A 60948-nucleotide genomic window follows, 5' to 3' on the forward strand; every position below is an offset into this window, starting at 1 on the left:
GGGACGGGGAGCTCGGGGGTTTCTTGGCCCCCTGTCCTGCTTGGGCTCTCTGCTGCCTCTTTCTTCCTGGCCCACCCAGCTTCCGTCCAGACCCCTCCCCACTTCGCCCCCACTGCCCTCTTTTGGCGCGTAGCATCGCCCAGCGCAGCCTATCTGGGCGCTGGGTCCGAGTACCCGGGGCTCCCGGGCGGGCAGCAGTTCCTTTGTTTCTGTGGCCTGCCTGCACCAAGCGGGGTAGGCGCTTTGTCTGCGGGCTGCCCAACCAGCACGGAGGCCTGATCTTTCGGCGCCAGGAGACCCAGCATTGGGGTGAGTTTCTGGCCCACGGCGCCAGCCTGGGACGGGGAGCTCGGGGGTTTCTTGGCCCCCTGTCCTGCTTGGGCTCTCTGCAGGGCCTCTACTCCCCGGGTGCTGCCTCTTTCTTCCTGGCCCACCCAGCTTCCGTCCAGACCCCTCCCCACTTCGCCCCCACTGCCCTCTTTTGGCGCGTGGCATCGCCCAGCCCAGCCTATCTGGGCGCTGAGTCCGAGTAGCCGGGGCTCCCGGGGGGCAGCAGTTCCTTTGTTTCTGTGGCCTGCCTGCACCAAGCGGGGTAGGCGCTTTGTCTGCGAGCTGCCCAACCAGCACGGAGGCCTGATCTTTCGGCGCCAGGAGACCCAGCATTGGGGAGTCCCAGCATTGGGAGAGCCAACATTGGGGAGAGACAGCGTTTGGTAGGCAAGGAGACCTAATCCGGTAAAAGAAGATCCATAGGGAGCATTTGGAAGAAGAGATGGGCCGACGTCAAGGCAAGAATTCGCCCAACAAGCTGAAAAGCAACATGAAGCTACCAGAAACAAGCGACCTCACAACGGGAGGACAAGAACCCCTTAATCAAGAGGAAGGAGAAAAGATTGACTTCATGAAAGTGATTGACACCCTTAAACAGCATGTAAAAAACGCCCTTATAGAAATGGATGAGAAATATAACAGAAAGTTTGAAGAATTGAATAAATCAGTGAATGATACCCTAGAAAACCAAGGAAAAACAATCAAACAGATAATGGAAACAGTTCAAGACCTGAAAACTGAAATGGAGGCAAAGAAGAAAACACAAACAGAGGGCCGTCTGGACATGGAAAATCTAGGTAAACGAATAGAGACTACAGAAACAAGCATAACCAGCAGAATACAAGAGATAGAAGAAAGACTCTCGGATTCTGAAGATACCATAGAGAAAATAAACACACTGATCAAAGAAAACAGCAAGTCCAACAAACTCTCATCACATAACATTCAGGAAATATGGGACACAATAAAAAGACCAAACCTAAGAATAATAGGAGTAGAAGAAGGAGAAGAAGGGCAGCTCAATGGTCCAGAAAATCTATTTAATAAAATTATAGAAGAAAACTTTCCCAACCTAAGGAAAGATTTTCCTATGAAGGTGCAAGAAGCATACAGAACACCGAATAGGCTGGATCAAAAAAAAACATCCCCTCGCCATATAATTATCAAAACACAAAGCATACAAAATAAGGAAAGAATATTAAGAGCTGCAAAGGAAAAAGGCCAAATTACTTATAAAGGTAAACCTATCAGACTTACACCTGACTTCTCCATGGAAACCATGAAAGCCAGAAGGTCCTGGTTAGATGTACTGCAGAAACTGAGAGACCATGGGTGCAAGCCCAGATTACTATACCCAGCCAAGCTTTCATTCACTATAAATGGAGAAAATAAAATTTTCCAGGATAAAAACAAATTTAAACAATACGCAGCCACAAATCCAGCCTTACAGAAAGTAATTGAAGGAAAATCACTAACCAAGGAGTCCAACAATGACCACAATACCTCAGACATCTAGAGACCCTTCACCAACACAAAACAAAGAAGGGAAACTCACAAACTCTACGACTAAAAAAAAAAAAAATGACCGGAGTTAACAACCACTGGTCATTAATATCACTTAATGTCAATGGACTCAACTCACCTATAAAAAGGCACAGGCTAAGAGATTGGATAAGAAAACAGGATCCAACATTCTGCTGTTTACAAGAAACACACCTCAACCACAAAGACAGGCACCTACTCAGAGTAAAGGGCTGGGAAAAGGCCTATCAAGCAAATGGTCCTAAGAAACAGGCAGGTGTGGCCATACTAATCTCTAACAAAGTTGACTTTAAACTTAAATCAATCAGAAGAGATGGAGAGGGGCATTTTATACTCATAACAGGAACAGTTCATCAGGATGAAGTCTCAATCCTGAACATCTATGCCCCTAATATAAAAGCACCCACGTACATAAAAGAAACATTGCTAAAATTCAAGGCAGCCATCAAACCGCACACACTAATAGTAGGAGACTTCAACACTCCTCTCTCACCAATGGACAGGTCAATCAGACAGGAACCTAACAGAGAAATAAGAGAATTAGTGGAGGTAATGAATCAAATGGACTTAACAGACATCTATAGAACATTCCATCCAAATAGGAAAGAATATACCTGCTTCTCTGCAGCTCATGGAACCTTCTCGAAAATCGACCACATAGTCGGTAACAAAGCAAACATCCACAGTTACAAAAAAATATTAGTAACCACCTGTGTCTTATCAGATCACCATGGATTAAAGTTAGAATTCAACAATAATGCTACCCCCAGAAAGCATACAAAGTCATGGAAACTGAACAGTCAACTATTGAACCATAGCTGGATTAAGGAAGAAATAAAGAAAGAAATTAAAGTCTTCCTGGAATTCAATGAAAATAAAGAAACAACATACTCAAACTTATGGGACACTATGAAAGCAGTCCTAAGAGGAAAGTTCATAGCACTAAGTGCCCACTTAAAGAAAACAGAGAAAGCTCACATTGGAGACTTAACAGCCCACCTGAAAGCTCTAGAAAAAAAAGAAGCAGACTCACCTAGGAGGAGTAGAAGACTGGAAATAATCAAAATGAGGGCTGAAATCAACAAAATAGAAACACAGAAAACAATACAAAAAATCAATGAAACAAAAAGCTGGTTCCTGGAGAAAATCAACAAGATTGACAAACCACTATCCAAGCTAATCAAACGGCAGAGAGAGAATTTGCAAATTAATAAGATCAGAAATGAAAAGGGGGACATAACCACAGACACAGAGGAAATTCAGAGAATCATTAGATCTTACTACAAAAGCCTATATGCCACAAAATTGGAAAATGTAAAGGAAATGGATACTTTTTTAGATAAATATCATATACCAAAGTTAAATCAGGACCTGGTGAACAATCTAAATAGACCTGTTAGTCGCGAAGAATTAGAAGAGGTTATCAAAAACCTCCCTACCAAAAAAAGCCCAGGACCAGATGGTTTCAATGCGGAATTCTACCAGATCTTCCAAGAAGATCTAATACCTATACTCCTTAATGTATTCCACAAGATAGAAACAGAAGGGTCATTACCAAACTCCTTTTATGAAGCCACAATTACTCTGATACCAAAACCACTCAAAGACTCAACCAGGAAAGAGAACTACAGGCCAATCTCACTCATGAATATCGACGCAAAAATCCTCAACAAAATACTGGCAAATCGAATCCAAGAACACATCCGAAAAATTATCCATTATGATCAAGTAGGCTTCATTCCTGAGATGCAGGGCTGGTTCAACATACGAAAATCTATCAATGTAATCCAGCATATAAATAAACTGAAAGAAAAAAACCATATGATCATTTCATTAGATGCTGAAAAAGCATTTGACAAAATTCAACATCCATTTATGTTAAAAGTCTTGGAGAGATTAGGGATACAAGGGTCATACCTAAATATAATAAAAGCTATATACAGCAAGCCGACAGCTAACATCAAATTAAACGGAGAGAAACTCAAAGCCATCCCACTTAACTCAGGAACACGACAAGGCTGTCCACTCTCCCCATACCTCTTCAATATAGTGCTTGAAGTTCTAGCAATAGCAATAAGACAACATAATGGAATCAAGGGGATTCGAATTGGAAAGGAAGAAGTTAAACTTTCGTTATTTGCAGATGATATGATAGTGTACATAAGCGACCCCAAAAACTCCACCAAAGAACTCCTACAGCTGATAAACAGCTTTAGTAATGTGGCAGGATACAAGATCAACTCCAAAAAATCAGTCGCCCTCTTATACACAAAGGATATGGAAGCAGAGAGGGAAATCAGAGAAGCTTCACCATTCACAATAGCCAAAAACAGCATAAAATATCTTGGGGTACATCTAACCAAGGAAGTGAAAGATCTATTTGACAAAAACTTTAAGGCATTGAAGAAAGAAATTGAAGAGGATACCAAAAAATGGATGGACCTCCCTTGCTCTTGGATTGGGAGGATCAACATAGTAAAAATGGCAATTCTACCAAAGGCTATTTATAGATTCAATGCAATCCCCATCAAGATCCCATCAAAATTCTTCACAGATCTGGAGAGGACAATAATCAACTTTATATGGAAAAACAAAAAACCCAGGATAGCCAAAACAATCCTATACAATAAAGGATCTTCTGGAGGCATTACCATCCCTGACTTCAAACTCTATTACAGAGCTACAGTAATGAAAACAGTATGGTACTGGCATAAAAACAGAGAAGTCGACCAATGGAATCGTATAGAAGACCCGAATTTTATCCCACAAACCTATGAACACCTGATTTTCGATAAAGGAGCTAAAAGTATAAAATGGAAGAAAGAAAGCATCTTCAACAAATGGTGCTGGCACAACTGGATGTCATCTTGTAGAAGAATGAAAATAGACCCTTATCTATCACCGTGCACAAAACTCAAGTAAAAATGGATTAAAGACCTCAATATCAGCCCGAACACACTGAACCTGATAGAAGAGAAAGTGGGAAGTTCCCTACAGGAGCTGGGCACAGGAGATCGCTTCCTATGTATAACCCCAGAAGCACAGACATTAAGGGCAACATTGATTAAATGGGACCTACTTAAACTGAGAAGCTTCTGTAAAGCAAAGGACATAGTCAATAAGACACAAAGGCAACCTACTGATTGGGAGAAGATCTTCACCAACCCCACAACAGACAAAGGTCTGATCTCCAAAATATATAGAGAACTCAAGAAACTAGACTTTAAAATGCTAATTAACCCAATTAAAAAATGGGGCACTGAACTGAACAGAGAATTCTCAGCAGAGGAAGTTCAAATGGCCAAAAGACACTTAAAGTCGTGCTCAACTTCCTTAGCAATCAGGGAAATGCAAATCAAAACAACTTTGAGATATCATCTTACACCTGTCAGAATGGCTAAAGTCAAAAACACCAAGGATAACCTTTGCTGGAGAGGCTGTGGAGGAACGGGTACCCTCATCCATTGCTGGTGGGAATGCCATCTTGTGCAACCACTGTGGAAGTCAGTGTTTCGGTTTCTCAGGAAATTCGGGATCAACTTACCCCTGGACCCAGCAATACCACTCCTGGGAATATACCCAAGAGATGCTCTATCATATGACAAAAGCATTTGTTCAACTATGTTCATAGCAGTATTATTTGTAATAGCCAGAACCTGGAAACAACCTAGATGCCCTTCAATGGAAGAATGGATGAAGAAAGTATGGAATATATACACGCTAGAGTACTACGCTGCGGTAAAAAACAATGACTTCTCGAATTTTGCAGGCAAATGGATGGAAATAGAAAACACTATCCTGAGTGAGGTGTCCCAGACCCAAAAAGATGAACATGGGATGTACTCGCTCATAATTGGTTTCTAGCCATAAATTAGGGCCACGGAGTCTACAATAGGTGAACCTAAAGAAGCTAAGTAAGAAGGTGAACCCAAGGAAAAACATATAGTTATCCTCTTGGCTAAGGGAAGTAGACCCAATTGCCGGGGAGAAAATTAGGATTTTGGGGGTGGGGTGGGATGGGGGTAAGGGGAGATGGGGAGAGAAAAGGTAGAAGGGAAGGAGGGGGGACTTGGGGAATCAGGAGAATTGGGATAAAGGAAAGGTGGATAGGGGAGCACGGAACCACAATTCTTAGTTAAGGGAACCACTTTAGGGTGAGCAAGAGATTTGACCCTAGAGGGGCTCCCAAGTGCCCAACATGAGGTTCCCAGTTAGTTCCTTGGGTAGCTGAGGATTGGGAACCTGAAATGACCCTATCCGAGAGCAATACTGACGAATATCTTGCATATCATCATAGAACCTTCATCTGGTGATGGATGGAGACAGAGACAGAGACCCACACTGGAGCACTGGACTGAGCTCCCAAGGTCCCAATGAGGAGCAGAAGGAGGGAGAACATGAGCAAAGAAGTCGGGACCACGAGGCGTGCACCCACCCACTGAGACAGTGGAGCTGATCTACTGGGAGCTCACCAAGGCCAGCTGGACTGTGACTGAAAAAGCATGGGATAAAGCCAGACTCTCTGAACATGGCGAACAATGAGGGCTGATGAGACGCCAAGGACAATGGCACGGGGTTTTGATCCTACTTAATGTGCTGGCTTTGTGGAAGCCTAGCCAGTTTGGATGTTCACCTTCCTAGATATGGACGGAGGGGGGAGGACCTAGGACTTGCCACAGGGCAGGGAACCTGGACTGCTCTGTGGACTGGAGAGGGAGGGGGAGAGGAGTGGGGGGAGGGGTAGAAGGGTGGGAGGAGGGGGAGAAGGGTGGGAGGAGGGGGAGGGAGATGGGAGGCTGGGAGGAGGTGGAAACTTGTTTTTTGTTTATGTTTTTTTTCTTCTTTTCTTAATAAAAAAATTATTAAAAAAAAAAAAAATAAAATAAATAAATAAATAAATAAAAAAAAAAAAAAAAAAAAAAAAAAAAAAAAAAAATGGAAAAATGGCTTGCTGGTCTTTCTTAGTTTACCAAGAAGTCCTTGAAATTGACTGCAAACAAATATCATAAAAAGCAACCCAGAATATACTAGATATGCATAAAAGAAGAGAAGGAAGCAGAGTTTGCATTGATGACCAATTACCTGTAGACGGAGCTACATTTCTTAGGGAACTTCAGAGGGAAACATTTTGTAGTGGCATCTTTCTCCTTCAGCGTCTACGTGGCATATGTGAAGATAAAATCTGAAGATGAAACATAGTCGCTGAAGGAGAAAGATGCCACTACAATATTCTATTTATCTGCAAGAAATGAGAACTGACATTCCTTTTTTAATTGATTTTTGTTGAGCTCTACATTTTTCTCTGCTCCCCTTCCTACCTCTCCCCTCCCCTTCAAACCTCTCCAAAGATTCCCATGCTCCCAATTTACTCAGGAGATTTTGTCTTTTTCTACTACCCATGTAGATTAGATCTATGTATGTCTCTCTTAGGGTCCTCATTGTTGTCTAGGTTCTCTGGGATTGTGATTTGTAGGCTGGCTTTCTTTGCTTTATGTTTAAAAATCACTTATGTGTGAGTACATGTGATAATTGTCTTTCTGGGTCTGGGTTACCTCACTCATAATGATGTTTTCTACCTCCATCCATTTGCCTGCAAAATTCAGGATGCCATTATTTTTTCTGCTGTGTAGTACTCCATTGTGTAAATGTACCACATTTTTCTTATCCATTCTTCAGTAGAAGGGCATTTAGGTTGTTTCAAGGTTCTGGCTATGACAAACAATGCTGCTATGAACATAGTTGAGCACATGTCCTTGTGGCATGATTGAGCATCCTTTGGATATATACCCAAAAGTGGTATTATTGGATCTTGAGGAAGGTTGTTTCCTAATTTTCTGAGATACCACCACACTGACATCCAAAGAATCTGTACCAGCTTGCATTCCCACCAGCTATGTAGAAGTGTTCCCTTTACCCCACAACCTCTCCAGCATAAGTTGTCATCAGTGTTTTTGATCTTGGCCATTCTTACAGGTATAAGATGGAATCTCAGAGTTGTTTTGATTTGCATTTCTCTGATGACTAAGGATGTCGAACATTTCCTTAAATGTCTTTCAGCCATTTTAGATTCCTCTGTTGAGAGTTCTCTGTTTAGGTCTGTACTCCATTTTTTTAATTGGATTATTTGTTCTTTTGATGACCAATTTCTTGAGTTCTTTGTGTAATTTGGAGATCAGACTTCTGTCTGATGTGGGGTTAGTGAAGATCTTTTCCCATTCTGTAGGCTGCTGTTTTGGCTTGTTGACCGTGTCCTTTGCTTTGCAGAAGCTTTTCTGTTTCAGGAGGTCCCATTTATTAATTGTTTCTCTCAGTGTCTGTGCTACTGGGGTTATATTTAGGAAGTGGTATCCTGTGCCAATGCGTTCAAGTGTACTTCCCACATTCTCTTCTATAAGGTTCAGTGTGGCTGGCTTTATGTTGAGGTCTTTGATCTATTTGGACTTGAGTTTTGTGCATGGTGATCGATATGGGTCTATTTTCATTCTTCTACATGTTGATATCCAGTATGCTAGCACCATTTGTTAAATATTCTTTCTTTTTTCCATTTGATATTTTTTTGCTTCTTTGTCAAAAATCAGGTGTTTAAAGGTGTGTGGATTAATATCCAGGTCTTTGATTCATTTCCATTGGTCCTCCTGTCTGTTTTTATGCCGATACCAGGCTGTTTTGAGTACTGTAGCTCTGTAGTAGAGTTTGAAGTCAGGGATTGTGCTGCCTCCAGAAGGAGAACTGATATTCTTATCTACCAGTACCCATTAGAGGGCCATGTCCAAGGGAGGCCAGTCAATCACTTGACTTCCCATCAGAGAGGATACAGTGATTGGCCTTTTTGGCAGTGGAGTCCCATCTGCATTTGGCTTATATTCTTGTGACCAGGCTTCTTCTACATGTATCATCTGTGGACATACCGAGCAGTTGTTTTTCTGTCATATAATAGGATATACTATTGTTGTGTAACAAGACTCTCCCTGGGGAGACACAACACACGTCTACTTACCTCAAATAGGGAACCCACAACAGATCAAAGTATGGATACCACCCAAGTCCAACTTGGTGAACCAATGAGTTTTATTTGGGTTTATTACAGGAATATAGGTGAGGGGTTACTAACAGGGGCAGAAATGGCTCAAAGGTGACCACATGATCAAAGCCCACACTAGCATGCATGACAGACAGCTCACAAAGATAGGAACCTGGAGCACTGCACAGTCTACAGGCATCTCAGCTGGTTGGAGAGTGTCCTTCCCAGGAGAGTCTGTGGGTCTAAACCTCTTTCAGGGGGCTCGACTGGTTTCAGCTTCTTCTGAGTAACTTGTCTGTCTCAGAATATTCTTTGCAGTGTGGCTTGTCTGAAAATGATCCCCAGTGATCTTTATTGCTTGTCTGAAAGTGACCCCTAGTGGTCTTTATTGCTTACTCTGGGAGGGAAGGGGGCCTAGTGAACTTCCTGAAGCTAGTTTGTGTGGTTTACCTTCTATTTTAAGAAGCTTCCTTAAGAAATGGAATGTTTCAATCTCTAAGGAAACTGCTACACAACCACTATGGGAACTCAGTTGACATCAGAAAAAAAGATCAATAGCTTGATATTGTGGAGCTTCACAGGTTTTAACTAGCATTCCACCATAATATCATAAAGCTGTAGTAGATAATACAATGTGATATTATTGTGGTCATCAAACATCACCAAGCAAAAGCCAAAGGACAAATCATTTCAATACAAACAAATCAACCACATATATTTAGATTTGTTATTTGGCAATAGTAACTAAGACAGAAGTGTGTAATTTTACTTTCACATTTATGCCTAGAAAACGTGTAAAATTACACGTTTCTGTCTTAGTTACTACTGCTGTGGTAATGCATCATGACCAAGGCAACCTTTAAAGAAGCATTTGACTGAGCCCTTACCCAGAGTTGCAGAGATTAGCCCATGACTGTCATGGTCGAGAGTGTGGTGGGAGGCAAGCAGCCATGGCTGAGAGCTCACGCCCTGATCTGGAGGCCGCAGGCAGACATGGACTTGGACTGGGCCTGGTGTGGGCTTTTGTGATCGAAGGGGAATGGGAAATGCAGGTATTTTGTGATCGCTGTGGGATTCCTCACAGACACCAAAAAAGTCAACTCAGATAACTTAGATGATGTTACATAATCACAAAATGTTTGTGCATGAGCTGTACACATGTTCTTGTATGTCTTAATTTTCTACATCTCTTAGAACACCTAATACAATGTAAAAGTTATGTTTTGCAGAGTTCACCGCATTGCACTTACGTTCTGAGTGTATGTTTATATAGGGATAAAACCTCGTGAAAGAAAAAGATACACCATAGTGTGGAATCACTAAGGCCTTAATGTCCATCCCAGAGCAGACTGTTATCCAGAATTCATAAACATCTGAACACTGGATTACAAGTAAATGAACAAACCAATAGAAAGTGGGTAAAACATCTTAGTTAAGACTTTATGAGAAACACCGGGCGGCGGAAGGCGGCCGGAACACCGGGTGGCGGAAGGCGGCCAGAGGACGCCCAGCACAGCCGGTGGGACCAACTGGGACAGGCTGGAACCGGCGGGGACCGGAGCGGCAGCAGAGGACACAGGCTGCTGGTGGCGGGAACCATCCCAGCTGCAGAAGCAGGCTGCAGGGACCGTGCGAAACACCGAGAACAGATCGCCCCACTACAATTAAACCAAAGAGGTAGGCATTCGGTTGGGGAGGTCCCTGGCAGAGGAGGAGCCCGGTCCTATTCTTGAAGACCCTTCTGAGGGGTGAGAGGGATCTTGGCCCCCCGGCAGGAACCAGGAAACAGAGCAAGGGCATTTTGTAAGAGGAGCCCCTGGCCAGCAGGGAAACCTGAACCAGTTTTAACAGACCCCTTAGATAGCATCGATAGGAGGAGATGGGCAGGCGTCAAGGAAAGAATTCACCCAATAATCTGAAAATCAGCATGAAAACACCAGAACCCAATGATCTTACAACAGAAGGTCTCCAACACCCTAACACAGAAGAAGTGGAAAAAATTGACTTTTTGAAAGCAGTAGAGTCCCTTAAACAACATGTGAAAAATGCCCTTATAGAAATGGATGAGAAGTATAACCAAAAATTTGAAGAAATGAGTAAATACGTACATAATACCCTGGGAAACCAAGAAAGAATGATCAAACAGGTAATGGAAACAGTTCAAGAATTGAAAACTGAAATGGAAGCAAGGAAGAAAACACAAACTGAGGACCAGCTGGATATGGAAAATCTAGGTCAACGAGCACAGCCTACAGAAACAAGCATAATCAATAGAATACAAGAAATAGAAGAAAGAATCTCAGATTCTGAGGACACCATAGAGAAAATAAACGCTCTGATCAAAGAAAACTGCAAAGCCAACAAATTCTCATCACAAAACATTCAGGAATTATGGGACACAGTAAAAAGACCAAATATAAGAATAATAGGAATAGAAGAAGGAGAAGAGTCACAGATCAAAGGCCCAGAAAATATTTTGAACAAAATTATGGAAGAAAACTTTCCCAACTTAAAGAAAGATATTCCTTTGAATATTCAAGAAGCATACAGAACACCAAACAGACTGGATCAAAGGAAAACATCCCCTCGCCATATAATAATCAAAACACAAAATATACAGGTTAAAGAAAGAATACTAAGAGCTGCAAAGGAAAAAGGCCAAGTAACTTATAAAGGTAAACCGATCAGACTTACACCTGATTTCTCTATGGAAACAACGAAAGCCAGAAGGTCCTGGATAGAAGTACTGCAGAAGCTAAGAGACCATGGATGCAAGCCCAGACTACTATACCCAGCCAAGCTTTCGTTCACTATAAATGGAGAAACCAAGACATTCCAGGACAAGAACAAATTTAAGCAATACGTAGCCACGAATCCAGCCCTACAGAAAGTAATAGAAGGAAAACCGCAACCCAAGGAATCCAACATTGCCAACACTGCCTACAATAACTCAGGCATCTAGCGACCCTTCACTAGCACAACTCAAAGAAGGGAGACACACAAATTCTACTTCCAAAAACAACAAGAATATCCGGCATGAACAACCACTGGTCATTAATATCACTTAATATTAATGGTCTCAACTCACCTATAAAAAGGCACAGGCTAAGAGATTGGATACAAAAACAGGATCCAACATTCTGCTGTTTGCAAGAAACACATCTCAACCACAAAGACAGGCACCTACTCAGAGTAAAGGGTTGGGAAAAGGTCTTTCAAGCAAATGGTCCTAAGAAAAAAGCAGGGGTGGCCATATTAATTTCTAACAAAACTGACTTCAAACTAAAATCAATCAGAAGAGATCGAGATGGACACTTTATACTCATAACAGGAACAATTTGTCAGGATGATGTCTCAATCCTGAATATTTATGCCCCTAATATAAAAGCACCCATGTATGTAAAAGAAATATTACTAAAACTCAAGGCAGATATCAAACCACACACACTAGTAGTAGGAGACTTCAATACACCTCTCTCAGCAATGGACAGGTCAATCAGACAGAAACCTAATAGAGAAGTAAGAGAACTACTGGAGGTAATGAAGCAAATGGACTTAACAGACATCTATAGAACATTCCACCCAAATAGGAAAGAATATACCTTCTTCTCTGCAGCCCATGGAACCTTCTCGAAAATTGACCACATACTCGGAAACAAAGGAAACCTCCACAGATACAAAAAAATATCAGTGTCCACCTGCGTCTTATCAGATCACCATGGATTAAAGTTAGAATTCAACAACAATGCTACCCCCAGAAAGCCTACAAACTCATGGAAACTGAACAGTCAACTACTGAACCACACCTGGGTTAAGGAAGAAATCAAGAAGGAAATTAAAGTCTTCCTGGAATTCAATGAAAATAGAGAAACAACATACTCAAACCTATGGGACACTATGAAAGCAGTGCTAAGAGGAAAGTTCATAGCACTAAGTGCCCACTTAAAGAAAACAGAGAAAGCATACATCGGAGACTTAACAGCACACCTGAAAGCTTTAGAAAAAAAAAAAGAAGCAGACACGCCCAGGAGGAGCAGAAGACTGGAAATAATCAAACTGAGGGTGGAAATCAACAAAATAGGAACACAGAAAACAGTCCAAAGAATCAATGAAACAAAAAGTTGGTTCTTGGAGAAAATCAACAAGATCGACAAACCCCTATCCAAACTAATTAAACGACAGAGAGAGAACACGCAAATAAATAAGATCAGAAATGAAAAGGGGGACATAACCACAGACACAGAGGAAATTCAGAGACTCATTAGATCTTACTACAAAAGCCTGTATGCCGCAAAACTAGAAAATGCAAAAGAAATGGACATGTTTTTAGATAAGTGCCACATACCAAAGCTAAACCAAAACCAGGTGAACGATCTAAATAGACCTGTTAGTCGCGAAGAACTAGAAACCGTTATCAAAAATCTCCCTTCGAAAAAAAGCCCAGGACCAGATGGTTTCAATGCAGAATTCTACCAGAACTTCCAAGAAGAGCTAATACCTATACTCCTTAATGTATTTCACAATATAGAAACAGAAGAGTCATTGCCAAATTCCTTTTATGAAGCTACAGTTACCCTGATACCAAAACCACACAAAGACCCAACCAAGAAAGAAAATTACAGGCCTATCTCACTCATGAATATCGACGCAAAAATTCTCAATAAAATACTGGCAAACCGAATCCAAGAACACATTAGAAAAATTATCCATTATGATCAAGTAGGCTTCATCCCAGAGATGCAGGGCTGGTTCAACATACGCAAATCTATCAATGTAATCCAGCATATAAATCAACTGAAAGAAAAAAACCATATGATCATTTCATTAGATGCTGAAAAAGCATTTGACAAAATTCAACACCCCTTTATGATAAAAGTCTTGGAGAGATTAGGGATACAAGGGTCATACCTAAATATAATAAAAGCTATTTACAGAAAGCCGTCAGCTAACATTAAATTAAATGGAGAAAAACTCAAAGCCATCCCACTAAAATCAGGAACACGACAAGGCTGTCCACTCTCTCCATACCTCTTCAATATAGTGCTTGAAGTTCTAGCAATAGCAATAAGACAACATAAAGGGATCAAGGGGATTCGTATTGGAAAAGAAGAAGTTAAGCTCTCGTTATTTGCAGATGATATGATAGTATACATAAGCGACCCCAAAAACTCTACCAAAGAACTCCTACAGCTGATAAACACCTTTAGTAATGTGGCAGGATACAAGATCAACTCCAAAAAATCAGTGGCCTTCCTATACACTAAGGATAAGGAAACAGAGAGGGAAATTAGAGAAGCATCACCTTTCACGATAGCCACAAATAGCATAAAATATCTTGGGGTAACTCTGACCAAGGATGTGAAAGATCTATTTGACAAGAACTTTAAGTCTTTGAAGAAAGAAATTGAAGAGGACACCAGAAAATGGAAAGATCTTCCTTGCTCCTGGATTGGGAGGATCAACATAGTAAAAATGGCAATTCTACCAAAAGCAATCTATAGATTCAATGCAATCCCCATCAAAATCCCATCAAAATTCTTCACAGATCTGGAGAAGACAATAATCAACTTTATATGGAAAAACAAAAAACCCAGGATAGCCAAAACAATCTTATACAACAAAGGAGCGTCTGGAGGCATTACCATCCCTGACTTCAAACTACTACAGAGCTACAGTATTGAAAACAGCTTGGTATTGGCATAAAAACAGAGAAGTCGACCAATGGAATCGAATAGAAGACCCTGACATTAACCCACAAACCTATGAACACCTGATTTTTGATAAAGGAGCTAAAAGTATACAATGGAAAAAAGAGAGCATCTTCAACAAATTGTGCTGGCAAAACTGGATGTCAACCTGTAGAAGAATGAAAATAGATCCATATCTATCACCATGCACAAAACTCAAGTCCAAATGGATTAAAGACCTCAATATCAGTCTGAACACACTAAACCTGATAGAAGAGAAAGTGGGAAGTACTCTACAACACATGGGCACAGGAGACCACTTCTTACATACAACCCCAGCAGCACAGACATTAAGGACCTCATTGAATAAATGGGACCTCCTGAGACTGAGAAGCTTCTGTAAAGCAAAGGACACTGTCGCTAAGACACAAAGGCAACCCACTGACTGGGAGAAGATCTTCACCAACCCTGCAACTGACAAAGGTTTGATCTCCAAAATATATAAAGAACTCAAGAAACTAGACCGTAAAAGGCTAATCAACCCACTTATAAAGTGGGGCACTGATCTGAACAGAGAATTCTCAACAGAAGATCTTCAAATGGCCAAAAGACACTTAAGGTCATGCTCAACTTCCTTAGCAATCAGGGAAATGCAAATCAAGACAACTTTAAGATACCACCTTACACCTGTCAGAATGGCGAAAATAAAAAACACCAATGATAGCCTTTGCTGGAGAGGTTGTGGAGAAAGGGGTACACTCACCCATTGCTGGTGGGAATGCAAACTTGTGCAACCACTCTGGAAAGCAGTGTTTCGGTTTCTCATGAAATTCGGGATCAACCTACCCCTGGATCCAGCAATACCACTCTTGGGAATATACCCAAGAGAGGCCCTATCATACAACAAAAGTATATGCTCAACTATGTTCATGGCAGCATTGTTTGTAATAGCCAGAACCTGGAAACAACCTAGATGCCCTTCAACGGAAGAATGGATGAAGAAAGTATGGAATATATACATATTAGAGTATTACTCAGCAGTAAAAAACAAGGACTTCTTGAATTTTGCATACAAATGGATGGAAATAGAAAACACTATCCTGAGTGAGGTAAGCCAGACCCAAAAAGAGGAACATGGGATGTACTCACTCATATTTGGTTTCTAGCCATAAATAAAGGACATTGAGCTTATAATTCATGTTCCTAGAGAGGCTAAATAAGAAGGTGAATCCAAAGACAAACACATAGGCATCCTCAGGAATATTAACCTTCATCAGGCGATGAAAGGAGACAGAGACAGAGACCCACACGGGAGCACCGGACAGAAATCTCAAGGTCCAAATCAGGAGCAGAAGGAGACGGAGCACGAGCAAGGAACTCAGGACCACGAGGGGTGCACCCACACACTTAGACAATGGGGATGTTCTATTGGGATCTCACCAAGGCCAGCTGGCCTAGGTCTGAAAAAACATGGGATAAATCCGGACTAGCTGAACATAGCGGACAATGAGGAATACTGAGAATTCAAGAACAATTGCAGTGGGTTTTTGATCCTACTGCACGTACTGGCTTTGTGGGAGCCTAGGAAGTTTGGATGCTCACCTTACGAGACCTGGATAGAGGTGGGCAGTCCTTGGGCTTCCCACAGGTCAGGGAACCCTGATTGCTCTTCGAGCAGATGAGGGAGGGGGAATTTATCGGGGGAGGGGGAGGGAAATGGGAAGCGGTTGTGGGGACGAGGCAGAAATCCTTAATAAATAAATAAATTAAAAAAAAAAAAAAAAAAAAAAAAAAAAAAAAAAAAGAAAACACTATCCTGAGTGAGGTAAGCCAGACACAAAAAGAGGAACATGGGATGTACTCACTCATAGTTGGTTTCTAGCCATAAACCAAGGACATTGAGCCTATAATTAGTGATCCTAGAGAAGCTAAATAAGGAGAACCCAAAGAAAAACATATAGGCATCCTCCTGAATATTAACCTTCAGCAAGTGATGAAAGGAGACAGAGACAGAGACCCACATTGGAGCACAGGACTGAATTCTCAAGGTCCAAATCAGGAGCAGAAGGAGAGAGAGCATGAGCAAGGAACTCAGGACCATGAGGGGTGCACCCACACACTGAGACAATGGGGATGTTCTACTGGGAACTCACCAAGACCAGCTGGCCTGGGTCTGGAAAAGCCTGGGATAAAACCGGACTCTCTGAACATAACGGACAATGAGGACTACTGAGAACTCAAGAACAATGGCACTGGGTTTCTGATCCTACTGCACGTACTGGCTTTGTGGGAGCCTAGGCAGTTTGGATGCTCAACTTACTAGACCTGGATGGAGGTGGGGGGTTCCTTGGACTTCCCACAGGACAGGGAACCCTGATTGCTTTTCGGGCTGAGGGGGGGGGGGGGACTTAATTAGGGGAGGGGGAGGGAAATGGGAGGCGGTGGCTGGGAAGAGACAGAAATCTTTAATAAATAAATAAATTTTAAAAAAAAAGACTTTATGAGAAAATAATGTCTAAAAGAATAGTGAATGAAGGGACCTGGCCAGCACAGGTGTGGCGAGCTCGACTCTGGCAGGCCTTGCCCTTCTTCCCATTCCCTCAGCCTAGCTAAAAACTGTTAGATTGCATTCCTAAAGCTAACCACCAACAACAATTCCCTTACTTGGCTACTTCTTCATCCTGAAGCTGACTACCAAAGTCCAACAATCAAAAGTCCCCTTCGATTTACCTAATTAATAGGACCAATTAAAATTAAACACCTCATCCTAACTCAGGGTTTCCCCCTTTACCTTTATAACCCGCCATTTGCCTATGTGTCATGTCTGTCTCCCCTCTGTCCAGATGCAGTACTTGTCCTTACCTTCCCCTTCTCTCTTGTCCCCTGTCTCCTCTCCCACAGCATCCTAGCCCATCCTAACACAGACCTCCCAGCTTTCTCTTCTTAAAAACCACGCCAGCAAGGTCATTTGCTGCTGTTTTCCTGACAGTCAGAAAGCAGCCACTTTAACTTTTCTTCCTGGCTTACTAAAGGATCTCTCTTTGAAAGCAGGTGTTTGTGTGGTCTCTGCCCAATCCAGCGTCTGGGATGGAGGCCCCGCTGTGCACTGAGGGTCACTGAAGAGAGTCCCCTTCTGTGAACACGTGTTGTTCAAACTCATTAATCTTTAGGAAAGAATACATTAGAAGCTCAATGTGGTGACACTCGGTGCCTTTCCTGAGAAGAAAGAGCAGAAAAATGTGTTTCACTGAACGCTGGTTTTCTGTGAGTGGAAAGAGTCTTTGGTGAAACCCTTGTGGAAAACTACTGAGAAAATGCATGCATCTTCATGGTTAGCCAGCAATTTCATTCATATGTTTAGTAGAAGACACATGCAAGAATATTCCTAGTAGTATCTGTCTACCTGAAGCAAGGAAAATGTGACACGGTCCTAAGTGCCACAAAACTGAATGCCATTGATAGCAAATCAACTTCAACTAAAGGCAAAATACACACGTGCATAAATGTTCATGGAAAAAGGTGAAATTGAGATAACTTATCATGTCTGTCTTACTTAACGTTTCTATTGCTGGAACACAATGCCATGACCAAATGCAACCTGGGAAGGAGAAGGTTTTATTTCATCTTATTGCATCATCCATGGAAGTCAGGACAGGAGCTCAGGGCAGGAACCTGGAGCCAGGAATTGATACAGAGTGGAGGAGAAATGTTGCTTACTTGTTGGCTCTCCTGGCTTTCTCAGTTTCCTTTCTTATATACCCAGAGCCTTCCCACCTCATCACTGATCAAGAAAATGCCTATAGGTCAGTCTTATTGCATACAGGTCAGTCTTACGGAAGTATTTTCTCAGTTGTGGCTCCATCTTCTAAGATAACTATAACTTGTGTCAGCTCAACAAAAATAAAAAATAACAAGTCAGGACATATATCTGATTTCATTTTTGTAATGTGGAGAAACACACAAAACGAATTTTCTTTAAAGGGAGACCAGAAGTACTTGTTAGTGTGAAAAATGAGCAGAAGGGGGCACCAAAAAACCTCTTCGGTCTTATAAGGTTCTCGTTTTTTGTTTGTTTTTTCCCAGAAAAAAATGTTCCTTAAATTCAGATATTGATCTGCACGTTAAGAACTGTCAGGTGCTGGGCTCATGAGTGATGTGAGATTCCCCTCTGTATGCTGTGAATACTATCAGTTAATAAAGAAGCTGTCTTGAGCCGTGATAAAGTAGAACAGAGCTAGGCAGGGAAAACTAAACTGAATGCTGGAAGAAAATAGGCAGAGTCAGGGAGAAGCTATGGAGCCGCCACCAAAGACATGCTGAAACTTTGCCGTTAAGCCACAGCCTCGTGGCAATACACAGATCAATGTTTAATTTTTTAATTTATTTATTTATTATGTATACAGTATTCTCAGTATTCTGTCCACATGTATATCTGCAGGCCAGAAGAGGGCACCAGATCTCATTACAGATGGTTGTGAGCCACCGTGTGGTTGCTGGGAATTGAACTCAGGACCATTGGCAGAGCAAGCAGTGCTCTTAACCACTGAACCATCTCTCCAGCTCGAGATGGGTTAATTTATAATATAAGAGTTAGCCAGAAATACGCTTAAGCTATTGGCCAAACTGTATTGCAAATAATATAGTGTCTGTGTGGTTATTTCAGGTCCAAGCATCCCGGAACAAACAAGTGGCCTCTTACAACACACGAGTCACAGAGTCATGGCATTCTGTGACAAGTCAGCAGGAATAGGGTTGGGATAGTCTGAACTGTATTCTTTGAAAGGTAGAAAATAAAGGAGAAATAAAATTACCTACAGACATGTTAGAGAGTGAATTTGTGTTCTGGATCCATCATATTCATGCAACATAATGAACAGAATGACAACGCAAACATTTGGCATTTAATAGTTTATATTTATCCATTCCCGTGAGTCGAGCCGAGAAGGCAACTGAACCGCAATAACTAGCCTATAAGCACTGACATAGTTTCAAAAACAAAATGAGAAAAACCCACTTAAGTTCTTTTGTCCCAGAAACTTCATAGCAGGAGTGGTAGCGCTTAGGGGCCAGTCCAGCTGCTGCATGGAGATCCTGGGCATTAACCAAAAGGCCTAAGGGGCCCCTTCATTTTAACATGTTTAGAAGGTTTCCTGTGGACTCGTATCCACTTCCCTTTCTCCAGTTCTAACTGTTCGATCTCCAGAGACAGCTTGTACACCTCCAGGGCCTTTTGCACTTCATCTGGGCTTGAGAGGCACTGCAAGAGCTTTCTGCCTTCATTCACTTGTTCGCATTCTTCAAGGGCCTCCTACAGGTAATTTAAAGAAATAAATGGGGGAGGGTACAGTCTGAGAGGGATTCCTGGCAAAAAGTGAGGTTGATATAATTGATGGACATAGAGAAAATCAGGACTTTGCATCCCCAGCAGGTGTTCCCATGAAGGCCACACACCATGAGGAAGAGAGGTGTGTGTGTGTGTGTGCAGGCAGGATTTTACAACCCAGGAGAGACTTGAGCTTAGGACTTTCGATGCCCACCACCAGGTTGCTAGGACTATAAGACACATGCCTCTTGAGGAGCAGAAAAGTATAGTTGAAGAAGAAAAGACACGGAGCTCCAAGGATCCAGAGCGGCCCTATAAGGAGAGGTGGGGGGGGAGTCTTTCACACACCCCAGAAGCAGAGCAAATGTATACAGACCACCAACATGGAAAGTTATGGTCAGGGCACTAGGTCTAGGAAACCCTCAATCCTAAAGTTCTGGATGCAGCCATAGAGCAGAGAAATCTGTTCCTTCAAGCTCACCGTGATGCTTCAAGGTTGTAAGTGCATATCTAGTAAACTGGGCATCCTGGTAGGTGCCAGGTGCTACCATCATAGTCTAGGACAGAACCTTGGGAAGAGACTGCTATATTTAAGGGTGACATCACGGAAGTTCCCTGGATTGCGCCACTCACCGTCTTACATTTGGGTATCTCAGGGTCCCATGTTCTGTTTTCCAAACAGATGATGTTTGGGGAGCCAACTAAGTCATATCCGGTGTCACACTGAATGGTGATGTTTTCCATCTCTGAATAGTGCTCTTTCTCCACAGACAGGCTTCCATGCATGATCACTGGTTTGGAGCACACACCTCTAGCGGAAACATCCTTTGAGCTTTCTCCTTTCAAGGAGATGTCAAAATTGAATTAGACAATGAAAATATGAGAAACTTTGCGTATACTTGCATTTGGTTTCAGCAAAACTTACTGATTTCAATAATAATTATAATAGTCCTGATATCTATTGAGAAAAGTGATATGCGTATTTACATGCTCAATTTTTGCTGCCTTATAAATTTTGCTATACTTTTATGAATTAGTTTCTATTGTTATTAACATTTGACTAACAACAAAACTGAGAAAGTTAAGCCTCTAAACCTCATATACCTTAAGTGTTATAACCTATGCTTGCATTTCTTCCCCACAACCTTGATCTAATGCATGATGCTAAGGATGTCCTTTTCAATCTTTTAATGATGCAGGGTTCAACAGAAACAGTGACTTTTGGTTGCTAGGAAAATGATAAGGAACCAAGGACACTGAAGAGGAAGTCACATTCTTACCTCATCTTCATTCTACATCAGCTCATCAGCCAGGAGCATCATTGGCCCACAGACCCAGAAAGGCCATGGACGGATCGTGGCCATCATAATATTTTAGTGGGAATTTGCAACACTTTATGAGGTATTAACCCTTGCAATTCCTCTTTCTTGAATACTTGGAAAGAAATGAGGGTTGTTGTGGAAAGTTTACTAGAGGCGCAAATAGATTCTTAGACCAAAGCCATCAAGTCTTGCCTCTGAGTATCTAGGAAGACATAGAACAGCTGAACAGTAGAGGCTGCCTCTGGCAATGGGGCTTACCTGTGCTCTTAGGGCTCAGGAAAGAAAACTAGTGTTCATTTTTAACGTTCTTTTTGCCAATTTTTTTAAGTTTACTATTCATATCTTAAATGTTATTAAATAAATAGAGAAAAGGTAAGATATAGGTAGGCCTTGACAGACAGAAAATATTGCTGTTCTTACTTTGTAACCCTATCTTCCCCGCATTGCTAGTGGGCCTGGTGTAACATTGAAGAGACAACGGTTCCCAATGAAAAGACATCAAGACACATAGCATGGCCAACAAATATATGCTTCAACGCACTCAAACATCCAAGCTTCAGGGTAAGGAGGTGGCTGTCTGTTTTCTGTTCCTATAACAGAACACTGTACTCTGGGTAATCTACAGAGAAGTGAGTTTCCTTAGAGTCTGATTCATGCAAATCTGAAGGAATAGGGTTTGGATTTGACTCCTTCGTGCTTCAGTGGTGAGTTTGAAAGGATAAAGCACCCAGAGAGACCAGACTCACATGAACCACAATTCACCCTGGCATAGCTGAGCCACCCCCAGGGCTAGCGCAGGATCTCATCATAAGGGCTCATTCGCCTCTGGTTTCAAGCACAGGACTTAAGTACAGGGGATGTATTTGAATAATACCTTTCCCCTTCTTTATAAGTTCACGTCTCTTACACTTAAGCATGAAATCATTCCACACAAATGACTACAAAGTCTTACTTGTCCCAACTTAAAAATACAAAGTCCAGAGTCTCATTTGAGACTCGAGGCGTCATAAACCTGAGACAAATCCCCTCATCTGTGAGCTTCTAAAATCAGTTTCTCTACGTCAAACATGGGGTGTAGGACCAGTAGAGAGAAGATGTTCTCAAACCAAAGGGAGAAAACAGGTATGAAAAAGGAGACATGGGACCAAAGGAAAACTAAGCCAGTAGGGGAAATACACTGAATTGTTTTTTCTGTGCTTCTCCATCGAGGTCCTCCCATCCTACTTTCTCCCTTCAGCTTCTGCCCTTCCCCCTTCCATTTTCATGTCCCCTGTGGTCTACAACCTAAAAGCCCATTCTCCCTTCTACTGGGCACCAGTTTCCTGGTCTCTACTTAGACTCACTCCCACATCAGTACACAAAAGAACAAGTTGAAGTCACATACGAACACACACAGAATTTGTTGCCCTGAGCCTGTTAACTCACAGCATTTTTTTTCTAGTTCTAGCCATTTAACTATGAATTTCATCTCTCTTTACAGCCAAATAAAATTTCTTTGTGTATAAGTAGTACATTTTTACTATCCATCCATCTGTTGATGGCCATCCAGACTGATTCTGTGTCTTTGAGATTCAGTAAATGTGGATGTGTATGTATCTCTGTGGTAAGATATGGACTCCTTTGAGGGTATGCTCGGAGGTGGTTTAGCTAGGTCATATATTAGTTCTATTTGGCTTTCCAAGACAGGGTTTCTCTGTAGCTTTGGAGCCTGTCCTGGAACTCACTGTTAACCAGGCTGGCCTCAAACTCACAGAGAACTGCCCGCCTCTGCCTCCCGAGTGCTGGGATTACAGGCGTGCACCACCCCCAACCTAATTTTATTTTTTAGAACCTCCATCCTGCCATGGTGACACTAGTCTAGACTCCTACTAATAGGAAACAAGGTGTCTTCTTTCTCTACAGCCGCAGGCATTGCTTTTGTGTTTTCTTGATGAAAGCCGTTCTGATGGGTGAGACCAAATATCAAAATACTCTTAACTTGTATTTCCCTGGTGGCTATGCTGAACGTGTATTTGAAATATATATTGGCCATTTATATTTTTCTTCTGAGAGCTGTCTGTCCAGTTCATTGCCTACTTGCTGAATGAAAGTTTGTTTTATCATTGTTTAATGTTTGTAGCTTTAAAAAATTCTATAAATTAACCCTTTCTCTGAAGTGTAGCTGGAAAGACTCTTCCACTATTTTCTTTGCTGTCTGTTTGCTCTGCTGATAGTTTCCTTCACTGAGCGGAGGCCTTTTACCTTCATGTAACCCCATTTGCCAACAGCTGTGGCTATTTCTGGCAGAATTCCATTGCCTGTATTCTGAAATGTTTTCAGCATGCTTTTCTATAATTGTATAAGCATTTCTGGTGTTAAATTAAGACATTTGATCCACATTGGATTAACTTTTGTACAGGGAAAGAAATAGGGGTCCAATTTCATTCTTTCATAGGTACTTGTCCAATCTTGCCAGCTAGCAATATTTCTTGAATTGGATTTTTTTAAAACAAATTTTAACTCTTTTGTCAAAAATTAGGTGTGCATATCTGTATGAGTTTATATATAGTGCATACATGAGCACATAGTATATAAGTTTATATATGCATAATGAGTGCATATCATGTGAGTTTATATATAGTGCATGCATGAGTGCATATCATGTGAGTTTATATATAGTGCATATTGTGTGAGTTTATATATAGTGCATGCATGAGTGCATATCATGTGAGTTTATATATAGTGCATATCATGTGAGTTTATATATAGTGCATATCATGTGAGTTTATATATAGTGCATATCATGTGAGTTTATATATAGTGCATATCATGTGAGTTTATATATAGTGCATGCATGAGTGCATATCGTGTGAGTTTATATATAGTGCATATCATGTGAGTTTATATATAGTGCATATCGTGTGAGTTTATATATAGTGCATGCATGAGTGCATATCATGTGAGTTTATATATAGTGCATATCATGTGAGTTTATATATAGTGCATATCGTGTGAGTTTATATATAGTGCATATCGTGTGAGTTTATATATAGTGCATATCGTGTGAGTTTATATATAGTGCATATCATGTGAGTTTATATATAGTGCATATCGTGTGAGTTTATATATGGTGCATATCGTGTGAGTTTACTTCCAGGCCCCTTATGTTCTGTTGGTCTATGTGTCTGCCGTTGGACTAGCACCATGCTATGTTTGTCACTAAGGCTTAATAGCACAGTTTGAGGTCGGATAATAAATCTCTGACTGTGTTCTGGTTGCTTAGGATTACTTTGGCTACCTGTAAATTTCTATATGTGTTTCCATGCTAATTTTAAAATGTTTTTAAAGTTCTGTGAAGAATGTCATTGGCATTTCCATGGAGATTGCACTGAGTCTATAAATTTCTTTGGAGAGGATAGCTATTTTCACAAAGTTAATTCTGCCAGTCCAGGACAAAGGTTTTTTTTTTTTCTTAACACCCAATGTCTTCTTTGATTTCTTTTTTCATTGTTTTAAGGTTTTTCATCTTCTTTGTTAGGTTTAGTCCTATATATATTAAATTTTATTCTTAATTAGTTAATTTTATTTCGTATGTGTGAGTGTTTTGCCTGCATGTATGTATGTGAACCACATGCTTTGCCTGATTCCTGAGGATCGAAAGAGGACATCTTGTATCTTACCCAAACTAGAGGAATGGAGGATGCTGGAAACTGAACAGATACTGTAAGAGAGCAACAGGGCTCTTAGCCATTGACCCATCTCTTCAGCCCCATATTCCTAGATATCTTATTATTTTTAGCTGTTGTGAATGGGATATTTTATATAACTTGTCAGCAAGTTCATTACTGGTATATAGAAAAGCTACTGATTTCATTTTCTGTTGGTGGATAAATGCATAAAATATATTTGATTACTAAAGTATAAATCACATATGAAGTTTCATAGCTTCAAAACAGCTATTCTACATGTATAGAAGTTTGTTGAGATGCACAGTGTCTAGGTTTAGTAAATATGGGTACATAATTTTGAGAAGTTATTATAAATTAATATTTTTTATTTTAAAAAGTATTATGTTCTCTGTCAATGCTTCTTGATGGCTGGGGAAAAGTTCAATGCCTGTTTTGACCTCAGTTTTGTCCATCAGGTTTCTGCCACACATTGCATAAAAAACTTCCTGTCATCTGTCCGGTTCCTCCCTGCCACGGCAAGGATGAGGTCGTTGCGAGTCTGTGAGCATCAGACCCTCTCACTTCTGCTGATCTCCACAGTCCGTGCAGGCTGCAGTCGGTTGTATTGGGAGGACACATCTTCTGAGTGCTGATGCATGAGGATGGATGCCCTGCTCCACGGGGCACAGTGGGATAGGACGATACTGAGCATCGCAGATCTCTCAGTCCTAGGCTGTGTCTATGGGGTGCTGTGGCAGTGATCCACACAGGTTGTGTTTAAGTCTTTGGTGAACAGTTCTGCTAGTCCTATGGTCCTACAATCCAACCACCTGCCCTTCCATACAATAATAGAGACGACGGGAATTCGGACATTGGCAATCTTCCAGTTTCAGATTCTTCTACACCCTTTACAGTGTGTTTCTGCTGTCTTCTGTGGTTATGATATTTGTCCTCTGACTTGGGTTTCTGGTAACACAGATTGTCCACAGGTCCGTAGCTTTCCTTGCACCGGAAGCTTTGAGTCTTTCAGGACACTTCTCTGGTAGAACTCTTCTCCACACACACCATTTAGCATGGTATGTGCTCTGTTAAAAAAAAAAAGAAAAGCCAGAGTAGGCTTATTCCTATTTTCTCTTGTTTCTGCATTGGTGATTTTTATCTTGACTTTCTTTTATTTAAGTGTTTGTGTGTGTGTTGTGTGTGTGTGTGTGTGTGTGTGCGCGCGTGCGCTCATGCTTGTGTGTATGTGTGTGTGTAAGTTGTGCAGCTCGAAAGGGAGTCATGAGAGGGGAGGAAGAGTTCTTAAAATAGGGGTAAAGAGAAAATAATATCGTATTTGTGACATGAAAGCATAGCAGGGATATTCTCAGGGGAACAAACAGAGCTGGCCAAAGAAAAATAGGTGGTAGGGAGAGAATTATAGGAGAAAGAAACAAATTAGAACAAAGTATAATGACACTATGAATAGAAAGAAGTTCCATAATCAAGCTCATACATAGATTTGCATTTTAACCTCAAAAATTAATAAAACAGGAAACATATGCATGCATACATATATACATACAACACACACATTTAACAGAATAAAGATGCTACGTCCAGGATGTTGATCAGTATCTCTGTATATGTGACCAATAGGGGAAAACACAGGACCAGTATGGTTCATACCACTCAAAATTAATCCTACCAAGACATTTGCATAATATTTTCATAACTTACTTTCTTCTTATATCTTTATATCAGTAGACTATGCATGCTGCTAAGACCAGAAGCAAAACAATTCAACTAGTGAACACTGAAGCTGTCCATTGATATAACAATCCAAGCAGTGGACACTGAAGCTGACAATTGAAATAAACAATCCAAGCAGTGGACACTGAAGTTGTCCATTGATATAAACAATCCAAGCAGTGGACACTGAAGCTGACCATTGATATTTAAGCTATAGCTCTCAGAAAATTTCTCTGGGCTTCTTTACATACTGGGACAGCTTGGATGAGGGGAAGTATTACCATATTTGTGGCAATAAGCTGTGATCATGATGAAGATATATCATGATGAAGAAGTCAGGATGTCTGATATATACTGGTTCGGGAAATAGTATATCTGGAGCTCAAGACAATCACTGTTGAGTTCCACCAGCGGGATTTGGACTAAGTAGGCAATTTTGAGGCATGAAGAAATTCTGTTCACCAGGAATAACAGCTAGAGATATCACAGCTGTCAAAAAGCCCAAGCCTACTCGTGTGCTGACTGAAGGAAACAGAATGGGCAGTAGTGAAAGAAGACTAGTCATATCAGTTTACAACCCCAGAGCAGAGGTAATTTACTTTCAACCCTCCTTTATAGTGTTCTTGAATAATATGATGGATATTATTTTAATCAAGATTCTTTCTCACATCCCATCCCTATTTCCTATGATGTCCTACGAAATTATGCTAGATCTCATTATATCTTCTTAAACTTTGCTTTTATATTAACCCAAACTATGGTGTGCAATAGACTGTCATGTTGAGGTAAAGAATCATTCATAGTAAGATAGCCACATTGCTCTACAATGATATTTTCAGTGACTTACCATTATCAGATAGATATTTATTGTTCTTCGTGATTGTTTCTGATACACTTGGTGAGGTAACAGCAACATGGGATTGCATTTCTGAATCAGAATGAGAAAAAGGATAAGGTTGATGTCAGTCACTAGTACACAATCCTCCCGCCCATAAGAAATCTTCCATTGTTTCATAATCCTATAAGCCATTCTTTTCCCCTTGGTGTATAAATACAGAGACTTGTGGATTAGTCTTTTACATTACTAAAATATTGGCCATAACATTAACAGATAATATATGCAAGAACATTAGCAAACTGCAACATTGAAGGATTTTATTCAATGTGCTAGGTTCTCTAACAAACACTTTTGTAAGTCCTCTGTCAGTATATCTTGATCCATAACTCTACCAATAACCTTGGTGGTGCTAGGATAAATATCTGTGATCTTCCACATAATACTTATTGAAAGGACAATCCCAAACCCATTACTTTTTTTTTTTTTTTTGGTTTTTCATGATAGGGTTTCTCTGTAGCTTTGGATCCTGTCCTGGAACTAGCTCTTGTAGACCAGGCTGGCCTCGAACTCACAGAGATTCACCTGCCTCTGCCTCCCAATTAAAGGCATGTGCCTCTACTGACTAGCCCAAACTCAATTACTTTTTAAGAAGATGATTCTTCATGAAACTGCATAGAATCACTTGGTGATGTAGGAGGGTCGTCTGTCTATATGTTACTTTCATTGGTCAAATAAGGAAACTACCTTGGCCTTTTGATAGGTCAGCCCTTAGGTGGGTGAAGTAGACAGAACAGAATGCTGGGAGGAAGAAAGCAGAGTCAGGCAGATGCCATGAAGCTCCGGCCTGAGATGGATGTAGGTTAGAATCTTCCCTGTAAGCCACAATCCTGTGGTGATACACAGATTACTAGATATGGGTTAAAGCAAAATGTGAGAATTAGCCAAGAAGAGGCTAGATATAATGGGCCAGGCAGTGTTTAAATGAATACAGTTTCCGTGTTATTATTTCCGGGGCTAAGTTAGCCATGCAGGAGCCAGACAGGACAAAAGCAGGCCTGATTGCCTCATCACTACAACTTGGGATATCTGGGGAATGATGACGACAAGTTCCCTCAGCAGTCTTACCTCCCTGACATGATGGCATTGCAGGTTCCCACCTTCCATCCGCTTGACATGAACTCCTCCCATCAGTTGACATAGGGTAAGAGCCTTCAGCACAGATATAGAAAACATAGTCTCCATAGGCATAGATGCATACACCAGTTAAATCTCTCCTTTCACTTACAATCCTGATTTTATCCATATTTGGCGTTGGGCAACATGCTCCTGGGAGATAAAAGAAAATGTACATGCTTAATCTTATGGGAAAGACATCTTTGAAGCTGTGGCTCTATCTCATGGAAGACATTAATAATCAAACTCCTGGTAACAGGATGAAATGTTGCTTTCAGTGGAGTGGAAAAAAACTTTGAATAGGTATAAAGTTTCAATTGAATAAATTCTAGAAACATTCAGTGCAAAACAGTAGAGAAATGCAGTTGATGATTGCAATACTACACACTGATCAGTGGAGTATATTTAACTTTTAGTGTTTATAACCATGATTCAGAAGAAAAGAGAAAGAAGGGCTGTGTCAAGATGGCAGGATAAGTCTTTATTTGATCATTTCCCCTGTTAAAACATATTGTTGGTTGCTTTTTCATTCCTGTGATGAGATACCATGATGAAGTCAATTTTAAAAAGGAAGAGTCTAGTTGGACTTATGGCCCCATGGGGTTAGAGACTATGATGGCAGAGAGGGGGGCATGGTGACAGGTGGTTGGAGCAGCAAGTGAGAACCCTTATTTTAACTCATAAACGGGAGGCAGAAGGCACACTAAAAATGGTGTGAGTCTTTTGAAACCTCAAAGCCTTCCTCCTGTGATGCACCTCCTTCAACAAAGCCACGCCTCCACATTGTTCCCAAACAGTTCCACCAACCAGGGACCGAGTATTCAAACCACCACATGTATACCTGGAACTGCTAGGCAATGTGCTAGGTTCTCTGACAAAAACTTTTGTAAGTCTTCTGTCAGTATATCCTGATCCATAACTCTATCAATAGCCTTAGTGGTGCTAGGATAAATATCTGTGATCTTCTGCATAATACTTATGGAAGGACAATCCCAAACAAAATTATTATAAAAAATATCTTCACAAAAAGTTAGGAGAATCTGGCAGGAGGACATTATAATAAGTTTGAGCCTAGTAAAAAGAAAAGATGTGTTGAAGAAGGAAACAAAGGGGGAAAGAGTTGACTATATCATAGCCACTCACTCCCAGCTCACCCTATTCCCTCCCCCCGCCCAAGCCCTACTATAGGGAGAGAGCCATCTTTTACTTGGAAGAAAGAGAGGGAACTAGACATATGCCCCACAACCTGTACCATGTTTACCTTAGTGATCACTACTGGGCAGGTCTCCATGACCCCTACTTCTAGATCAGCATCTGTGGACAGAATCTCTGTAGACAATAGAAAATCTGAGACCTCTAAAGGACAAACTCTTTCATAGCAATTTTATTTCTGTTGTCTGCCATAGTATGGACCTGAGAACAGTCTCTCGGGGCTCTGTTCAGGTATAAACTTCCAGCGTGACCTAGATTAATATCAGATTTAGTGACCAAGGGGTCATTTTTAATTTTCCTTTCTTAACCTTGGACTATCTTAACCTTCAATAAGGAAAGACTCCATCTGCTGAAGGCAGAATAAGAAAGTAAGCTCAAAACTCTGTTTTGTAATTCCTGCTGTGCTAAAACCCAATATGGGCAGAATACAATGGGCAGAATCTTTGGTCCATAAGTTGTACCCATAGTTAGGTTCACTGTTGCCAAGGGAACGGGTTGAAGACACAAGCAAAGCTTGGGTAGAACGTACAATAGAGCTCATTTCTGTCAGGCTGGGTGCTCTCTGGCCAAAAATAGGCAAGAGCAGGCAGTCTTAGAAGATGGGGTCTCGGTCCTTGGTCCTGGTCCTGTGCAGTGCTGTGCTGGTCCCGACAAGCAATAGAATCCAGGATGATCCAGTGATCCAACAGCCAGGTGACCACAGCACTGTCCATTTCAGGCATAATCTATGGCACCAAATTACAGGCCAGTGACTGTGAATGAAGAGTCTAGGTCTTCCCCAGCCGAAATCAAAGTCTTCAGGACCTAATAGGAATGGAATACCTTCCTCAGAACCTTCATCAACCATCCTAAGCTTCAGACTAACTGCAGGTTGTGACAAGTGTGGACTTGGAGCACCCTCAACTGCTAAAACACTGATAAAGACTGGGTCTATGACTGTGGTAAACCTTGACTTGGGAAGGTAACTAATGTTGAAATTTCAGCAGTCACCACCAGCCCAAAGAACACAATAATTGTCTTGAACTTGCTCTGCAGTTCAGGAGGGCCTTAAATTTGTGATTGCTCTGCCTCAGCAGGGAAAATAGTCACTTAAGAAATGCTCACATTCAGAGATATGATTCTGAATACTTGACCTTGCAAGGATTAAGTCATGAAGAGAGAGAAGACCAGTAAATAATGAGATTGAGCCAGCAATAAAATCTTTCTCCTATCAAAGGCATAAACAGTTCCAGGGGTTTTCACTAATACCAGTTCTTGACTAATGTAAGAGCTAAAACAAAAAGAGTTCTTTCAAACTCTTTTTATAAGATACTCATTCCAAAGTCAGACAATGACTCACAAAAAAAGAAAGTTACAGGATAATATCCCTAAAAAAAGGGACAAAAATCCTCAACAAAATTTTATCAAGCCAAGTCCAACAACACCTTGAAAAGACTATTGACCATTATCTATTGAGAGCTATCCCAATAATGGAAAGATGGTTTAACACAGGCAAATCAACAATCACAATACACTACAATAATAGAATGAAGTAAATAAACTGGAGTATATAGATGAATTTTTTGATAAAACTAAAAACACTTTCATGCAAATATCTCTGAGAAAAGTAGGTATAAAAACCATATGCCATATGGAATATACCTACAGTCAACATAATCCTAAGTGGGTAAAGCTTAAATATTTCTCTATAGGATCCAAAATAAGACAAAACATCCATGTTCACCATTTTGAGGCAAGACAGTACTGGAAGACCTAGCCACAGCAAAGAAGCAAGTGAAAAGTTTATTAAAATGTAAAGTTGTAAGAGGAAGTTGTCACTACTGTCCACAGATGATGTTATCACATTTACAGGAAAATCTCAATGACTCAATTAGGAAAGCATTAGGAATATTAGGCAAATTGTAATGGTTAGTGTTGTCAACTTGATAGGCTCTGGAATCCCCCAGGAGATAAATCTCTGCTCAGAACCTTGAGAGATTATCCAGACAAGGCATGTCTGTGAGAAATTATCTAGATTTGGTTAACTGAGATGGAAAGACACTCTGTGGATACAGGCAACACCGTTCTATGCCCTAGGTTCTGGACTGGATAAAAGGGGAACAGGTTGAGCACCAGCATTCAAGGCTCTCTGGTTCCTGCCTATACATGCTGTATGGCGGCTCCTAGACCTGTAAGCCAAAACAAATCTTTCTAACCTATATGTTGCTTTCATAAGGTACTTTGTTTCAGCAATCAGAAAAGAAAATAGTGCAGAAAATTGGTACTAAGAAGTAGGTTCTTTGCTGTTATAATGTGAACATATGATTCTTTGGGTTTTAGAACTGGTTTTGAGAGCAATATGGAAGAGTTTGGAACATCAGACCCAGAGCCCTGTAAAAAGAACGATTATGGTGGGGGCTGTAAAACCAGAATGTCAGATGCAAATTCTGGAAGCCAGTTTATGAAGTTTCAGAGGGGAACAATTAACAGCTCTATTGGGAACTGGCCAAGAGGCCATTTTTGCTATTCTGGCCAAGAATCTGGCTTCATCCTGCCTGTGTCTTGAGAAACTGAGCAATGCTTAACTCATGAGTAAGCAACTAATGTCTTTGGTACAGGAAATTTCAAGACATCCTAATGTTCAATCTATGACATGATTAATTCTCAGCATTCTTGTTCAGATCTACAACAGAGAGAGAGAGACAGAGAGAGGAGGGAGGGAGGGAGGGAGGGAGGGAGGGAGGGAGGGAAGGAGGGAGAAGGGGAAAGGAAGAAATTAAAAATATTAAAAAGAATGTGAAATGTAGCAAGGAAAGTTGCACACACAAGTTTAAAACTGCAGGCAAGGAAAGTGCATAGAATAAAACATCTACAAATGTTTAAAAGAAACCCCACTCTTTCCTTTGGAATAATAGGAAAGGCTCCTTGGAAGCAAGACCACACCCATCAAAGGAGCCAATTTGTGAAAATGCAAATGCACGTGAAATGAGATGGTGGAATCCAATACTGAAGCCTCAGGGGTCCCCCATCGTAACTGACTGCTTAGGAAAGTGGCTGATTTAGCCAACAAAGCAGCAAAACCCACAATAGCTGTGGTCCAAAAGGCCAGGCTCCATCCTTCACTAACAGTAGAACTTAGCAGCAGCATCCACGTGGCATTTGTTTCGAAACATGACAGATGCAAGACTTGTTTAGAAGTTTCAGGGAGTCACTAAGATCAGTCAGTATATAACAGGGCTGGAGTCTCTACGAGGAGTTCACTGAGAGGCCCCTGTGTGAAACGGTGAGGGTGAAGCCCCTGGGAGCCCAGCTGATTCCTTCATGTGTCCCAGATGCCAGATCCACAGCTACAAGATTTAGTGTTTTCAATACTGGGTTTCAGTATCACTTGAATCTAATAATTCCTTTTGAAATCTCTGGCTTTTTCTAATTAAAATGGAAATTATTATTATGTGTCATTGACATTAGAACCAAGTCACTTATATCTTACAGGGGCTCGCGGTTGAAAGACTGCCTGGATTCTGTGCTTAGACTTTTAAACAGTGTTGAAATTGAAGCTGTTAAAGACGATGAGACTTGTTTTCTTTTATTTTTGAGAATGTACTTACATCATTTCTCCCTTTCCTTTTCTCTCTCCAAACACTCCCATATACCCTTCTTTGCTGTTTTTTAAATTTGGGGCCTCTTTTGTCATTAATAATTGTTACATGCATGTGTGGTGTGTGTGTGTGTGTGTGTGTGTGTGTGTGTGTGTGTGTTGTGTGTTATCAAGGCTGACCATTTGGTATTAAATAACCAAATGGTGTGTTCTTCCCTGGGGAATACTACCTATTCCATTGTCAGCATCCTTAGTTGCCTGTAGATCTTTGTGTAGTGTTGAGACCTCATGGGATTTTCACTGTCCCTTTTGGCATGTTTGTCAGTATTTTCCTTCTTCCGCTCATGTGTAGGCAGTCATGCGGGAGAGACTTTATGGTTGTAGCTTCTGACATTCCTAGGAGAGACAATCTCACAGCACAGTCCCTGGTCCTCTTGCTCTTACACTCTTTCCACCTGTCTTCTTGGCAATGTTCCTGGAGCCTTAAGAGTGGGAGTGCTTTGTAGATATATCCACTGGGACTGGGCTCAACAACCCTGCATTTTGATTAGCTGTGGTTTTCTATAATTTAAAGTTGGGCTTTATATTCTGAGGTTACCAAGAACGTGCAGGGACAAGAGGTAAAAGGTTATCGGTTAAAATCAATATGTTTGAGTTCCAGAGAAAAAGCTCAGTGAGTAAAGGCACTTGATGCACAAACCTAATAATCTAAAATTAACCCCTGAGACTAAGGAAGTCAGTTTTTCTCTTTCACCTTCGTTGGTTCCAGGGATTCAATGCAGATCACCATGTTTGTATAGCAAAAGAATATATACCTAGGAAAAGTGTTGAAAAACTGAGGAAAGGAAGCTCCTAGCAAGTAGTCAGGAAAAAATCCTTTGAAATAATCATGAGTATAAACAAAAGTAAAATTCATGTCAAAAATAAGCCAAGATGGTATAAAATTTATATGACCAAAGAAAACAGTTGTTTGTCTAGACTTGTCTGCCCTTAAAACATATCCCCAAATGGTAAGGTGAAGACATGGTAAGAGACAAAGGACATTTCATAACCAGTAGATCCTCACTAAAGGAGACTAGAGTATCCACTGGGGAAAGGAACATGGCATGGTAAGTCTAAAGAATCAGAAGAGAGTCCATTTTGATCACATGCTCTGAACGTGCCTGACATGAGGGCTGACTGAGAAGCCAAGGACAATGGCATTGGTTTTGATTCTACTGCATGTACTGCCTTTGTGGGAGCCTAGTCTGTTTGGATGCTCACCTTCCTGGACCTGGATGGAGCGGGGAGGACCTTGGACTTCCCAGAGGGCAGGGAACCCTGACAGTTCTTTGGACTGGAGAGGGAGGGGGTAGTGGAGGGAAAGGGGAGGGAAATGGGAGGAGGTGGAAATTTTTAATAAAAAAAAACTAGTGGTTTTAGGAGATAAACATAAATAGCTAATTTTGTCTTTGAACACATACAGAAGATAATGGCTTTGAAACATTGTTTTGTTTTTTTTTCCATTTTTTTTTTATTGAGAAAAGGAGAAAAAAAAACAAGTTTCCACCTCCTCCCAGACTCCCATTTCCCTCCCCCTCCTCCCACCCTTCTCCCCCTCCACCCACCCTTCTCCCCCTCCCCCCACTCCTCTCCCCATCCCTCTCTAGTCCAAAGAGCAGTCAGGGTTCCCTGCCCTGTGGTAAGTCCTAGGTCCTCCCCTCTCCATCCATTTCTAGGAAGGTGAACATCCAAACTGGCTAGGCTCCCACAAAGCCAGCACATTATGTAGGTTCAAAACCCCGTGCCATTGTCCTTGGTGTCTCATCAGCCCTCATTGTTCGCCATGCTCAGAGAGTCCAGTTTTATCCCATGCTTTTTCAGTCACAGTCCAGCTGGCCTTGGTGAGCTCCCAATAGATCGGAAATCGGTGTTTCGGTTTCTCAGGAAATTCGGGATCAACCTACCCCTGGACCCAGCAATACCACTCTTGGGAATATACCCAAGAGATGCCCGATCATATGACAAGAGCATTTGTTCAACTATGTTCATAGCAGTATTATTTGTAATAGCCAGAACCTGGAAACAACCTAGATGCCCTTCAAAGGAAGAATGGATGAAGAAAGTATGGAATATATACACACTAGAGTACTACGCTGCGGTAAAAAACAATGACTTCTCAAATTTTGCATGCAAATGGATGGAAATAGAAAACACTATCCTGAGTGAGGTAACCCAGACCCAAAAAGATGAATATGGGATGTACTCACTCATAATTGGTTTCTAGCCATAAACAAGGGTCACGGAGTCTACAATTGGTGATCCCAAAGAAGCTAAGTAAGAAGGTGAACCAAAGGAAAAACATATAGTTGTCCTCTTGGCTATGGGAAGTAGACAAAATGGCCGGGGAGAAAATTGAGATCTTGGGGGTGGGGTGGGATGGTGGTAAGGGGAGATGGGGAGAGTAAAGGGAGAAGGGGAGAATGGGGGGAACTTGGGGGAAAAGGAGGATTGGGATAAAAGGAAGGTTGGATAAGGGAGCACGGAAGCATAATTTGCAAATAAAATTCATCAACACACAAAAAAAAAGAATCAGAAGAGATTCAATGGCAGGTATCAATGAGAACAGTTACGTGGCATTTAAAATTTACATAGAGTTAAAATATATTAAAAATAGCATCTAAATTGAGTATAAGTAAATTAGGGCTCTAAGTCTTTCTAACCTTGAAAGAGGTGAAGGCATTATAGCAAAAACTAAAAATGCATACTATAATTTTCATTGTATACTAAAACAAATAAAAGCTAGGTGTGTGTGTGTGTGTGTGTGTGTGTGTGTATGTGTGTGTAGAAAAATAAACAAAGGAAGAGACACACAAAGAGAAAGGAAAGAAATTATTAATTCAAAAGAAGTCAAGGAGATAACAATACAAAAGGCAGAAAACATAGTTTATTATTATATGTCATATAATTATATGTTTTAAAGATTAAAAGATAAAGCATAAACATGTCATTGGTCCTTCAGTGGAAACTGATATAGAGATTTCAATCCTAACCTCACAGAATCAGAACTGATTGGCAGAAAACACTTAATAATCACAAAATAAGGCATCTATTCAAATGTGCACTGAATTTTTATAAAAATTAATCATATCTTATGTTCTGAAATGGGCCCCAGGAAATTTCAAAGATTGTGCTCAATCCATTCAATAGATAACTAGAAAGACTTGTGCAATGAATAGCTTTCTCTAGTTCAAGGTCACTTACGTTCACAGCCTTTGGAAGGCGTCCACGTCAGATTCTCTTGACATGTCACGATCTGGGGCTCCATGAGAACCGGTCGGTAGCCAGGCTTGCACCGGTATTTCAATTTGGTCCCAATCTCAAATATTTCAAAATTTCTTAAGGGAAACTTATTGCCCTCCCAGGAAGCATAGGGAATATCTGGTACGTCAGTACAACCATCTGGCCATGAAAAACATTATGAAGAATGTTATTGGAACTGGCAAAGAGCCATGAAAATGGGATTTAAGATGGCTGTCACAGCTTTACTTAGCAAGAGCAACTTATTGTGATGTGTTTGTGAGTCAGAACAAACTTCTTGGGTTTCCCTTTAAACATAATAATTTTATTCAGAACAGTTGTTTACAGTGTAGTAAAAGTAACCAGTGATTAAAGGGTTAACAGACAAAGTTTTCTGCCTTTCTTGGGAAAATTTATAAACTAAAACCTTAGTTAGTGGGGAAATTTAGGATCTAAAATCACCTAACCACTCCCTTATAACTGGAGCTACAAATGTAATTTGAGTGTAATTCTCTCTTACCAGGTTGGTAAATTTTATTTTTAGTGTCTCATGATGTTAAAACAAAACAAAATAAAAGCATAAAGTTGGATGTTAGGAGGATGTAAGAACAAGGAAATGGTTAGAGAAGGAACATCACTAAGCCAGAATCAGAAAGCCCAAGCAAAGGGTCCATGCTGCAGAAACGGAGGCTGAGTTGGAGTTCATTAGAGGATTAAAGGTCATTTTGGTTTGATCACTGTGACCGACAAACACTAGTCTAGGAGATCCGACCCAGTTCAATCAAGATTACTTCCTGGGAAATCGTCAAATTTGAGATCTATGGAAAATTGTCTGGGCTTTGTGTCTGAGCTATTTCTAAATGCCACACAAAGGTTATTGAATTTTTTTAAAGAGTTGAGCTGTGCCTTCATAATATTTAGGTGAATTTTTATATGTCATTCTACAGGGTAAAACACCTGCTGCATAGCCTTTGCCTGATGGACAGCAGAAAGTTTTATTTACAGAATTAATCCTCCCTGGGACATTCACCTATACATCTGCTTACCAAACTTCCTGTATTACTTGGTAGAGACAATTAGATTAGGTCTCTTCTATATTTAATTCTAAATACTTGTTTCCTTCGTTGATTTCTTCTTTAGGACGTATTGAGTTCTGGATTATTCTAATTTTTAAATTTCACATATAAAATGTTATTTGAAATGAAGAGGACAAAAAAATCACACCAGGTCATGATGATTAATAGATTCATATGATCCAGGAATTTCTTCCTCAATGGTTCTGGTAGTGTTTCTCTTCCTGAAGACTTCCTGGTTCCTCAGCCTCAGTCATGAGGGCTGGGGTCAGCTCCTGGCCATGTGAGAGGTAAGATAACAGTGCTATGCACAGAAAAATGTGATGTCACCAGTAAGAGGCCACATCTGTGCCAAAGCTCCAACAAGGTCTACCTATGCAGGTAGAATGTCTGTGACAGGCATCTCTAGGAGTTACAACACTACAGATCCAAAGCCAAAGTTCTTCTGGGATGAATATGTTAGCCCTTTTAAAAACATCTGTCAGGCTATTGCCTTCCTCTGTGTGTGACAGCATTCTTGTGACCGAGGCTCTAAAACCATTTAATAACATTAACTTTAGACACATCTGGAACAAGCCTAATCATACTAAAGCCTGCTTTTATCCTCTGATGCCTTCTCAACAGCCTTTCCTAACCTACCTTAAAATATCAAAAATATACCGTTCACCAAACTATGTAGCTCACCTCGTCTTACCAAATTTGTTTTTAAAATGGATTTCCAAGCTCTTCATAGACCCCAGACGTGGCATCCTTATGTTCGTATCCTCTGTATTCTGCCTGTTGACTCATTCACCCCAACTGCTCTTTGACACACTACACAGACTTGAATGGGCTATGTCTTCCTGATGCACGAGTCTAGCAGATGTCAGCCTCTGCCCCAAAGCCCACCCCCGACTATCAGCTCGATGGAGGAGGCTACAATCCAGTCCTCTGTTTCTAGTTAGCTTGAGGAAGCCAGAGACTCAAATTTGATGTCCATTATCCATTATTCTTCATGTCTCCTCCTCTGATTTCTTTATGTATAAATTCATTCTTTTTGGAAATGTTATCTCATGGCCTGCTCCCGTGATCCCACAGTCTGAGATATCACCCTTCCCCTTCATCTGTGGCATCTTTCTTCTTAGGAGTTCAGAGACCGTGTAGTGCTATGATTTTACAACTCCTAATTTTTGGTCCTGAGCAGTGCCTGGCTCCTCCATGCTCCTTGTCATATAAAGGGTCCCAGACTAAATCACAAGGTGTACAACTTCCCACAAAAGCCCTAGGACTTATAAAAAATGCATCTGTGCCCCGCTGTTCCATCCCTCTCATTGCAGCTCTCTCTCTCCATCCATATCTATCTATCTATCTATCTATCTATCTATCTATCTGTCTGTCTATATCTATCCATCCATCCATCTCTATCTATCCATCTCTATCTCTATCATCCATCCATCTTTTTCATCTGTCTACCTATCTATCTATTATTTATCTCTATCATATATCTGGCATCTATCTATCCACCCATCTCTATCTATCTATCTCTATCATCTGTCTCTATAATCTATCCCTATCATCTATCTTTCTATCTACTTATCATCTACCTATCTATCTCTACATCTCTATTATCATCTATCACTGTGTCTGTCTCTTCCTCTCTCTCTCTCTCTCTCTCTCTCTCTCTCTCTCTCTCTGTGTGTGTGTGTGTGTGTGTGTGTGTGTGTGTGTGTGTGTTTCTCTCTCACACACACACACATTTTACACTATTCCTCTTAAAGAAGCCCCTTTCTAGTTTTAATGGTAGATGTTTCTGTCCCTTAAGGTCCTGCCATACTATTTTTAATTGAGTATACTGTCCCTCTCTAATGCTCTCTCCCCTAAAGTCCCTTTCTCTTAATAAAGCTGATGCCTGAAATGCAATCATGGCCAACTGCACAGCTCAACAGATCCCTAGTTCCATACCTTCTAAAGGGCTGGGGATGCAATCCTACAGTATCCAAGGCAGTAACAGAGGTTTCCCATTGTGATGAAACTGGACTACCAGAGGGAACAACCAGCATGATTTATGCCCTTCTGTTTCTCTAATAACTTCATGGAACTGTTGCCTCATTAGAACATGGGATTTGAGGAAAACAACATGTGTGTTCTCAGGCCATGGTCACTCATAGACAGCCCTGGAATAAACCGTCATCTGCGTTCCTTTGAGATGAGAGCTGTTTCTTTCATTAACACCTTCCAGAAAGTGGGTTTTGGGGATCAAACTCCATTTATTATTTTTGGAGGCAAGCACATTTAGTCATTGAGCCGTCCTGCTGGCAATCCTACAGGACGATTTTTATAGCAATTACTTAATTCATATTACCAGTGGACTCAGGGCATGAAAACTCTGTAATATACATGATAAATAACAGTAAAATACTACTGACAAGAATGTCTTCCTTCTAACAGGAAAAGTGGGGGAGAAAAGGATAATAGAAATTTAACGTGTGTGATTATTGCATTAACGTAGGTTTGGGGAGTCACTGAGACGGTTCCGTGGGCTCAGGTGCTTGCTACTAAGACTAAAATCCTGAGTTCCATTCCCTAGACCCACATGACAAAAGAAAACAAGCTCCAGGAAGTTGTTCTTTCACATGAGTACAGTGGTGTGTGTGTGTGTGTGTGTGTGTGTGTGTGTGTGTGTGTAACCAAATAAACACATGAAATTCAAAGTGGGCTTGCACCTATAAACGTATCCCACCCATAGTCTGGATAACCTTAGTTGCCAACACTGCAGCCCCCTTCATAGTCCTTACTCACTGGCCTCACAAGTGGGGACAGAAGGGTACCACTCGCTATTAGCTTCACCGCTTCACAGCGGATGACGCTGTTGCCTCTGAGAACAGAACCCTTCTTGCATCTGACCTCAACAGAGTCTTTGTAAATATAGAACTGTCGAAATCCAGGGGCCAAGTCCCCCCCCCCCACTTGGAATCTGTGGCTGATGACAGATGATTTCTAGAGAAGCACAGGAAAAGACATCTAGGCTGTGAAAGAGAAATGACAGTCGAGTCGAGCGGTGGCAAGGGGGGGAGGGGAGAGTTACAGTTCCAGGAAAAGTGGTTGACCCAGTTCTCACCTTAAAAGAAATAAAAGACAGCTCCTCTCTGGAGCCCAGTATGGGTGAGCATGCCCTGGGAACACAGACTCGGGCCTCCCCATACACCATGCTCCACTGTGGAAGTGGTTACGGGAGATTTTGTCAGTGACCGAACAAAGAAAGTCATAAATCAATGTACTTACCAAACATGCTGGTGGAGCCACAGGTAGATGATTACAGCGGGAAAACTATGCTGTGGACTTTATATAATATCCGATGAAATTCTTAAACTCTAAATTCATGAAAGCTAGCTGTTTGCTAAGGATACTAAGTTTCTGATAATCACAAGAATGCTACGTCAGACATAGGGTGGGCAATGGATGACTTTCAAAGGACTAAAGATAGCCCAAGATAATATGGCTCTGGTCTATAACATTTTAACTCAGTTCATAATATAAGTTTATGTCAGATACATGCAGGGAACACGTTTAAAAATTATATCCTCTTTAGACACCTAAAAAAGAACTGAGAGCCCACCCTGCTAGTTATTGTGATAGAGCTGATTTTCTCAATTAAAAAAAAAAGTTTAGAAATAGCTAAATATCGAAGCCTAGACTCCAAGTCTTCAAATCTTTCCCATATTGTGGTGTATGGTGTTGTTTCCAGAATGTTTTGGTGTGAGATCACCAGCCTATAGTGGTGGCACAGGACAGGGAGTGACAGAGCATCAGACACCTGCCCCTCACAGCAGAGGACAAACACCACCCCACATCGCAGTCCCCACCCAACCAAATCCTGTCATTTCTGCCATTTATGCCTCCCTAGTCTCTCCATACCACCGAAGGGATGCAAAAGAAACCCCTTCTCTTTTAGGTGATGGTGACAGATGTCTGTCAGCCACATTCTGTCCCACTTCCAACTGTCCCTGTCGTGCCTTCCCTTCTCCTTCAGAGAGTGGACTCTCAGAGATGCTTTGCCGATGACTTAACACAACCCCACGCCTGATTTCGTGCCCCACGGTGGAACTAGAGCATAACATACAGAGGTGGTAGTGAGGGAGCTATTGACACGCTCAAGTACAAGGTCACAAGACTCTCGCTGGAGACTCCAGCCGCTGCTCCTGGGTCCCCTCCTCAGTTGCATGTGATCTTGCAGATAGAGGATATAGGAAGTGAACGATTAATTGAAAACAGCACTGCATGATCCGGCTTCCACGAGGCTGCCATGCAGAATGGGGTGGGACTTGGTCGCCATACAGCTGTTATGGGGCCAATGGCCCTCTATGGGTAACTTCTTCCCCAGGCTCTGTAGCCACTCTGTAAGCATGCCTAGTAAGCTCCTATTGGTTCCACCGAGTTGGATGTTGGTGAAGTCACATTTTGTTGTGTCCATTGGTGCCCATCAGGGGTGAACAGATGTGTGTCTGTACAACTCTGTGACACACCAGGCGTCTCCTCATCTGCTTCTTGCCAACACTTGCAGTCTCAGCTTCTGTCTGTTCTCCTTCTGCAGTGTTCTGTTGTATTTGGTTGTGCAAGTTTTGCCATGGAGGCCTGAGGATCATCTAAAGAAGGCTGGTCACTATGTAAATGTGAGCTTGTGTAAGAAGTTTCCCTGGGTTAGCAATGCAGTAATAGAGGTTCTGCAGAAATCTTTTTCTGTAAAATGTACAGGATTGTAATGTAGATTATTATCATATAATCTATATCATTCTAACAAATGTAACATAACGGCTGAACAAATGAATTGCCTCATTATTCCAATCATTACCTTATATTTAATTGCTGTCTCTACCCCCATACACATTTCTTATTCTTATAAATAAACGAGAAGAGCTGAGTGTAGGATTCACCCAGGACTTACTTTGACAGGCTGGAGGGCTCGGGCTCCAAACACCTACTGTTTTGTTGACCACAGAGCAGACTATGGAGGCATTGCCAAGGAGCGTGAAGTTGGGGTCACAGCTGTAGGTGACGGAGGAGCCTAATGTGTAAAGATCGTCATCCCGGCCGCTGTGTTTCCCATTGCTGATGTCTGGAGGGGACTCACACGTGACAACTTAGATGAGTAAGGAGAGAGAAAGGAGTGATCAGGAAAGGTTTTACTGTACATCCAAAAGTCTGTCAATTGCAAATGGAGGTCAGTGAGGCCACAGAGACACAGCAGTTAGTATCTAACACGGTGTACGTGTCGTATCATCTTGCCAGAAAAAAAAAAAAAGTCTTTACTTACTCACACATTCTGGGAGAGGATCACTCCAGTCAACTCCTTTACCTTGGACCACACACCGACTAGTTGCTGAGCCAATCAACAGGTATCTGAAAAACAGGTCAAAGGTTTATCTGGAATCTTTAGTTTACTCTAGACTCAAGGTTTTGAACAAATACAAATTTATCCGTCATTTTAAAATAAAGCAATGGTTGTTCTATTGATCACTAATCACCATTAGAGCCGTCTCAAGGCTCCTCAATGTCATCATACGGAGCAGGGGTCCATCTTCTCATGCTAAAACTCCTTTCACCCATTTGTGACACTACGTTTTCTAAGTGTTTATAATGCAGCCAATGAAAAGACCACATGTCAGTTTTGCTGCTAGAATTGTTTTTAAACGAAGTACAACTAGCTAGAAACTTAAAAAAAATATTTGAAATTTTCCCACACATTAGAGCATAATTTGTCCTCAGAGCATAGTTTGATGTGCATGTGTACAGGATCTTGATTCCTTCACAGTTTCATTAAACTGTAGTGAAAGAAATAACAAAAAGCTCCATCCATGCATCAGGAATTTAAAACTCACCATAACTATCTTGTGACTTCTCTTTTGTCAGAGAATTTTATGTTTTCTTTAAGAGTACCCTGGTTCTCACCAGGTGTCCTGTACACTGGGTTCCATGCAAGGCAGAACAGAGCAAGTGCCCTGGAGAAGGTAGGAGAGGGGGAAGGAGGAAGGGGACTCTTTAGCAAGTTCTCTGGAGGAGGTAGGAAGGAGAGTTCTTTTGTAATCAATGGTCCGGTCTCAGTATGGTCTGGGATGTGGCCAGAGGCCATTGGCCTCTTCACTCTGCCATCTTGACAAAAATGTCCCTCACTTTCTTGTGTGAGCCTGGCCATTAGAGGAGGTTGCAGGCCCTCGAGGGCATGCTCAGGCTGTTGCCTGTCTGTCAGGTCCAGGAGCTTTCCTGAGGAGCCGGTACCCTTCCTACAGGATCACATGTTCCTGGTGTCCCAGGGGCTCATGCAAGTGTTCATGGGGGCAGTAGTGACCAGGCTGCCATCCAAGTTGAAGGCCAGCCTACTGATGGTATCTGTGTAGCCTGTACCTAAAATCTTAATACTTTGCTTATCATATATTTGTTTAAGAACAAGCTGCAAATCAAATGGTGTATAATAGATGCATAGTTCAGTTATGTTTGCTAAATATTTTCTTTGTAATACATGAACAAAACATATCACTGATATAAACTATTTTGATAGATGATTTGAATTTTCTGATTTTGAAGTTTCACATACCCTTATAAACCATTTACTTTATAGTTGTTATCACATCATGTTTGCTCTTGATAATTCCTACTCCTTTAAGACATTGAAAATACCCATTTACCCTGAATATCAATGAAATTTTATGAACAAAATATTATCCACCAGCAAGGAGAATTGCTTTGAAAGAAAAGTATACTATGACTAAATGGGTTTATTTTGAGGATAAGGTGGAGGTTTAAAAGTAGGAAAGAGTGGATGTCAGTGTGGCGATTTCTCAGAAAATTAGAAAACAACCTTCCTCAAGACCCAGTAATACCACTTTTGGGTATATATCCAAAGGATACTCAATCATGTCACAAGGGCATGTGCTCAGCTATGTTTATAGCAGCTTTGTTTGTCGTATCCAGGACCTGGACCTAATGCCCCTTGACCAAAGAATGGAAAAGGAAAATATGGTACATTTACACAATGGAGTACTACACAGCAGAAAAAATAATGATATCTTGAAATTTGCAGGAAAATGGATGGAGCTAGAAAACATTATTTTGAGTGAGGTAACCCAGACACAGAAAAGACAATTATCACATGTACCCACTCATAGGTGTTTTTTAAACATAAAGCAAAGAAAGCCAGCCTACAAACCACAATCCCAGAGAACTTAGACAACAATGCGGACACTAAGAGAGACTTACATAGATCTAACCTACATGGGAAGTAGAAAGTAGAAAAAGACAAAATCTCCTGAGTAAATTGGGAGCCTGGGGACCTTGGGGGAGGTTTGAAGTAGGGAGCAGAGAAAAATGTAGAGCTCAATAAAAATCAATTTAAAAAAAGTAGGAAAGAGAATTCTGTATTACAGTATCACAAACTAAATGTACGGGCCTGTCCCTCATCGTCACATGGTGCAGGCAACTACTGGTGAGTTTGTATAAAGAAGCAATTATGATTCATGAGGATAAGAGCTTTAAACCAACAAGATTAAGGTCTTTATAAGAAGCCAAGACAATAAACATGTGAAAAAATGTCCAGCATCACTAGCAATCAGGGAAATGCAAATTGAAGCTACACTGAGATTTCATCTCTTCCCAGTCAGAAGGGGTATCATCAAGAAAAGAAATAAAACCAATGTGGATAAAGATGCAAAGTATAAAAGACCTTAATACATCAGTGGGAACATCAGCTGCCCGAACCACCATGACAATCAGTGTGGACAATTCCTCAAACTATCATACGACCCAGCTGTATCACTACTGGGTATTTACTCAAAAGTCTCCAAGTCAACATACAGTGATATTTTTACATCAATGTCTAAAGCATCACTATTCATAACAATTAAGTTATAGAACCAGCATAGGTATCTGAAAACTGTAGAATAGATAAATAAAAAGAATTATGTGTACTTAATACAAGTTTTCAACAATAAAGACTAAGTAATAAAGACTAATTAGTCTTTATAATAATGAATTAGTCTAATAAAGACTAGTTAATTTTCAGGAAAATGAAATACAATCAGAGATGATCAGATTGAATGAATTAGGTCAGGCTTAACAAGACAAATATTACAAATTTTCTCTATGTCAATTACCTATAATGTTTGGTGGTTTGTGGCACCCCCCTAACCAATACTTGAAAAGAGTTAAATTATTCTGGGCTGATAATTTGTTAGCCTATAGTGCCTAGTAGGAGCATTGTCACCCTGTCATAGGGAAACTCCTTTTAAACTTTTTTAACGTGTGTGTACATTTTAGGAAGCATTCTATCCCCTTTATGTAGAGAAATCTTTTTAAATTATTCTGAAACACATACAAACACAAACAAAAAATTAGGCTAGAAAAATGGACGTAGCTAACTTTTGACTACAAAAACTGAACATCACAATGTATTTATTCTTCAAAAGAAGAAAGCAACCAATTTAAAAGTCATATAGAAAAGAGAGCAAGTAAATTATTTCTATGAATACTGACAAATATCATGCAGTAAAACTTAAAAGATGTGATACTAAACCCAACAAAAGACACACAAAAGAATCTAGGGACCAATTCCCTTGTTGGACTTAGGTGAAATTTCCCTCAATAAAACATTCATAAATGAAATTGAAAACACATTAAATATCCAACATCATGGCCACATTGGTTTCATTTCAGGAATTAAAGGCTGGTTCAACATATATAAATCAATAAATGCAATTAAATACAGAGGGGAACCAAGAACAGAAATCATACGATTTTCTCAAAAGATGCTAAAAATGTTCTTGACTTTCCTTCATTCTAAAAACCTCAAAAGAAACTAAAAATATAAAGAGCATATTTCAGTGAATGAAGTCTATGTGTGGGAAATCTGTAGCCAACAGCTTATTAAAAGGGAGAAAACCAAAAGCATGTCTTTTAAAACCAAAAGCAAGACAAAAGAATACCCCCTTCACTATTACTCAATGTGGTGCTTAAAGTCCTAGCTACAGCAACAACTCAAGACAAGGAAATAAAAGGGACATGAACCAAACAAATGAAGACATTTCCCTGTTTGCAGATGGCATGATCTTATCCCACCAACTCTAACCAGAGAACTCCTAGACCTAACCAGAACTTTCAGTAAGCAGCAGAATGCAAAATCAGATTACGAAACCCAGGAGGTTTCCTATAGACAAATGATAAAGTTGTCAGGGAAGAAATCCCATTCATGACATGTTTTTGTTGTTATTGTTGTTTTGTTTTTGTTTTGTTTTGTTGTAGTCCTAGAAATAAGCTTATCCAAGGAAATAAAAGGCCAGTGGGATAAAATTTTGAAAACGATGAAGAAAGAAATTGAGGATGAACCAACAATGTAAAGGCCTCCCATGCTCATGGGCTAGCAGAATTAATACTGTTGAAATGGTCATTTACAAGTATGTGGTGATTTAAATGAGAATAGCACCTATAGGATACCAAATGTTTGAATGATTGATCCCCAGTTGGGAGAACTGTTTGGGAAGTATTAGGAAGTGTAGCTTTGCTGGGTGGGGGGATGCCGTTCTCAGCTGGGTCCTTCTGCCTTGTGTTTGAAGATCGAGATGTGAGCTTTCAGCTACTGCTCCAACACCATGCCTGCCTGCCTGCTCTCAACCTTCCTGACAAAGCATGGACATAGACTCATCCTTTGAAACTGTAAGCCCTCAATAAACTCTTCTTATGTGGCCTTGGCCATGGTGTCTTATCAGAGCAATGAAAAAGGAGGATGTGATTCCCATCAAAAACCTTATTTATCACAGAAATAGACAAATGTGATAATTCACATGGAAACACAAAGGGCCAAACAGTCAACACCATCCTAAACAAAAAGAGAGTTCTAGGGATGTCGCAATAACTGATCTCAGAGTCAAGGTAATAAAGCAAGAATGGGGTAGTGGACACATAAACCCACACAGCTTCAGCTGCTCAATGTTTGACAGTGCTGAAAAAAAAAAGGAAAAAAGCATGCATTGGAGAAATTGTGTCCCCATTTACAGAAGAATGAAACTAGATCCTTTCTCACTCTGTATGAAATCCAAGAAGTGGAAAACGTGGAACCCTTAAACTGGTAGGGCAGAGAGGTAAAACATACTTCAAGATATGAGAATAGACAAAGGCTTTTTGCAAAATTACTCTAATGACTCATAAAACAATCCCACAAACTGATCAATGGGATTGCATGAAGGTAAAGAGCCCTGTACAGTGACGGCAGTATAGTTCAGACAGCTGACTGAAGAGAGGATGTGAGAGGATCTCGGGCAATTGTACATTCAATAGGGGATTCAAATCCATAAATGGGCAGATAAATTCATCTTCAAAGGATGAAGTACAAATAATCAATAGTTATTAGATCTTGTCCCACATCCTTAGCCATCAAGAAATACCAATTAAAGCTACACTAAGATTCCACCCCATTCTAATGAGAATAACTATTATAGTGAGGAAGTGTGTGTGTGTGTGTGTGTGTGTGTGTGTGTGTGTGTGTGTTCAAATCATTGAGTTTTAATCAGTCCTAATGATCGGAATTATTTCAACTGCAGAAATTATATCAAAATGAAGAACGTTATATAAAGCAATATGCAAATTAAACCTCAGAAACACAAATATCTCATACAAATATCCATATATATATATGTGTGTGTGTGTGTGTGTGTGTGTGTGTGTGTGTGTGTGTAAGTGATAGTAGAAGGAGGAGTAGGAAGAAGAGTAGGAGGAAATGACTGTGAAAACAAGAATTATAAAAACAAAAACAAGGAACTTATTATATAAATGTATAAACACACTAAAATTGTTGTATAAGAAGCCTCTAAGTAGACCCAGATATATCTTAAAGTTAAGATATTGTCTTTAAAAGGTTTTATTTTATATTATTAAAATAAATGTTTACTTTAAGAAAACACTTTATTTATTTATTTGTGGGAAATCATGCATGTAATTCTGGAAACAAGAAGACAACATGCAGGAATAAGATCTGTCCTTCTACCATGTTGGTTCTGCAGACATATTAGAAAAAGATATAGATACAAATATACATGAAAATATCATGAAATTACTTTTGGGGAGGGTAACTCCATAACATCAACTTCTCCTAAAATTATCATAATAAAATTAAATATAAATTGAAAGAACAGTACTCAATTTCATTTGGAAAAGCAAAAAACCCAGGATAGCCAAAATAACACTGTATGATAAAAGAACTTCTGGAGGCATCACAATCCCTGACTTCAAACTCTATTACAGAGCTACAGTACTGGAAACAGCTTGGTACTGGTATAAGAACAGACATGAGGACCAATGGAACCGAACAGAAGACCCAGATATCAAGCCACACATTTTCGAACACCTAATATTTGATACGCAAAAAATATCTAATGGAAAAAAGAAAGAATATTTAACAAGTGGTGCTGGCATAACTGGATATCAACATGTAGAAAAAATGAAAATAGACCCATATCTATCACTATGCACAAAACTCAAGTCCAAGCCGGGCAGTGGTGGCGCACGCCTTTAATCCCAGCACTCTGGGGGCAGAGGCAGGCGAATCTCTGTGAGTTCAAGGCCAGCCTGGTCTACAAGAGCTAGTTCCAGAACAGGAACCAAAAGCTATGGAGAAACCCTGTCTCAAAAATCCAAAAAAAAAAAAAAAGAAAGAAAGAAAGAAAGAAAGAAAGAAAAAGAAAAAAAAACTCAAGTCTAAATGGATCAAGGACCTCAACATAAAGCCAGCCACACTGACCCTTATAGAAGAGAAAGTGGGAAGTACACTTGAATGCATTGGCATAGGGAACCACTTCCTAAATATAACCCCAGTAGCACAGACACTGAGAGAAACAATTAATAAATGGGACCTCCTGAAACTGAAAAGCTTCTGTAAAGCAAAGGACATGGTCAACAAGCCAAAACAACAGCCTACAGAATTGGAAAAGATCTTTACTAACCCCACATCAGACAGAAGTCTGATCTCCAAAATATACAAAGAACCAAGAAATTGGACACCAAAAGATCACATAATCCAATAAAAAAAATGGAGTACAAACCTAAACAGAAAACTCTCAACAGAGGAATCTAAAATGGCTGAAAGACACTTAAGGAAATGTTCAACACCCTTAGTCATCAGAGAAATGCAAGTAAAAACAACTCTGAGATTCCATCTTACACCTGTAAGAATGGCCAAGATCAAAAACACTGATGGCAACTTATGCTGGAGAGGTTGTGGGGAAAAGGGAACACTCCTGCATTGCTGGTGGGAATGAAAGCTGGTACAACCCCTTTGGATGTCAGTGTGGTAATTTCTCAGAAAATTAGGAAACAACCTTCCTCAAGACCCAATAATACCACTTTTGGGTATATATCCAAAGGAAGCTCAATTGTGCCACAAGAACATGTGCTCAACTATGTTCATAGCAGCACTGTTTGTTATAGCCAGAACCTGGAAACAATCTAAATGCCCCTTGATTGAAGAATGGATAAGAATACTACCTCCGCAGCAGGACGGGGGAAGTGTGCGTGCACAAAATAACCTTGGTGGGTGTCCAGAAAATTAGCCTCCATACTAAAAGCAACCTCGAAAGGTTACATACTATGTGATTCTATGCATAGAACACTCTTGAAATGATGCAATTGCAGACACAGACATCAGCAGATGGCAGAAGTGAGGAAGAGGGGGAGAAGGGAGAGTGAGTGCTGGAGACAAGGGGCTAACAATTATGACGTAACCATCCATCCCTTGACTGCGGCAAAGGTTACACAAGTATACACATTTGTCAGAAGTTATAAGCCATGTTCTCCCAGAAACGTGCATGCAAAAAAGGTGGACTCAATGTGTCCAACAGATTAGATGAATGTTTATTTTCCTGTTGGGAATGTAACTTTGGGAGGCAGTGAAAACAGTATATGAAAATTTTGTACTGTCATTTCTTATAAACAAATGGTTTGAGTGAATGTGTATTTGGCTTTATCGCCTTAATAAGCAAACATTCTAAACTTGGATGAAATGTTCACTCTGAGAAGTGAATTGGAAGCTTATTTTATAAATAGACATTGATTTTCTTTTTTAAAATATTTATTTATTATGGATACAATATTCTGTTTGCATATATGCCTGCAGGCTAGAAGAGGACACCAGACATCATTACAGATGGTTGTGAGCCACCATGTGGTTGCTGGGAATAGAACTCAGGTCCTTTGGAAGAGCATGCAATGCTCTTAACCGCTGAGCCATCTCTCCAGACCTAGACATTGATTTTCATTATAAAAATGTTAACAGTCTATGAAGAGTCCCTTGCCAAGCTTTATCCAATGTCAGTGTGTCTTTTGTGTAGAAACAGTGGTTCTCAACCTCTCTAACGCTGCAAATTTTAATACAGTTCCTCACATTGTGCTGACCCTCAAACACCAAATTATTTCCTTTGCTACTTCATAACTTTAATTTTGTTACTGTTATGAATCATAATGCAAATATCGGTGCTTTCCAATGGCCTTAGGCAACCCCTGTAAAAGGGTTGTTCTGCCCCCAAAGGGGTAACGTTTCGTGGGTTAAGAATCACTGGTTTAGAACAACCATCTCATTCTGGGAGCTGTAACCTTTAGAAGTGTGTGTGTGTGTGTGTGTGTGTGTGTGTGTGTGTGTGTAAGTGTGATGCCACATCTAGAGAAAAGTGAATCTGAGAACAGTATGGAATAACATGAGATTAGAAACGCACGGGCGTCTGTTTTCAGGACCATTGAATAAATTGTGATAAGACTTCATTTGCTACAGTATGGCTATGGGATATCTCCCAAAGACTCAGATGTTGAAGGTGTGGTCCTGAGCTGGTTGATCTACTAGGAGAGATGGATAATTTAGAATCTAATGGGAGTATATTAGAGCATAGTGCCAGGCCCTTGAAGGATGTGTGAACACCTAGTCCCTTCTCACACTATGGGGTGACCAGTTTTGCTGTACACACCCAGCACACCATGATGATGACGCCTAGAGACTATAAACTGAAGCCTCTAGAGTCAATGCCAAACAGCTCTTTCCTCCTTTTAAATTGTTAATCACAGTTTTTTTCTGTCACAACAGTGGAAAACTCATGCACTACACACAAGCAAACACAATAAAACAGGGAATGAGCAAACAGTGGGAACAGGAGAAGCAAGTATCTTGGGTATATATTTAGCTTCATTATTATGGCTTAATAAATATTTCATTCTTGTGGTTCTGGAGGCTGGAAGCTTAGGAGCGGGGGCTGAGTTCTAGTGGCTTCCCAGGTTACAAAAAGGTACAGAGGAAACCAGTTCTCACATACATCTTCTTTTAAGCAGGGAGGGGGCCTACATCTCCAAAAACCTTGCAAATGAAGATATGGATGTGGGTAAGTCAAGTCACTTTCAGCAGAAAGCAATGCAGTTAAGAGGGGGGAAACCAAAGTTAAAAACAGCATGTAAAGTCAAGTAACAGTGTATAAAAGTGGCAAACGTATTTGTCCTCAGTTGTGTTCATGTAATAAATACTGAAAAGACAATGACAAACTAGCCAGTCGTTTCTTGTCAGGAGACAGAGAAGAAAGGATAAATACCACTGAATTGAAGCAAGAACTTTCTAGATGTATACACTTATGCCTTATAAAACTAATTAAAAAACATTGCTTCCAACTTGCCTTACTCTCACTTACCCCTTTCCACAGCTGAAACCTACGGTCGAACCTAAGAAAAGATCAGTCGTGATTTCTACGTTCCCATTGGCCAACTCGCCCGGGTTTCTGCACCGTTTCTCTGGAGGAAAATTAAGCCAGTGATTAGTGGTTTGAAATACTCACAAGATATAAAATAAGGGGAAAGGGAGGACTTAGTTTTGGACACCAGTGTTGGGTTTTGTCACAGAACTAGAAACAGGGTGAGCAAAGGACTCGGCTCTGTCACTCTTAGGCATACACCCCACACAATTTTCTATCTTCCTGCAGAGATACAGTCACAACCACATTCACTATCTCTCTATACACAGCAGCAAGGAAGCTGAATCACCCTTGGCATCCATCAGTTGCTGAAAGGATAATGAAAGTGTGGTACATATACACCATGGGATATTACTCAGCTGTAGAGAAAAACAAAGTGATGAAATTTGCAGTTAAACATGTGGAACTGGGAAAAATCCTACCGAGTGAAGTTTGCCAAGTCTCCTCCCCCAAAAAACAAATGTATGTGCTAGCTTCAAATCTGTTCTCATGCGTGTTTAGTCCAAGTACATGTGAAAGCCAGGAAACCAGAAACAGGCCACCGAGGGATGCATTTAGGGAGGATGATAGTAGAATACAGGTGATGAAAGAAGGGGGAAATAATAGGGACAGAAAGGTCCCAGTGGCTAGTGAGTGATGGGAATGGGGAAGTCAAGGGGAGGGCTAACCAAAGTGAAGAGTGCAAGGAGGAATTACACGGGAAACTATGACCTTGCAAGCCAAGTAAAAATATAATCAAAGAAAATAGTATAACACATGCTAGGGAAAGAACAGATATTCTGGGAGCAAATGGTTTAAGTGGAGATGGTGACCAGTGGGTGGAAGAAAGAAGGGCTTTAGAGTAGGTTAATTGTAGTAATAGGGGCGGCGTGGCTGCGTTCCCAGCACCCCAGCCACCTGCTCGGCTAGCTTATGCCCGAAATAACAACACACAAACTGTATTCATTTAATCACTGCTTGGCCCATTTCTATCTAGCCTCTTCTAGGCTAATTCTCACATATTAATTTAGCCCATTTCTAATCATCTGTGAGCACCGGTCTTACCGGGAAAGGTTCAGCATGTCTAACCTGGCGGCTTGCTTCATCGAGTGCATCTGCCCGGGAGAGCGGAGCATGGTGTTTCTCTGAGGCGTCTGCTCCCGAGAGAAGAGCTGTGGAGTCTGAGCTCACTTCCTCTTCCTCTTAGCATTCTGTTCTGTTTACTCCTCCCACCTATCTTCTAACCAATAAAATGGGCCAAGGCAGTTCCTTTATTAGCCAATGATCTTCCTCCATCATTTAATCATAACTAAGGACGTAGGGAGAAGCCTTGCAAAGCCCCACTAATTTGTAAGTGAACATAACTTTAAAGGAGCTTAAACAGAATTACCCCAAGTGGGTGGACAATGCTGCCCCCAGAACACATGGGTTATTAGGTGAACACCTCAGTGCCAGGCTCAGTGAAACTTTCTGTGAGTTATAGGTTAGAAAATCCCGGAGGCATCCAAAACAATATAGGCCAACCAGAACCATAGTAGGTAAAACCCTATTGCTGAAGATACCACACACATTGGCAACTGGATATAAAAGAAATAAATCTCAAATAAAGCAGGAAACTTCTTCCCTGCTGGCTAGCTTTCAAGGTGCTATACAGAGAAGACATTGCTTCTCTTTCCCAGCACTGGGCCTGTAGTACTGGCCTTGCAGTAGGCATGATTTGCCCACTGATATAATAATAGCATGACTGTTAGGGGGTAACCTAGATAAAGTGGATCTGAGGTCTGCTCTCCAGAAGAGACTTCATCCCTGGTATTGTAAACTTGGTTAAAAGTCCATGGCTAGGAGAAGGTCCTAGGGTAGAATCTACTATTGTTTTTTGGCTAAATGGTCATGTTGTCAAACTGCTTTCTAAATATTTATGTTTATACCCATAAACCTGTGCTACTCTGAACTGTGATTAGAGGAGCTTTTTGTTGAAGAGGGAAGTGGTTAACACAGAGACTCGTAACTGTGTGAAATATTGACAGTAAATGAGTGTGAGTGCCCGGCTGATGTGAGATGACCCTCTGGATGCTGTGAATATGTTTTATTTCCTTTGGTTAATAAAGAAGCTGCTTTGGCATAGGGAAGGGCAGAATAGAACTAAGTGGGAAGGCTAAACTGATTGCTGGGAGAAAGAAGGCAGAGTCAGGGAGACGCCATGTAGCTGCCAAAGGAGAAAGACACTAGAACCTTACTGGTAGGCCACAACATCATGGTGATACACAAACTAATAGAAATGGGTTAATTTAATATGTAAGAGCTAGCTAGAAATACACCTAAGCTGTTGGCCAAACAGTGTTGTAATTAATATAGTTTCTATGTGATTATTTGGGTCTGGACAGTAGAGAAACAAACAAGTAGTCTCCATTTATGATAGATGGAGCATTTATATCAACCTACAAACCCACCCTTTAAAACTTAGGGGATGGTCAGGCAGTAGTGGCGCACGCCTTTAATCCCAGCACTCAGGAGGCAGAAGCAGGTGGATCTCTGTAAATTCAAGACCATCCTGGTCTACAAGAGCTAGTTCCAAAATGGGCTCCAACTCCAAAGCTACAGAGAAACCCTGTCTTGAAAAAGACTTAGGGGACATTAGTAAAGAAACGTCAGAAAGAATGTAAGAGCTGGAGGACAGGGAAGAGGACTGTGAAAGTCTATCTTCTGGACACAATAGCTATTGGACACATGAACTCATAGTAGCTATGGTGACCTGCACAAGATTAAGCCAGTTGCCGGGGGCGGTGGTGGCGCACGCCTTTAATCCCAACTCTTGGGAGGCAGAGGCAGGTGGATATCTGTGATTTTGAGGCCAGCCTGGTCTGCAAGAGCTAGTTTCCAGGACTGCCTTTAAAGCTACAGAGAAAGCTTATCTTGAAAAGCCAAAAAAATAAAAGATTCAAAGCCGGTTTACAAATTCCAGTCTGGAGTTGGGGAGAGGCTCTCTTGCTCCATCCTGACTGGGGCAGTTTATGGCTAGCGAGGCAAGGAGAACCATTTTACTCTGGGTGCTGTCCATTGGTAGGTTCTCATACATCAGTCCACGCCTCACACACGGGCACACACAGATAACTTGGCTCCATGGGTTGTAGAAAAGATGACATGAAGATGAGCAAGCTGTGGGAGGGAAATGGGAACTCTAGAGAGGAACTGGGGTGGATGTGACCAAGATACAGGGTAGCCATATACAAAACTTAGAGAATAAAATAAATGTAGAAGGCCACTTAATTAATTTCAACTCCTGCTTCCAGATAGCGCTGATGGTATATTCCAATGCTTGTTTCTTTCCCTGACTCACTGAATTGTAATTTTGAGGAAAAATAAAAACAAATATATTGCCAATTGTTATGAAACACATTGAAAAGAAAAAAAATTGTACTAGTTTAATTTGCTTTATTAAACCACTAATGTAATATAGAATATAACACAGTTGGTGGGTTTTATACCTGAATATATACTTAAAATGTTTACCCTTATTCACAGTCAGAAGAAAATGGAAAATAGAATTTTAAATCCTTAGTGTTTTACAAATAGGATATGGAACACTCCCAACTTCCTTTTCCCAAATAGTATTGTTCATGTTTATCTTTAAAAGTATTTATTTCAATCATTTCAGGTGTGTGTGTGTGTGTGTGTATGTGTGTGTGTGTGTGTGTACGCATGTGTGTGCATGGTGTATACAACAATGTACATTGAGGCTAAGAGAAGATGGTGGAGTGTCCTAGGAATTAGAGTTAGAGGTATTAATTGGACACCAGGCTTGTTACACCGGTGCTGGGATCCACCCCTGATCCTTTTGAAGGCTGTGCCATCTCTCCAGCCCCAGGCAATATTAATTTTTAATATAATTTTGTTCAAATGTTTTTTTTTCTGACTTGAGGGATTTATTACATTTCTACAAGCACTTCCTGAGAAGAGTAAGTACAGGTGAGGATCCAGGTGGATACTCACTGGCACAGAAGACAGCGTAGACCCACGAACCATTCTCATCACAAGTAAGATGGCTCGAATTGATTTTCCTGAAGCCATGATGGCAGGCGTATTTCAGAACAGTTCCAGTGGGGAAGGTTGTCCCATACAACTGGTTGATTGGAGCAGCAAATGGTAAATTCGGTGGAAGTCCACAACCACCTGGACCAAAATACAAGGGACACCACAAGCTGCATCTTGGGAGACAGACCCTCAGCATTTGAGGAGTAATGTTTACAAAGCAAGGACCATGTTTCTTTTTCATCTTGACTCTCACTACCCCAAAAATCAAGGAACATAATAGATAATCACTGACATATGCTTCCCAACAACAATAGTGATGACAATGAAGAAGGCATAGAAATTTCACCCACTCTTTCCTATTCAGTAGTATAAGTAAACGTATTATTTTTTCATTGTTTATATCTGCCTATTCAAAATATAGTCATCTATGTCATGCCAAGTAATATTTCTTGCTGACTTTGCAAGAATATATTTCATTATGCAAGATAAGATGTCTCAGGAAGCAGAGATGAGAAGGAAGTGTTTCATTTCTGTTCTCTTGGAGCTTTTGAATTTTGTATGAATTGTCTGCTTCAAAAATGCTTTTCTAAATCATCACAATGTGAAGACTACAATAAACCCTTAGGTAAAAAATAGTCTTAATCCTACTTTCCTAGTAAGAATTATTAAATAAAATACTAATCACCTTTTACATGGCCCAGTGGAATTATCTATATTTATTCTATATAAATAGTCAATTAAACAGTGGGGAATTTTTGTGGTCAGACTGGCACATAATATATATTTATTTCTGGTCATAGTTGCTTTGAAATTAGATTATTTGTAGATCTAAATAAATATCGAAAGCACCTATGAAACCATCTTTAGTCAGGATTATAACAAATTTTCCTAAATCCCAAGACATCTAATATACCCTACAATGTAAAAAATGTGTTTCCACTAGACATTGCTTAAGGCAAGTATGTGATGGACTCATGGTGTAGTGACATCTGGCTTGTCCCCTCCTCCCCACCCTTATCCATTACTTACCAAGAACAGGAGCCATCAGAACTGTGGCCAAGGTCAGTTGGAAGAGAATTGAATGAGAGGGTCTCCACAGCTCCAGGAAGGACCAAGCTGTCTTTATTCCCTTTCTGCCGAGGGTGGAGCTCTTGGTGAGTGGATGCGAAGCTCTTGGAGAGCACATGATCTGATGCCTTTCCAGGATGCTTCTACCAGGAAAGCTCATACTTACTGGTCGGACGCTGAAAATAACATAGGAACTGTCTTCAAAGGAACTGTAACCGAGTCTACAAGAAAACATATTGAATACAAATATTTATAACACACAGCAGCTTCTATTGGCATAATATCCCCCAGGAACTTACTCAGAAGACCAGTTAATTCTATATGGAGAGATAAGTGTAAGGCTTCTGGAAGTGGCAACAGACAAAGGTCTGATCTCCAAAATATATAAAGAACTCAAGAAACTAGACTTTAAAATGCTAATTAATCCAATTAATAAATGGGGCCCTGAACTGAACAGAGAATTCTCAACAGAAGAAATTCAAATGGCCAAAAGACACTTAAGGTCATGCTCAATCTCCTTAGCAATCAGGAAAATGCAAATTAAAACAACTTTGAGATACGATATTATACCTGTCAGAATGGCTAAAATCAAAAACACCAATGATAGCCTTTGCTGGAGAAGTTGTGGAATAAAAGGTACACTCATCCATTGCTGGTGGGAATGCAAACTTGTGCAATCACTTTGGAAATCAGTGTGGTGATTTCTCAGGAAATTTGGGATCAATCTACCCCAAGACCCAGTAATACCACTCTTGGGAATATACCCCAGAGATGCCCTATCATATGACAAAAGCATTTGTTCAGCTATGTTCATAGCAGCATTATTTGTAATAGCCAGAACCTGGAAACAACCTAGATGCCCTTCAATGGAAGAATGGATGAAGAAAGTGTGGAATATATACATATTAGAGTACTACTCAGTGGTAAAAAACAATGACATCGTGAATTTTGCATGCAAATGGATGGAAATAGAAAACACTATCCTGAGTGAGGTAACCCAGACCCAAAAAGATGAACATGGGATGTACTCACTCATAACTGGTTTTTAGCCACAAATAAATGACATTGAGCGTATAATTTGTGATCCTAGAGAAGCTAATTAAGAAGGTGAATCCAAAGAAAAACATATAGTCATCCGCCTGGATATGGGAAGTAGACAAGATTGCAGGGCAAAAACTGGGAACTTGGGGGTGAGGTGGGATGGGGGTAAGGAGAAATGGGGTGAGAAAAGTGAGAAGGGGAGGATGGGGGGAGCTTGGTGGAATGGGATGGTTGGATAAAGGAAGGGTGGATATGGGAGCAGCGAAGTATATATCCTAATTAAGGGAGCCATCTTAGGGTTGGCAAGAGACTTGACTCTAGAGGGGCTCGCAGGTGTTCAGGGAAATGTCCCCGGCTAGTACCTTGGGCAACTGAGGAAAGGAAACCTGAAATGGCCCTATCCTATAGCCATACTGATGAATATCTTGCATATCACCATAGAACCTTCATCTGGCGATGGATGGAGATAGAGACAGAGACCCACATTGGAGCACCGGACTGAGCTCCCAAGGTCAAAATGAGGAGCAGAAAGAGGGAGAACATGAGCAAGGAAGTCAGAACCATGAGGGGTGCACCCATCCACTGTGACAGTGGGGCTGATCTATTGGGAGCTCACCAAGGCCAGATGGACTGGAACTGAATAAGCATGGGATAAAACCAGACTCCCTGAACATGGTGGACAATGAAGGCTGATGAGAAGCCAAGGTCAATGTCACTAGGTTTCGATCCTACTGCATGAACTGGCTTTGTGGGAGCCTACCCTGTTTGGATGCTCACCTTTCTGGACCTGGATGGAGTGGGGAGGACCTTGGACTGCTCTTCAGACTCAAGAGGGAGGGGGGAGTAAGGGAAGGGGGAGAGGTGTGGGGGGAGGGGGAGAGGAGTGGGAGGAGTGGGAGGGAAATGGGAGGCAGGGTGGAGGCAGAAATTCTTTTCAACAAAATAAATAAAAAAAAATGGCCCTAAAACTGAAAAAAAAAAAACTTAGAAACTCAATTCAGCAACATAACAATGATAGCGTACAATGGTCAATTTGTCTTTATTCCAAGGATGCAAGGGTAGTTCAACATACACAATTCAATAAATATAAGGCAGACCACAAATTGACAAGTACAGAAATCACACAACTGTCTCACAGGTGCAGGAATAAAAAGCCCGCAATGAGTTCAACACACCTTCGTGATAAAAACCCCAAAGGAACTGAGAACAGAAAGAATATATCTTGACATATTAAAGACTGTGTACAACAAACATATAGCCACATTTCATAACTGAGACCTTCCCCTGTAACTATGGGCAAGACCAGAGCATCCATTTTCTCCAACATATTCTATAGAGCACTTGAAATAAGAAAGAATAATATATTGCCAAAGCAATAAGACAAAAAAAATCAAATAATAGAAGTCATCTTATCCCTATTTGTAGATGAGATGAGCCTATAAATAAGAGGCTTTAATTCTCCACCCAAAAGTTCTTAGACCTGATAAGCACTGCAGAAATACAATAGGATACAGAATCAACATACAACATCGGCATGTTTTTGAATATCAAGAGTGAATGTGCCAAGAGAATCAGGAAAACAATCCATTCCCTGCAGTTTCAAAAGTACTTAGGGAAAAAAAACCTAACCATGGAGGCAAAAATACTCTACAATGAAAACTTTAGAACAGTAGAAAAATGGGGGAAAAAATTAGAAGATTGAAAGACTTTCAATACTCATGTACCAACAGAGTAGGAATCCCCATCAAAATTCCAAAGACATTCCTCACAGAACAAAAATAATGAAAAAAAAAAAACCCTAAAATTCATATGGGAGCACAAAAGGCCCCAGATAGTAAACAAGCAATTGAGCAAAAAGAGCAATACAAGATGCATCATAATATCTGATTTCAAATTACACCAGAGAGCCACAGTAACAGAAACAGCATGGTGCTGGCGCAAAAGCAGACTTGCAAACCAAGGGAGCAGAATCAAAGCCCCAAAGCCAATCCTCCTTGCATACACTTACCAGATTCTCAACAAAGAACAAACAAACAAACAAATACACTGAAGAAAAGACGACCTCTTCAACAAATAGTGCCAGAAAAACCAGACACCCCGTGTTAGAGGAACGAAACTAGGTTTCTCTGTCTCAGGGGGACACAAAAGTCATTTCAAAATGAATTAAAGACACCGGCTCGAGGAAAGGTAAGACAAAAGGCCTCAGGGTATGGACGTGTTGCTCAGATGTCTCACAGCCTTAAAAAAAATTAAAATTTTTAAAATGTCTTTTTGCAATACTAAGAATAAAGTACTTTTTTTGTCCCACCCTCGACAGCATACACCTAGCCTGTCT

The 60948-nt window shown here is 40.7% G+C and overlaps 1 protein-coding gene across 1 annotated transcript; it reads right to left on the reverse strand.

Annotated features, from left to right (window-relative positions):
• Positions 1 to 19678: 19678 nt before the first annotated feature.
• LOC121446201 (zona pellucida sperm-binding protein 3 receptor-like) lies at positions 19679 to 57732 on the reverse strand. The gene is given in 13 exon segments (XM_041648675.1): positions 19679 to 19888; positions 20537 to 20742; positions 27451 to 27540; positions 28570 to 28767; positions 36647 to 36844; positions 40534 to 40579; positions 40582 to 40692; positions 40694 to 40731; positions 42677 to 42871; positions 43046 to 43131; positions 52434 to 52533; positions 56463 to 56642; positions 57534 to 57732. Coding segments are annotated over 13 exon segments (1857 nt in total).
• Between the last annotated feature and the right edge of the window lie 3216 nt (positions 57733 to 60948).

The sequence above is a fragment of the Microtus oregoni genome, unplaced genomic scaffold (genome assembly GCF_018167655.1).
Source record: "Microtus oregoni isolate MIOR12 unplaced genomic scaffold, Mior012 000003F_ref0000135, whole genome shotgun sequence".
NCBI lineage: Eukaryota > Metazoa > Chordata > Mammalia > Rodentia > Cricetidae > Microtus > Microtus oregoni.